The following is a 72089-nucleotide window of genomic DNA, read 5'->3' as shown; positions in this document are numbered from 1 at the left end:
CCATTTCTGTGTTTCTGACCTGCGTGTCTGTGACTTGTGGATGCCATGGATGCATGACACATGTCTGTGACAATGTTCAGATTCACTGATGCAGCCTAGTTATCCTTGCATCCACTGTGTCTGGGGTGTACGAGTCCAGATGGATGAAAGTACGTTGAAGTGTGTGCATGTGATAGGCATGACCCATGATGCATGTGAGTCCAAAAACAACATTGTATGCTTCAAGAGTCCCTTGGACATGTTTGCTTATGTCCATAGCATGCGCCATGCCTGTTACTGCATGTGTTTTGCCTGCACTGACCCATGTGTTGTGGAGGGACATGATGGAAGTGATCTTTGACAGTGCCACTCATCTGCTATTGCATCCTGTCTAGGGGACTATTGTACAGTACCCTGATGCTTGTCTTCTATGTCTCCCTCTACACAGCGCAAAGTGAAGAAGAGGGCGGAGACGGCGCTGTGGAGCTAAGCGGCGGGGATGCCCCACGGCTGCAGCGGAAGGGGTGGGTGAGCCCCCACAGGGGCTTGCAACGGCGGAAGACGGTGTGGAGCCATCCAGGTTGGTGGTTTCCACAGAGGAGGAGGAGGCCGCTACTGAGCCGCACATGGGGCCTGGTGGGGGCATCCCTGCTGGTGCAAGTGGTGCAGTCCAGGGGCAGGGGCAGGAGGCAGCACAGGTCGCCATGGAGGTGCCTGTGCATGTCACTGTCCCTGCCACTGTGACTGCACCACCATGCACCAGCAGGGATGCCCCATCCCAGGCCCGTCCGCAGGTAGGGGGGATGTCCATGTCATCTGACTCCCCTCCACCTGCGGACGAGGGGACCCCTGGCCGTATGGGGAAGGTCCTGATTGGTGTCGCGTTGCGCACGGCTGTCATTCGTGATGAGGTGCATGCTTCCCGGGGGGAGCACGCACGTCATCACGAAGAGCACCGTGCCAACGTGGCCCAGTTGGGAGCAGTCATGGTCGGGGGTCTTGTACATGTGTCGGGCACTCTGGCGACCCTCTCCTCCTCTGTGGAGGCTATGCGCCAGTCGTACTCCATGCCGTCTTCCGGCCCAGATGCCACCAGGGCCCCCTGTGGGCCTGCCCCGACCAATGCAGCCACCTCGGTGGGGATCCCATCCCTGCCACAGTCGGGAGTCGGAGGTTCAGCAGGGGTGGACACACCTGCAACTGGACCCCAGCAGATGGAGGATGTGACGGCATCATCCGGCAGGGCACGTGCACGACGGCGTCAGTGGTTTCCATCAGCCTGGATGCCGTCGTGCTGGCACAGGCAGTTGCGTCGGAGGCAGCGGCAGGCTCGACGTGGGAGGCATCATGGCTTGGGGCCATCAACATCAGGGGTGCAGGCATCGGCCGGAGAGCAGGAGAACCCTGGAATGGGAGTGGCTTCCGTGTGGGAGTGGTTGGGCCACCAGATAGGTGCGGAGCGGCAGCGGGCAGAGGAGGAACGGCTCACAATGGTCAGGGCGGAGAACTCCATGCGGAGGGCGCTGAGGCGGGCTGAGTGCCTCGAGGGTCTTCGCAGGGAGTTGGAGCTGGACACTGCATTATCCCTGCGGGACCTCGGGGCCAGGGAACATGCCCGCCTCCAAGCCATTGAACAGGAGTTCGATGATGCCCTGGCCCATGACAACAACCAGTGAGCCGTCGGACTAGCCCGCTGCCCTTGTAAATGGTTATGTAGTTAGTGTTAGGTTTCCTTTGCTTTTTTATTTATTTTGGACCTTTGGACAATGGGCCACATTTTTGTATATAGTTTTATTTTATTAGGTAGTATTTTTATGTAGGTTTCATTTCTTCAGTTGGGATCATGGACCCTGGTTTGTTTATCTGTATATAGTTGACTGTTGGATTTTTTTTTTTTTTGTTTGGATTTACCCATGGAGCAATGGTTTTCGGTTTTGTTTTTACCTTGGATTTACTTTCTTGAACTGTGACTTTGGACACCTTTCCTTTGGATTATGATTTGTCGTTTTTCATTATTTTACGGACATGCTGCTTTTGGTTTTTGATTCCCATTGTCATTTGTTTATTTTTAATTCCATTTATGCTGTTTTTAATACATTTTTTTCATCAAACTTCAATGTGTAGTATCATCTCATTGGTATCATGCATATCATGATATGGGTTTTGAGATTCACTGACACCCATTGGGTGTATGTGAGGGCCATGTGTTCATTTCCAAACTTGCTATTGGGGTTCTATCATGTCATTGCCATTTCTAAGTGGGTGGATGCAATACTCGAGTGGGTGTTTTGCATTTGGAGGCTGGCCATAAGGGCCAGGGATCTAGATTGTGATGACATGTTGGCTGGGGGACATGTGTGGGGGCCTGCTGGCAGGTGCCCCGCAATGCTGGGGGGTGGGGGTGCAGGGGGACATGAGTGGGACATGAGTGGGGGCCTGCTGGCAGGTGCCCCGCAATGCTGCGGGGTGGGGGTGCAGGGGGACATGAGTGGGGGCCTGCTGGCAGGTGCCCCGCAATGCTGGGGGTGGGGGTGCAAGGGGACATGAGTTGGTGATCAGTAGTGCAAGGAGACATGTGCCTTTGCTGGGGGGCATGCCCATGTTGGGTGAGCTGCCTGCGGGACATGACCAGGGATGCAGGGTAGTCCCCTGTGGTGTGGGCTGCCTGCAGGGGCCGTGGAGGGTGTACAGGGGACACCTGGGAGGACCCACACTGCCAAATCACATGTAGGACTCCCCGGCACCCCTGAAATACACATACCCTGCTGAAATCGCGTGTGAAAATTCTCGCGCACCCCTGAAATACACGTACCCTGCTGAAATCGCGTGTGAAAATTCTCACGCACCCCTGAAATACACGTACCCTGCTGAAATTGCGTGTGAAAATTCTGGCGCACCTCTGAAATACACGAGCCCAGGCCAATCGCGTGTGGAACTTCTCGCGCACCTCTGGAATACACGCGCCCAGGGCAATCGCGTGTGGAACTTCTCACGCACCTCTGAAATACACGCGCCCAGGCCAATCGCGTGTGGAACTTCTCGCACACCCCTGAAATACACGCACCCGGCCATTCACGTGTAGAACTTTTCGCGCACCCCTGAAATACACGCACATGCTCCCCCAGGCCCGATCGCGTGTGAGACTTCTCGCGCACCCCTGAAATACACGCACACCCTCCCCCAGGCCAGATCGCGTGTGGAACTTCACGATCGCGTGTAGTACTTCTTGCGCACCCCTGAAATACACGCGCCCAGGCCATTCGCGTGTGAAACTTCTCGCGCACCTCTGAAATACACGCGCCCAGGCCAATCGCGTGTGGAACTTCTCGCGCACCTCTGAAATACACGCACACGCTCCCCCAGGCCAATCGCGTTTGGAACTTCTCGCGCACCTCTGAAATACACGCGCCCAGGCCAATCGCGTGTGGTACTTCTCGCGCACCCCTGAAATACACGCGCCCAGGCCAATCGCGTGTGAAACTTCTCGCTCACCTCTGATATACACGCACACGCTCCCCCAGGCCAGATCGCGTGTGGAACTTCTCGCGCACCTCTGAAATACATGCACACGCTCCCCCAGGCCAATCGCGTGTGGAACTTCTCGCGCACCTCTGAAATACACATGCCCAGGCCAATCGCGTGTGTAACTTCTCGCGCAACCCTGAGATACACGCGCCCAGGCCAATCGCATGTGGAACTTCTCGCGCACCCCTGAGATACAAACGCCCAGGCAAATCGCGTGTGGAACTTCTCGCGCACCCTTGAGATACACGCGCCCAGGCCAATCGCGTGTGGAACTTCTCACGCACCCCTGAAATACACGCGCCCAGGCCATTCGCGTGTGGAACTTCTCGCGCACCCCTGAAATACACGCACCCAGGCCATTCGCGTGTAATACTTCTCGCGCACCCCTGGAATACACGCACACGCTCCCCCAGGCCAGATCGCATGTGAAACTTCTAGCGCACACGCGTTCCCGACACCCGTAATACTCGTTCCCCACTTTGCGTTTGCTGTTTGCCAGTCCGGTAAACTGGTACAGGGTTGGCGCAGCCCTTTGCGATGGTTTTGCGATCTTGATGGCTTTTCCTTGCGCGAGGGCGTTCTTGGGGGCGTAACTGGCGCTGCTGCAGGGTCGCTGCGCCACTCTGCGCCACGTCTGGTTTTGGAGGCTAGAATCCATGAATACGCTGTGCGCGGAAATTGATTTTATCGCACGCGGCTGGCGCAGACATTCGCACGGGCACGCTGTGCGCCAGCCGCGTGCAACACTTTTGTGAGGAATTACATGAATCGGCCTGTAAGTATTCCTTTGATTGCTATATGCGCAATAATTCAAAAAATGATTTGAAAATTTAAAAAATTCTCCTGGACTCAAGAGGAAAATCACTGGTTCTTAATATGCTTCCACCAACATGGCGTCATTTGCGGCCCAATCTTGAGAGCTACTCTAGCGCTCTATCTTTCCTCATTTTAACAGAATAAAATTGCTAGAAAATGTGTTCAACTACAAGAAAAAATGTAGAAACGTGTGTAGTGTTAACATACATATGTTTTGTAACTTTTGTGAAGGCAATTGGTATCATACTATCAACAAACAATCTTTCTGCAATCAACAAGCCTACTACCAGGACTACTGCAGACATTGAAGAAAGCTTAATCCCAAAACATTTTCTAAAAAGTATTGACCCCAAACGTCTACCTCACCCGGCATCATGTCCAGTATACAAATGATCAAGCAGGTCAATTTTAATTTGGGACCATTATCGTTCAAATGCTTATGACTTTTCTGAAACAATAACAATACATAGGGAAAAAAAACAAAAGTAGAATCAGAACATTTCAGAACATAGTCTCATTCACACTGGATTGCCTGGATATGTTTTGGGCAGCATTTCATAAGCATCTTGCAAAAGCGTCATTCATCAAATACAAATGCTGGCAAAATAGCATCCTACAGTGCGCTATCTTGCGCATACATTCTATGAAGATAACTGTCCAGCTCTAGTATTACTAAAGCTAAAGCAAACTCTTCTAACTGGCACAGCACAAGAAGTTCTTTGACAAAGGTATGGCATACAAAATATAAACTTTGATAGAGGAGTAGAGGAAGAAAACACTACCAACCCACAAACTAACAACAATGAGGTTGTAAGTAGTGTAAAGACAGGAGGGGGGTGTCTGTACTTCTGCTCTCTATATGGCAGAAGAGAGGCACAGAGGACCCCAGCCAAGATTCTCTATTATTGGTACGTGGTCGAGCAATCAAGGCCTAGCTTCTCAGGAGGTGATGCAGGCTGGTTCTTAGGTACAGTGTAGTCCCCACGCCCCCACAAAGGAATGTCCACACACTGTATTACTGAAAACACAGTCTTTATATAATTAATATTCAAGGTTATGTATACTATCACAATAACTCACTTTGTGCTCAGAAAATCTACAATGGCAAATATATACAGTTCTAAGTGGTACCACAATTATTATCAGATTTCATTAAAGTGCATCAACTGTACTCTGGTTAAAATGTCACACAGATCACTTAATAAAGGCAACCAACTATAGACATAGGAGGAAAGCAGTTGGTTAGAACAATTGGCAGAATACTGGCCCCTACCCCTGACACACTTCTCTGTGGAGATCCCCCCACCTGGGCAACCTGTAAAATAAAGAGATATAACAAGCCCAGTCCATATATTGTTCTATAAGTCTTATTTCCTTCTATAATGTTTCTACCCCCCCAATGTACCTGGTGGAGCAGAGTCCTTCTTGAGTGGCTCCCTTTAAAGCAGGAGCCACGGATCATCGAGAGGCGTCAAAGAAGGTGAACTTGGCGTTGATGGCGTCGATGAAAAGTTCGAGGGTGCCGAGACCACGGCATCGATCCAGGCGGTGCTCGTCGATGACGTCCTACGAAGATGAGGTGTGCAGGGCACCTCGGTGTTGGATATTTCAAGACTGCAAAGAGTTTCTGAAGAACTGTGGCCCAACAAGGGCATCGAGTCGTCAAAGTCTTTGTGGTCTTTGTGTGGCGGGAAACCCACTGGCGGATTCTCCTCGGCGCGTCAGCATCCTCGACTTTCTCTGCCGGGATAAAGTGGGAGACCTTCGATTCAACAGTCTTAGGCAAAGGAGCGGGCGGCTCCAGTTCTTCCGGTGGCACAGCGTCAAGCGGTCCCCTCTTCTGGGCAACACAGCTTTGACGGGCCTCCAGCAGTTACGGCAATACTCCGAACCCTGGTCGACGGCAATGGACTTCAACGGCATTGATGTCTGGGTGCTTCACTTTGTTCTCCTCGGCGGTCCCCGTCTCCGGTCGGCAGCCTTTCGAGGGTCTGACTTCCAGGGAGCTTCGGCTTGATGGTCCCTCGGAGCATGGGAAGAGGGCAACTAACCAGGTCCTCTCTCGAGTCAGTCCTCAACAAACTCAGCTTTCGGATCGGGTTGAAGCAAATGCAGCAGCAGTTCTTCTTCCTCCAGCTGGGCGTCAGGGATCAGCAGATCCAGTTACTCTTCAAGTGTAGACACAGCTTCTGAACAATTTTCAGTGGTGAGAGGTCCCCAGATATACTATTCTGCCTCTCATCCACACTGCTGGGTCACACTCAGCAGCCAATCATACAGAAGGCATTCATGCAATCAGTCAGCTAATCGGGCATACCGTGCATTCAGGCCATACTCCTCCATCTCAGACACTCACAACAAGGAATGTGTATTAGGACAAGTACCCAGCCATTCAACACTACACTCTGCATTCATACCAGTTTTGGCAAGGGCTGTCTCAGTCTTTGTCGCTCATACCAGAAACCAGACACCCACAACAAGAAGTTCATATTGCTCACACACTCCATTCAGAAAGGTCCCACCCACAGGGTGTACCCACAACATGCAGTCACTGGGAAGGCTCCAGCCAGTCTGGCCTGGACTTCACAACAACACCATATATGGGGCCATCTTGTTTCCTATCAGGAATCAACTGATTCCAATGGCAGGGCCTGGGTATCCCACAATGGAGGATACTCAGAGCACCTGTCAAATTCAGCATAGAGCTGCCACCAGCCCATACTCTGCTCCGTGGGCCACACACAGGTGCCCTGAAACATACACTTGGAGCTGCAGTGCCAGGAGTCCCACATGGACTCCTGGGCAGAAAACAATACAGAACATAAGTGAAAAAGGACTACAGGACAAGGATAGGGAGGCCCTGTCCCTCCAAAGCATTTTCAGCATCACAAGTAGTAACTTCCTTTCTGCCACATTTCAAAAAGAAATAGTAAGGGCTTCAAAACAGCAATGCTGAAATTCCAAAGTATGTATCTGCTGTCATCAAATGTATTATAAAAAGTATGCAAACAGTAGTTATTGTTAAGAACATAGATGACAAAGTGCAATACGAATCATAATGGTTTAAATTAGACTTGTAACTCACACCAAAAGAAAAATATGATATACTGGATACCCTTATTAGTTTCCACATATTGCAATAATATGCTCAGTTACAATCAGATACCCTCTTGAGCCGTCAATAATAAAGAAACTTCAAACTTCAAAGTTCTCCAAAAATCGAACCGATATGAGAGTATTTTAATTTGTGAATTCGACAACAATACAGTTTGAATGACAAGCTGCCTTCCTGTTCCATTTAGGTGTCTCGTGCAAAAAACACAGATACATTGTTTGTTCTATTGTTTTTCACTTTAATTAAATATGTAAAAACAATAAGAGAAAAAGAATTGTGCTCAAGAAGTGGATGTGTTATAAACAATTAAACCACATCATTTACTAAGTCTAAGACCCAAAAAGTTTTTTATATGTAATTTTAATGTTGGTATGAAAGAATTTTGGTATCAATTATGTGTTATGTGTAAAAACAATGTTTATACTTCACCTTTTGTAAATATCATGAATACATGTATATATTTGTAATCATATTTTCTGGACTACATAATGCTAAATTTAAAATAGTAATAAAACATTGTCACTGCTAATAGGTATAACGACAAGGGAGGGGTAATCAGTTGTCTTGTATTCAAAAACACTGTAGGAGTAGGACATCCACACAATCAGCCTTTAATTGTATTGGGTAATGGTGTACAAAATAAAAGACAAAAATAATTGGTCCTCATTACGACCCAGGCGCTAAGTGGTTAACAGCGCCGTAAAAGGCTGCGGCGCCGTTAACCACTTAGCGCCTTACTACGAGGTCCCTTTGCGGGACCCGACCTGAACAGCTGGTCTGGACCAGCCGTTAAAGTAGGGACCCGCAAAGGGACCTCGCAGGCAATTACAGTACCGCAATTTGCGGTACCGTAATTGACGCCTTCCCCATTCCCATTGAGCCCTATGGGGCAAAAATGGGAATGGGGAAGGGCGATGGTGAAATGGGGAAATACCGCCCTGCCAACCTTGGAATGGGGCGGTATTTCCCCATTTCACCATGGCGGACTCGTTACAACACGGGCACCAACCATGGTGCTTATAGCGCCATGGTTTAGCACCGGTTTTGTAATGAGGGCCATTGTCTTAAACAGAACAGTAAATAATTCAAATATTGGGTGGCACAAAAGAATGCTGCTTCCAACGTCATACTGATATTTGCTGTATGCTCAGGAACCTAGATCATCCCACTTTTTTTTACAATTGATTGTCTAGAATATGACTTCCTAGGCACTGCAAATCAAAATAAATTAGGAATCGATTTAAAAAGCACAGAACTGTGTTCACTAGACTCAGTGGGCCTCATTACATTGTAGGCGGTAAGGGTTTACCGGTACCGGTAAGGGCACCGGTACCAGTAAACCCTTACCGCCTTACTACGAGGTTCCTTTGCGGGACCCGACCTTAACGGCAAAGTTGGGACCCACAAAGGGACCTTGGTGCTAATTACGGTACCGCAATTTGCGGTACCGTAATTAGCTCCTTCCCCATTCCCATTATGCCCTATGGGGCAAAAATGGGAATGGGGAAGGGCCATGGAGAAAGGGGGAATTAGCGCCCCGCCAACCTTGGAATGGGGTGGAAATTCCCCTTTTCCCCATGGTGGTACCGGTATGGTACCGGCGGAAACCATGGTGCTAACAGCACCATGGTTTACCGCATAACGTGTAATGAGGCCTGATTGTTGTATTACGATGTTACATTTCATCTGCAACAAACTTTGCCCCGTGGACAGGTACAATGCTCCTTTTTAAAAAAGAATAATACCAGTCAAGAAGAGCACCACATATTAACATACTTTTGTGGATCAAAGGCTCTCCGAACTGTACACATGACAGTGATATGACTGACCTAGAATGTGTCATCAAAGCAAAGGGCATAAATAATGACCTAAAAACCAAAGTCTTGTATCTCCAATGACTTAATTGTGAACAATATTGCTGTCTCCGATACAGAAATACAGCCACAAATTAAACTAAATGTTGTTTTGGATTCCTAAAACCTGTATGCTGTTAAACACAGCTTCAAAGGCAAGTCTCCCAAAACCTCATATAATATGAAAAGAGATTCTTCTGGTTTGCTCTTTTTCTTTTGAATTCTGTTTCTTTTTTTGTTCTTCATGTAATCATCTTTTGAGATTGTTGTCATTTTGTAAAGGTTTCTTTTATAAACCAAAACAAGTAAAAAAAATAAAAAAATATGAAAAGAGATTCAGCCTCTATATCCATTAATCATTATAATCTCATAATGAAATCCAAGTGGAATACAAATGTATACATACAATTTGCAACAAACTATTTACCTGTGGACATTAAGTATGTCACAGACCATCTCCAAAGATTGTGATAACATTTTAGTTGAAAAAAAACACTTCCTCAAAACATATACTGCAATGGCACAAATATGCTCTCCCTGAGAGAATGCTGTTTGTTAAAAGATTCAGCCAGTTTAAAAGGCCCCTTATTGTACAGGAAATCTGAAAACATTCTCTGGTTAAAAATTGGTTCAGCTTCATCAGCGGGGAGTACTAAAATCCTTTCAAGAAATGTACAGGTCGATTCATGGAATTAATGTGCGCCGAAAATCCCTGCTCAAGCGTGCGAAAGCGTGCGAATCGCAGTGCAAGTGCGGGCGCACACGGCATCAAACAGCGTGTGCTACGCGCACAGTGAAAGCGCACATAGCGCGGCGCACACAACAAAAGTAGGCGGAACACGGGGCGTAACATGCGGAATGGGGAACAACGCGTGAAAATGTGGGCGTTTCGGGGGAAGTACAGGAGGCAAATGCGCGAAACCCCCACACGCGCTTTCAACACGTATTCATGGAATCGAACAGGGCTAACGCGTGCGCCATAAAAGATGCGCTTATCCGGAAAAACATACGCAGGCAGGAAGCAGGTGTACTTGGACCCACGCAGCATAAAAGTGCGCACAAAGACCAAAGAAGCTCAGACGCTACGATGAATATACCATTCCTTGCAGCAGTGTTCGTGGGATACCGCAGGAGGAGGATACTCAGGGCCAGAATTTTTACACCCAGGACCAGCCTTATTGGGTTGCCTGATGGCCAGGTGTATGGGAGGTACAGGTTTCCACCTCACATAATACTCGACCTGGTGAGTGAGTGGGAGGATGACCTCACATCACCCACCCTATGCTCCCAAGCACTGAGCCCCTTGGAAAAGGTGCTCAATGTACTGCACTTCTTGGCCACTGGTTCATCTCAGCGGACAAGTGCCATAGTGGGGGGGGTGTCACAGGCCACGCAGTCACGCTGCCTACACCAGGTGTTGGCTATCATGACTGCACTCCTATCAGTCCGCAGGCACATATACCTGCCCACAACACCTGCAGAAAGGCAGACTGCCGTCCAGGATTTTTACGGGGGTGGCACACTTCCCCAAAGTGCTAGGTGCCATTGATTGCACCCATGTGGCTCTACGTCCTCCCAGGGCAACTGAGTACATCTATAGAAACCGCAAGCACTGGCATTCCATCAACGTGCAGGTAGTATGTGATGCGAAGGGAATCATCACCTCAGTATATGCCAACTATCCAGGATCCACCCAGTTTCATTTACAGAATGTCAACCCTAAACCGGGACCTAGAAGCTGGGCGGCAAGGAAATACATGGCTGCTTGGCGAGTATAAATACCACTGCACATGCATGCATACCAGATACTGAGTAATGTCACAACGCCACTAATGATACCCATCATCACCTCCCCAAGGGACAGTGCCTACCCTCTGAGCACCCACATGATGACGCCAATTCGGAACCTCACCACACCACCCGAGGTAAGATACAACACAGCCCATATTGCAACCCGTGGCATAATGGAGCACACATTCGGAGTGCTCAAGTCACGCTTTCGCTCCCCTGGCCGCTCTGATGGGCACCTGCTATACGCTCCCCCAGTAGTGTGCAGGATCATAGTGGCAGCATGTGTCCTGCACAATGTTGCAACACGCCGGTGCCTGCCGGTGGACATGGTGGTGCCCCCACATCCCCAACCACATGCACGGCCGCTGCGCATGGGAGGGGAAAGGGCACGTGGTGAGGCAGCCCGTACGCAGCTGGTGGCTAATTACTTCGCCTAAAATCACACCCCTGTGGAGTGCACACAGCCCTGGCACATACAAGCTGACAATCAATGATGATGACACAAGGGACAGTCAACTGTCACAACCATACCAGCCTGAGATTGGTCACCTGGAAGTGTCACATTGTGTGCATCCCTACCTACCGAAAGGCAACCAATGCTGTGTCACAAAAAGAGACACATTTATGCAGCATGAATGGCAACCCCTTTGCAAAATACAACATGAAAATAGCGCCATGTCACCCAACCCCTCCCCATCTCCACCACCCAACACACTATGGCATGTCATGCAATGTGAAAGCAAACAAAGGAATGCACAACACCTGACACAAGTGTCACAAAGTACACTATCCCAAATGACAACAGGCCACAGACAATATGCTCCCAGTAATCAATAACAAACAGCACACATGATCAAATACCTACCAGCAACACAATACAGCTACACAACATGAAACATTGCCAAAATATGATAGTACAAACTCAAAGTAGTGCAAGTCTCACAACCTGAATAAGCCAGCACATCGACCCCTTCCAACTGCAGAGTGTTGCTGTCAGGCAAATGTGTCAGTGTACTGCATACAACATGAACTGCATCTGCAAAGGAGACGGCCTTGTGAAGACATGAAGAAGGTACCTGCGAATAAGGAGGAAGACATGGATGCACAATCACATATCTATACACCATGCAGTGTTCAATATAACAATACCCACTAGGGATGTCCACACAGTATTGACTACAGACTGCTCACACAGCTCATGGGAGCCCAATGTCACTGTGTAAGTCACTGTCACTTGGGCACACCCTTTGCAAGTCCATGGAAACGGGAAGCAGGAGGGGTGTGTGTGTCAGGAACCCAAGCATCTAATCCAAAAACAGGACAAGCCTGCATGTGCCCAGCCGGAATACACAGTGTATGCCCACGGGAGCCAAACAAGGCAACACACTGTAAAAAAAAAAAAATGGCCATGTGGGGGGTGGGGGGGAGGCCACCCAGGAGGTTCGAGGACAGGGTGCACACCAACACCCACCTGCGTGGATGTTGCGAAAAAAAAATACCTCCATGGGCTCATGGCCTGCACGGCTATGCCATTGTGGGAGAACTGCTCTCACTCTCATCACCCTCTGCTGCTGCATCAGGAGGTGGTGGTGCTATGGGAGGCAGCCCACGCAAAGCCCTGGTATGGTCCTCCATGGCAGCAAGCATGCGGGTGTGGAAGGTCTGATTCTGGAGGATGATAGTGCAGAGATCCCCATGCAGCACCTCACGGGTTGCCTGCATTTCTGCACGCATGGCCTCGCCTGATGCCCGGATCTCCTCACGGGTAGCCTGGAGCTCAGCTGAGAGAGAACGTGTGAGCTGCTCCAGCTGCTGTTCTGCCCTAAAATTTTGCAAAGCCTCAAGTTCAACCAGAGTCTCCCTGAGGTTATGGAGTTCTACCCTCAGGGCTTCCCTATTGCCCTGTGACTCTATTGATATGGTTTCGTGCAGAGTCTCCAGTGCAGCCCGTCGGTCCTTGTTGGACGCCAACATGTCTTCCCTGTGTGATTGGCAAATGGAGTCTGTTGCCTGCTGTTGTTGCTCCATCTGCCTTTCAGGGAGGAGAATGGAAGTGGCCACCCTGTCCATTTCCTGAGCCATCATTTCAACCGATGCTCCCTGTTGTGCTGCTATACTGTAAATGGAGTTTTCCCATACAGTATGGCCTGGTGGCATACGGCCACCGTGTCGGCGGGCACCACACCTGTTTGGGCCAAGGCAATCTGTACCTTGCTGTGCCGGCACTGCCTGAGGCTGCAGGACTGCGTTCCCCCTCTGATCTGCTGGCCCAGGAACAGAGTTGCCAAAGTCGGACCTACCAACACTGACATCCCCATAGAGGGTTCTACCCCTGGTGCAGGTGGGTTGGACAGAACAGAATTCCTGCCAGAAACACTCACCTGCGACAGCACATAAGTCTCATCATCCGATTCAGCACCTGAATAGAGGTCTGGGGAGGTGCACCCAGAGACACCCCTGGACAGTATGGTCTGCAGTAAGAAAGGGATTTCACCCACCACCACATCACGTCCTCCACTGGTGCCCGGTTGTGGCTGAGATTGCTCCTGGGTCTGCACCATCTCCTCAACCTCAACAGCATCAAGTGCGTCATCACCTGCAAAAACATGAAATACAAAAATGGAAACAGGAATGGGCACCATAGCACACACATGGGCCTGACAAGCCACAGATCCAGTACATGATTTACACATGTCCCACATGACAATAACCCTGGCATGCATGCACTGTCAATGAGTTGGAAGGGGAGGCAAAACGCAGACACTGAGAACACCAAGATGGAAAAGCAACACATTTGCTGCATGCTGGGTAGCACTAGCATCACACATTAGCCTGTGAGTGGCATGTCCAATGCACATACATGACACATGCCAGCACACAGATGGCATGTAGCATAGCCATGGTACATTTGACAAATACAGCCATATGTCAGTGAATGAGTATTGTCACCCATCCATGTGAGATAGACATGATGACATGAAAAATGCCAAATAGTGTGACAAAATATGCATGTTCCACACACTGCAACACATCCAGTGTACAATGATACAGTTATTGCAGGCACATGCACACATCAATGGTTGGTCACTTCAACATGACATGAAACAACTATCATGTTCCACACTCCAACAGGCCCCAAAAATTAAAGTGAGCAGGCCAATACTCAATCAGCCTGAATGGTCTAATCATTCACATAACAAGGTAACACATGTGTGTCAATGTGGGGTGTATTGAATGACAGAAGCATGTCACATATGTGGCATAAGGACTGAAAAATGTGTGGCAAAAATGGGAGAATTGAAACAATCAGCCTGAATGAACACTGAAAAATTCAGAACAATGTTGTTGCAAGATGACAGTTCAAGGGCAACTGCAGTAATGTGGCACTAATTGCCTACTGTGGTGAGAAGGGATACTGTCATTCCCAGTTAATGTTTTGGAGGAAGCACATGGGTGACCCATACCACTCAGGAGTACACACCCTCACCTGGCACTCATTCAGAACCCGTCACCCAAGCAACATACACATGGATTACACACACATGCACGGGCACTCACCAGACAATGTGTCGTAATCTGGTAGGTCTCCCACGCCTTGGATCTGTTCCTCTGTGACGAAGGTTCCAGCAACAGACTCATGTTCAGTGAGTTGGTTGTCCTCTGGTGGAGACCCACCGCCAGTTACCAGAGTAGAGGCATGATTTGAGGCCAGCTTGTTCTTTGCTCTGCATTTAAGGTCATTCCACCTCTTGTAGCAATCATCAGCTGTGCGCCTCACAAATCCAAGGGCACTAATGATGTCCACGATGGTCTGCCAGTGTGCCCTACGTTGACCATGTGTTGTCTTGCACCCTGCAGTCACCACCATTTCGTGGCTATGTGCCGACACATAGGCCACTAGTGCATCAAGTTTGGCGTCATTAAAGATAGGCTTCCTTGACGTGCCGGAGTGTGAAGCCGTGTCTGGGGTCTCAGCCTGTAGTGCCAGTGCACCCTTCTTCTTTTTCGAAGGTGGTGCAGATCCTGAGTGGCTTACGCCGCTCTGGTCAGTAGGGGCAGAAGCGCAGGTGGACTGGGACTAGAAGTGTGTGCGAAGGCACAATGACGATAGGTCTTGAAGCAGGCATTGGCTGCAGGATGATGTTGGCAGGGCCAACGTCGGTTTGATGGACCTGGACCGACACTGTCGCGGCTGGGAGACTCAGAGCTGGTGTGGATAGAGCTGCAGCTGCCCCTGCAGCCTCCCCACCTTGCCTACTTGGGGCAGCAGATGACATTGCTGCCCCAGATCCACGTGGCCTGGTGACAGCAACCTTCCCCGCCACACGTGGCTTAGACTTGCTGACCTGGAAGTCAGCCTGGGAGTCATCATGTGCCGGTTCAGGTGCCAAAATGGGCCAGTCCAACAAGGGCTGAGCTGGGATGGTGTCAGCTACATTTCCCACAACCATTGGGGGGGGCATGGGTGTCCCTGATTGGTCCTCCACTCCCGGGGGTCTAGGGGCACCCTGCAAATCCTGTCCACGTCCGCTACTGCACCCACCACGCCCACCTTTTGGAGGTCAGCCACCTTTGCCTCCCTTACTGCTTGGTCACCTCCCAACCATGGCACTGATGTTGTTGTGCGTATGGGAGTAGCAGTAAACAATTGTCCTGGGCAATTGGGGTGAAAGGGGTAGGGTACTAGATGGAATTCGTACCCTAGTGCTCTAGCAAGGCTTTATGTGACCCCTGGGGGAAGATGATGGGTCACGCAACGCACAGGCACCCCAAAAACAAAACCACACATGCACGTAACCCCTTGTAGACCACGTGCATGGAAAAATAAACCTGCACTATGCTGTGGCACCCAGAAACACAAAAATAAGTGTACGCGTGTTACATGCAGCCTACAATGACCTCTGAAGGGGTACGCGACACACGGGGGCAACCACAGTTGGAAAATACGTGTGCGACTCACCGTCTGCCTTGAAAAAGAACGTGAACAAGACGCACGTGTGTGCGTAGCCAACACCCCTGCCTTAAGAAGAAAAGAACGCAGTCTGAGGAAACAGGGAGTATGAACTGGAAACGTTGTGAAGTAATCGCGTGTGAACCGACAAGAAGTATAAGATACACCAGCTCGCTCTTCACAAAAAGCATGTACAAGGGAATAGCGTGATACTCGTACCTTTTAAGCAAGCCCACATGTGAAATGTCACTTAAGCGCTTACGCGCTAAGGCCCTTTCCTCCATTAGCACTGTGATGTGCAGTTTTCTCACATGCATATTCACGATATACCCGTGTTGTGGGCAACGCCCGCCCGCATAACGTCACTGACATGCTTACATGCTAAGGGCCTTACTTCGGATTTCATGCTGACGTGCAATTTTTTCACGTGCCAAATCACTCCGTATCAAGCTGGCCATGCGAAAACACACGGAAGACCACGCTCCTGCCCAAAAGGCCATTTTCCTGCCCCCAAAAGCCCCGAGCATGCTCCCACCTGCCATCTGCTGCTGCCTGCCTGCCTGCTGCCCACGTGCCCTGCTATATGCTTCCTGCACGTCAGCCAGGGGTGCAGTTGCTGTGACCACCCCTGCTGGAACCGAAGACTCCCGACTGGGATACCATCGCTCCACAGCCCAGCCCCAGGACCCAGTTGCCACCCACACCTGCCTCTAGGGTTGCCATGTCGGGCACAACACCATCTGGCACCACTGGCAACCCCCAGCCAGAGAGGCAGAGGGCGACCAGCTTCAGTGCCAGGGAAGTTGGTGTCTTGGTGGAGCAAGTCCTGGGGCAGTATGATACCATCTTTGGAAGTTTGGGCGGCGACAATGAAGGACGGACCAGGATCTGGATGGACATCGTGACTGGCATCAACGAGGAGGGGGTGGCAGTCCGCGACATCAAACATGTCCGGAAGCGCTGGGAGGACTTCAGGTCCAGGACCCTCGACAAGGCCCAGCGCCTCTTGAAGGCAGCGGATGCCAAGGGGTGCCGGGGCCAGCTGTCAGACCACCAAATGAGGGTCCTGGAACACACATGCCCACCTCTCCACGTCCAGGTCCTTGAGAAGCAGACCCGTCTGGAGTCAAGCAGTAAGTGTGCATGCATACTGATTGGACGCTTTGCGTGTTGTGGTGTGCCAGTAGTGTGCAGCTTACACAGGTGTTTTTGTAGGGCCATGTATGGATGTGTATGTACAGGGGCGTGAGGCTGACACATGTGAGTCCTCTCCTGTGTGAGACACATGGATGGTGTATGTGTTGGTAAGCATGCAGGCCAAATGCACTTGTGGGAGCACACACGTTTGCATTACTCTGTATGTACGTTGGCATGGTTGTGGTGTCATACATGGATGGTGGTTCCAGCTGCATGTATCTGCACTGTGTGCATGTGTGTGTATTTGACAAGTGTGCAACTGTGATGCAACACGGATGAATGTGGCACTGACATGTAGAAGGCTGAATGCCAGATGTGACATGGATGGTGATCTCATCACTGTGACAGTTGGTGGACATGTACACATGCATGTAAGTGTGTTGGTATGTGTGCATGTGTTGTGCACTTCCCGTGTTTCATGTGACATCAGGCTCACTTTCGGATGCTGATGCTGTTGTATGTGTATGGATGGTGCTGCCTGCTGCAATATTGCTGTGGAATTGCTCATGTGTGTGAGTAGAAATGACATGTGTGTTAGGGAGTGTGATGCCATATCTGAAGTTTGACACTGCCACTCATGTACAACTGTCATGTGTGTATCAGTCCATTGTATAGTGCCCTGATGCCTGTGTTCTATCTCTCACTGTCTGCAGCGTCAACTGATGAAGAGGGCGGAGAGGGTGCTGTGGAGCAAAGCGGAAGGGATCGCACCACCAGCCGGAGATGCAAGGCCCAGCTCCCCTCCCAGATTGTCATCTCGTCGGGGAGTGAGGAGTCTGGTGCCGCGTCCCAGGCTGCAGCTGCCGAGGGTAGGTCGAAGAGGTGGAGGTCGGAGATGGACTCCTCGGCAGCAGAAGGGGCAGCTGAGACCCCACAGGGTCCGACGGAGGAAGATGGCATGGAGTCATCCAGGTTGGTGGGGGGTTTGGTGGAGGAGGAGGCTGTTGAAGGGACATGCATGGGGTCTGGAGGTTGGGATTCCACTGGTGCTAGTGGTGCAGTGCAGGGGCAGGAGGCATCACAGGCCGCCGCGGTGGTGCCTGTGTGTAATCCTGTCCCTGATCCTGTGACTGCATAATCCGGCACCAGCAGGGATGCCTACATCCAGACCCGTTTTCAGGAGGGGATGAGCGCACAACAACTGGCCTTCCTCTCCCTGCGGACGTGGCTATCCGGGACCGGGTTGAGCCTGTCCTGGCTGGGATAGCGTTGCGTCAACGGGGCATGTGAGGTGACCTGCAGTGTTTTCATGAAGACACTGCATGTCATCTCGGATGCCTCTTTGACCGCGTTGACCTACTGGGACGGGTCACCAGTGCTGGATTCCTCCGTGTGCTGGACCTTCTTGCGACGCCCTCCTCACCGGAACCCCCTACGCACCAGTCGTCCTCCATGCCATCTTCCCACCCATATATCACCTGGGTACCCTGTGGAGCTGCCTCTGACCCAGCGGCTAGGCTGGTGGAGGACACATCCCTGCCACAGTCGGGAGTCGGACGTCCAGCAGGGGTGGCCACCACGACAACTGCACCCCAGCCGGAGGAGGACGTGCAGGCAGCAAGAGCCAGGGTGCAGGCACAGGCACAGCAGCAGCAGCAACATGGTGAGAGCAATGATGGCTCAGGGCCTTCAACATCGGAGGGGCAGGCATCGGCCAGAGGGCAGGAGGACCCAGGATTACAAGTGTCTTCCGTGTGGCAACGGTTGGGCCACGCCATGGATGTGGAGCGGCAGCGGACGGAAGAGGCACGGCTCACAATGGTCAGGGCGGAGAACTCCATGTGGAGGGCACTGAGGCGGGCCGAGTGCCTTGAGGAAATTTGCAGGGAGTTGGAGGTCAACATGTCATCGTCCCTGCAAACCCTTGGGGCCATGGAAGAGGAACGCCTCCAGGACATTGAGCGGGAGTTCGATGATGCCCTGTCCCGGGATATCAAAAAGTGAGCCGTCGGACTAGCCCGCTGCCATTGTAAATAGTTAGTTAGTTAGTGTTAGGTTTCATTTTTGTTTTCCTTTTTTTTTGGGGGTGCTTGGACAATACCCCACATTTTTGTATATAGTTCTTCATTAGTTAGTGTATTTTTGTAGGTTTCATTTGGACAGTTGGGCTCAAGGACCCAGGATTTCATCCTTGTAAATAGTTGGAGGTTGGATTTGTCAGCATTTCTTTTTTGATTTTTCCATGGAGCAATGGATTTTACTTTTGCATTTCTGTTTGGATTTGCTATGTTGGAGGGAGACTTTGGAGACATTTTTAATTTCATATATTTTGGATTCTGATTTCCTTTTTTTATCATTATGTGACATTCTGCATTGTTTTCCTTATGTCCATTGTTTGGTGTTTAAATTTGTTTCACCACATTTTTTGTTCAATACATTTTTTCACATACTTCAATGTGTGGTATTCTCTCAATGGTTTCATGCATGTCACGATGTGGGTTTTCACATTCACTGGCACCCATTGTGTGTGTGTGACGGACATGTGTTGATGTACATACATGCCATTTGGGTTGTATGTTATGCTTGGTTGGTTATTTGGGAAGTGGTGGCGTGCGGTGTTATTTGGGTGGCCATGAGAGCCATGATTGTGGGTCATGTTGATGTGTTGGGGGGGACATGAGTGGGGGCCTGCTGGCAGGTGCCCTTCACTGCTGGGTGGGTGGGAGGGGGACATGAGTAGGGGCCTGCTGGCAGGTGCCCTTCACTGCTGGGTGGGTGAGTGGGTGGGGGGACATGAGTGGGGGCCTGCTGGCAGGTGCTCCTCACTGCTGGGTGGGTTAGTGGGTGGGGGGACATGAGTGGGGGCCTGCTGGCAGGTGCCCTTCACTGCTGGGTGGGTGAGTGGGTGGGGGGACATGAGTAAGTGCTCACTTGTGCGTGGTGACATGTGAGCTGGCTGGGGAGCTTCGCCAGGGTGGATGGGCTCGCTGTGGGGCATGGCCAGGGGTGCAGTGTGTTCCCCTGTGTTGTGGTCTGCCTGCAGGCCCTCGGGAGGGGTGTGAGGGCACTCCTGGGAGGACACACACTGCCAATTCGTTTGGGCACCCCAGAAATAAACGTACCCCGCTCGCCCAAGGCCTATCGCGTGTGAAACTCCCCGCGAATCCCAGAAATACACGTGCCCCACTCACACAGGGCCTACCGCATGTGAAACTCCCTGCGAACTCCAGAAATACACGTGCCCCGCTCGCCCAAGGCCTATCGTGTGTGAAACTTCCCGCAAACCCCAGTAATACACGTACCCCGCTCGCACAGGGCCTACCATGTGTGAAACTCCCCACAAACCCCAGAAATACACATGCCCCGCTCACCCAAGGCCTATCACATGTGAAACTTCCCACAAACCCCAGTAATACACGTACCCCACTCGCACAGGGCCTACTGCATGTGAAACTCCCCGCAAAACCCCAGAAATGCACGTGCCCCGCTCACCCAAGGCCTATCGCGTGTGAAACTTCCCACAAACCCCAGTAATACACGTACCCCACTCGCACAGGGCCTACTGCATGTGAAACTCCCCGCGAAACCCCAGAAATACACATGTTCCGCTCACCCAGGGCCTATCGCATGTGAAACTTCCTGCGAATGAGCGGGGTATGTGTATTCCGAGGGGTGCGTGGGGAGTTTTACACACAATTGGCCTAGTGCGAGCGGGGTACGTGTATTCCGAGGAGTGCACGTGGAGTTTTACACGCGACTGGCCTAGCGCAAGCATGGTACGTGTATTCCGAGGGGTCTAAGGGGAGTTTTACACACGTGTTCATGGTTGGGGGGCTGTATGCTGGTCCACTGGCCTGTGCGCCATGTAATGGATTTGTGCGCTGTTCATGGTGCACGGGGCGGCGTTGGGGGCGTAACTGGTGCTGCTGCATGGTCACTGCGCCACTCTGCGCCACAGCTGCTTAGGGATGTTAAAATCCATGAATACGCTGTGCGCCGAAATGGGTTTTGGCGCACGCGGCTGGTGCAGACTGCCGCACGCGCCCTCTGTGCGCCAGCCGCGTGCGCCACTTGTGCGCTGAATTCTATGAATTACCCCCGTAATGTCTATGGAAGGAAATATTAAAAACTAATCTCATTGACACATACTATCCAAACAAAAGTTTTTCTCAGGGGTAGTATATTTTTGTATGGCATTGTGCAGTACTACACTGACAGAAAATGCCTCTCCAAATGAAACAGCTGGCAGATGCATTGTTTTAAATTGCAAAAACTGCATAGTGAGTAATTGCAAACCCAGTTTAAATAATCATGTAAAACTATCTTTCTGATGTGCAGACCACACCTGCTATTATATGTTTTTACTAAAGTGATTCAAAACTTGGTCAAATGAAAAATTAATATGACAGCATTGTAAATCTGAAGCTGCTTTTGAGGAAACTGAAAGCAGCCTTACAAATGGCAAATGTGATAAGTATACGAATGGCAAATGTGATCAGTATAAATAAATGTTAGATGAACATTTTCAAGAAAAACAAATAGAAATAGAATTTGGTAAAGAAACCATGAAGGGAGTCAGCCACAACTTTTAAGTCCCCTAAAATGAATCGGAGAACTATTTCTTCATAATGCATCAGACATAGCAATTAGTGAGATGGAAAATGTCATGTACAATCCAAGCAATCGGGGAAATAAGTGTCAGTGCTGTGGCAGGTCAGAGGAAGGACACTGACTCTTGGAGGATATTTCAAGTTGGTTTATATTAAAGAATACGTGTAATGCCTAGCTTTCCCTATTTCTATGGGGTGTTCCCTACCTATTAAACTATCTAAGGTGATTGTCAGTCATCTGTGAATGTCCAAAATAAAAGAGTGTCCACAGTCTGAACTAAACCTACCTGACCCTACAACTATTCTAACAATTAAAGACAGGAGAATGGTTCCCTTCTCCTGGAGCTTGCTTCTTGCAAGTTTCTTCTCCTCTACTTAATGATATTTTTAAATCGTCGCTGCTTTAATTGCTTCATATATCTCCTTCAAGAATTTATACAATGTGTGTCCCTTCTTAGAGGTAGGTTTCCTGAACCTTGAACAACTACTTTGCACTGTATTGATGGAAGATTCACACTTTGGTTTACTCTCTTCCTTTTGTTCAGATAGGGTTGACTTACCATTTTCCCAGGGTAGTGATACCCAGTCTTTGCAATTCCCTCTCTTTAAATAATCCTCTTTTCTTGTCCACTCATAGCCTTCTTTCTCATTGTATTCACTGTCTCTTGACAGATTTTCCACTTTGCCCTTCTCCTCCGGCATTACTCTCTCACTCTTACTTCTTCTGGCTATCTCTATTGCATTTGTGTTTCTCTCATTAAACATTCCAATTTTCTCCCTGGGCGTTTGTTTCTTAAACTCTGTGTCTTTTTCAATGTTTATTGCCTTCAGGTTTCTATTATCGTTACCATTTTCTCACTCTCTCGTGAATGTGACTGGGCTGAGCATGATCAGTCCCATAATGATTCCATTTGGGCCTCCTGGGTCTCCCGTTCTCTTTGTTACCTGGGCTTCTTTGGGATTACATATACAGGGCCTTTGTATGATCATTGTTCATGACTTTGCTAGTTTACTTGCCTTCTCATCTCCCTCTGGCTTTTCAAGGTCTGTATCCTCTCTCTATATGTACTGACAGCTCTCGGATGATAGGTGGTCGCAGCCACCTATTGGTTTATGCGTATTTCCTTTTGTTGCCGGTCCACCATAGGATCTCTGTGGTCACTCCACCAGCATCAACTTCTCTCTTCTTCTTTCTTGAAGGACGCTATGAATCCTGTGTTCTGCTATCAGCTTCCCAGCAGATTCTAAACTCGCAGGCTTTGCTGTTCACAGAGTCTCCTCCCTATTCCAGTGTTGCATCAGCTTGGAGCTTCCCTGGCTGACATACGTGTCTCTCTGTCTCTGCTTATTGCTGCATCTCTCTCTACTTCACCGTCTTCATCCCAGTTAAATGGGAATTTCTACTTGAAGAGCCATATTCCTTTTCTGGTTGACAATAATAGATGGCAGTCTTCTCTTCATCAAAGTCTCTATATTGGATGTCCTTTAAATTGTCTGATAATCACAAATAGGCCATTTCAGGATATTCTTTAGGGAGTTCCTTAGAGGAACGGGATTACTTTTCCCCACAGGGTGAGTCTCTCCTGGTGAGGTCCTGCTTGCCTCTACTACTAGGGGGTATTGCCGAGCAGGTTCACCTCCCAAGGATCATAGGGGGGGGACACCCCCTTGGCGAGAATGGACACATTCCTTTTATTCATAACAGTGCTTATTTTGCAGTACAATAATTAACAACTCAGCATTTACCTAAAAGTTACTGAACATCTAGCACATGGATAACACTATGCAAAGAAAATGTGCAGCTATAATATTTACCAATCAGTTCTCTTATATATCAATGATAAAACAGAATTCATCTCATGTTTTGTTACAGTCCTTGCAGGACTAGTTGCTTACAACAAAGGAGGTGTAACTTTCGATCAACTCCTATTGTCATCAGTTGAGCAGATAAATTAGAGTATAAAAAAATGCATGCATAGGCAGCATTTGAGCTAGGATGAATTCTATGTCAAGTAAAGTTTATACTAATGGTTTCAGCAAACATAGTTTCTAACTTGAGTCTAGCCTTCCTTCACCTCAAAATGTAAGAAATCGTTAAGACTGTATATGAAGAAAAACCTATCATTGTATTTAGTGATCTCCAAAAGTTTACACCAGTCAGACAGCAACCTGTATCCCAAACATTACATCATAAAGAGTGATGCATGACACTATGCAACATAGGGAATGCAAAACTCCTGTGTCTCTTGCTGTAGAGAATGACAACAAAAAATGTTTCAGTCACCAAACCCTACCTATGGTTAAATACTGAAGAACATCAGAATTGTTGTACTCCCTGAGCACGCTAAAACTGCCTTAAAAAGTAGACTGTTAAATAAACTGTATGGAAAAGAAAGTTCAGAACCGCAACTGATGAACAAGTTAAAATCAACAATGTGTATGTTTTAATGCCTACTGTCACAGGCTGTGTACATTTTAATGACAAAATACTTTAAAATGTGAAATCTTCCATAGTCCAAATACATTGCATGGGCAGACATGAACATTACTTACACTCACAGTGTATCACCAACCCACTGCACATCTAAACCAACTAGAAATATCTGTATCCAGCATAGCTAAATTTGAAACAAATACTGACTCTGTCTGAACTGCAAAGTAAATCTAAGACATAACCTGAATGTGGACCGGGGTATAGTGAATGGAACAATGGGTACAGTGGTTTTGAAGCATATGTCATAGATGGGTTTACAGACATGCCAACTTCTGAATAGGGTTAAAAGGCTTTTAATAGAAATTCTTGGTAGGGCTATAAGGGCCATCCCCTACTCTCTCCACTATAAATTTCTGTGCCCAGGCTTCCCTACTTCCAAGGTAAATAACTATAGAGATTGTTAACCTCAAATATTTCAATGATTCCTTGCTGTCAGTGAGTGCTTAAAGGTTATCATGTTTAATTTTCCTATGGGGCTTCCTAGGCTGGACCTAGACTACTGCTGAGTTCCTTAATAAGGGCATGGTTACCCCCAAACTCAGGTCCGGGTTCCCTGAATGGGGAAATACCGGTCTCCTTAATAATCAAGTCATCAATGCAGCATCCTTACACTCTCCTTAATTGGAAAAAATATCCTATCCCTTTGTGGTGCTGCTGGCCATAGAGAGCGCTGCGGCACCGGCTATCTAAAAAGGATAGAAGAAGAGAAACTCACCCTATTCTATAAATCTTCGAAATTAATCCTCCATCTGTTGCCACAACATGTAAGTCCAAAAAGTGTGTCTCTGTTTTGCTATAGTCAATTGTGAATTTTAGGAACGGACTTCGTTCATTTAACCATTGAGGAAAGCATGAAACGGTCTTATCATTAGGATTGAACCACACAATAGAGGGGTAGCCTTTGAAATACCCTAATAGACCTAACAAACTTGATAGGGTTGTTAACATTCTCCGTTATGCAGAATTCCTCGCATAACATGAGCAGAATATACGTAGATCAGTTTTATGTGCCTGCATAGGTACGGCACACTGCCCGGAAGAAGATATAGACCAAGGGTCGCACACTCTAAGTTTCATCAAGAAAATGGAGCGTAGGCTGCAATTTAGTCTTAGATCCCAGTTCTAGTAGCTTTAAAATCAGGAATAGACTGTCCGTAAGGTAATTGAGTTTCACACATACAAACATGGCGGACGCCTTGAGACGAGCGTATCCGTCACAAGACGCCCGCCGTAGCACTTCGTTGGGGTTCCCATCCAAATATGAGCAATGAGTAGTCATGCAAATGCAAACCTGCGCCTTGAGTGTGAGTGGACTCGTCTCAAGATGGCCGTGGTATTACTGGTTGCGGCCCCCATTCAAACATGGCCGCCGACATATCGCACATAGGATATGTAAACAAGCACTTCGTGTTCCGCGTTTACCAGAGGAACCTCGACGCCGCGAGGAGACTGCAACGTTCGCGTGAGACGCTGAGCGAACTCGCTGGGAACGGACCAAGTAAGAAGCTAGACACAGCAGGGTGCGGGAGTTGGCCACGGGTGTTCGAGTGTGTCTGGCACATTCATAGGGCACACTGCAGGCACATTTGGGTTAAAAGGACCACCAGCACGAGTTGATTGCATCTAACGCAGACAACAGGTTGATTTGAGACAGCGCGAAGCTGTATGTAGGAACCATGCCTTTTTGGGTGGGTAGAGAATAATGCACGATTTGTGAAATACTTAGAACAACCATCTGGGCTGTTGTTACAAGTTGGGTTCCTCTTTAATCACAGGACCGCCCCAGGTGTAATAACACCGGGTTATGAATTACACCACTGACTCTACCAGTTTTGAAGCGTGCCAACCATACTCCAGCCAGGTAATTAGGAGACATTGGGCCTCATTATGAGTCAGGCGTTAAGGGTTTTACGGTGCCGTAAACGGCGCCGACCCATAACGCCTGATTACAAGGTCCCTTTGCGGGATGGTGATTTTAACGCCTGCTTTTTGCAGGCGTTAAAAACCATGCCGCAAAGGGACCTTGGTACTAAGTACGGTGCCGCAATTTGCGGCACCGTACTTAGCGCCTTCCCCATTCCCATTATGCCCTATGGGGCAAAAATGGGAATGGGGAAGGGCCATGGCGGAAGGGGGAATTACCACTCCGCCAACCTCGGAATGGGGTGGTAATTCCCCATTCCGCCATGGCGGAGTCGGAAAGTTACCGGCATGGACCATGGTGCTATTAGCACCATGGTCCATCCGCCAGGGTCGTAATGAGGCCCATTGACAGTGCTGGGGTATTCAGTAAACTGAATGGGGAAGGAGCACAAAGTACACTGATTGGAGAGTAAAATAGGTGATTACCTTGTGTTACAGATCAATCATCGATACAGTCGTATCGACTTGGCTAACAAGAACTGCCCAAAAATCTCGAAGTTAGGTGCGCTGCACTATTGCCCGCATAACGAGAAAATCGGGTATGACCTGTTAAACCAAACTATGTCCCACACCCTGTAAGGGTGGCGAGAGAGGAGGGGGAATTTAGCCTGCTGTATAATGTCATTCATTGGACTTTCATTCATTGAATACACATTTAGAATAATAATTGTGCAATATAAAAAGTTTTAGAAATGTTGTACACTCTGTTTTAAACATGGGAGAAGTCAGTTTGACTGTTCTCTCTGTTTGCCCCGCAGAAATTGCCGAAACTACGTTTCTAAGGGGCGCACAGATTGGGTCTAGACAAGAAGCAATTGGTCCTGATGAAGATGACACACGAAAGAAGATCATTGAAACCGGTCGACCATATCTTTAGATGTCGCTTCACTAAGAGCGACACATAGTGGACTTGAGCAATTTGGACATTTGAATCAATGTTGTGGACATTTGAATTGTCTTTTTATGTGAAAATTGTGTTCTCTCATAATTACTGAACCCTGTGTATACTCCAAAGGGAGAAACACTGTGTGGGGGTATAATAACATGTTGAGAGAGTCCTATATTGTTATAGGTTTTAGTTATTACCCTTGATACATTTGACACACTTCGCAGAGGGCAAATAAATTGTCCAAAGTTGTGACGCCTAGTCCCACGTGAACTGTCTGGTGTACCATAGTATGCAGCGAGGGGATACATACTCCTAAACTGCAATTTTTAGAAGCACTTCGTGTTTTAATTGTGTTTGATAAAATTTGTTTTGGTAATAATGTTGCCTGCAAGTCATTTCACTATATGTAAAGAATAGGGTGAGTTTCTCTTCTTCTATCCTCTTAGATAGCCGGTGCCGCAGCGCTCTCTAGGGCCAGCATCACCACGAAGTGATAGGATATTTTTTCCAATTAAGGAGAGTGTAAGGATGCTGCATTGATGCTTGATTATTAAGGAGCTCAAGAGAAGCTGTTTTCCGATTTCTGTTTTGTGTGTTATATATAGATTGTGATAACAGAAAGGACAAAGTACTCTAGATTGGAGGTACGAATCAATAGTTTCCCTGTGTGTTGTATATGGGGAAATACCGGGCCATTTCGACCTTGGAGGGCCCGGTATATCCCCATTCAGGGAACCCGGACGATCCCCATTCCCATTTAAGCCCCCATAGGGCTCAATGGGAATAGGGAGCAGGCTAACAATGGGCCCGTTAATGATGGGCCCGTTGTTAGCATGAAGGGCTGCTTGCCAGACCCGCTAAGGATGTCTGGTAAAACCAGTCGTCCAGAGCGGGTCCCGCGATTGGACCTCATAATGAGGCGGTAGGGGTTTAATGGCGCCAGAAGCTTTACCAGCGCCATTAAACCCCTACCACCTCACTCGTAATGAGGCTCTGATTCTCTCTTTATCTTGGATACAATGTCATTCACATTTTTCAACCCTGCACTCTTAGTTATTGGCAATAAAATATTTGAAGAACATATGAGTTACGTGGCACTCTAAGGTATGCATGCAGTCACAGATCTTTATTTCACTAAACATCAATGCAGGCAAAGAAAGACAAGACATCCTTTGCATTTTAGAATATAATAGTCTTTTCACTTTATACCCTTCACACAGATGTACCTTTTAGCTGAAAGAGCTAAACCTTAAAAAAGATGACTTGTACAATAGGAAACCACAACAGCGCTTCCTGAAATTCCCATTAAAAAGCATACAAACCCAAATGCCCCAAGCCGTTCACACTCCCCATCTACTTGTCCCTATACATTTCAGAACATCAATGATGTCAACCACTATGCAATGTTGCTATCAATCTGCTGTTTCTAATGCCACTGCTTATGAACAATATTTACTTGCATGACTCAGAACAGCTATGTTGTGATCTGGTTCTCCTGCACACAAATGCAACAATAATCCTAACACAATCTACACTGTATCAGAGATATGACAAGTAGTATATCAATGTACAGGATCTGTTAAATTCATCCTAACCACACAGGAGACTCTCAGGAATTCCTCATGCACTTATTCCTGTAAATGAATTTCTGGAGATTGCATAGGCTTGACAACATATACAAAGTGTCTGCAATCATGTTTCAAATGCCAATGTTCCAAACTGTACAATAATTTAATAAAAATGGAACACCACTTTAATGAAGTCAATTTGATGAGTTTGAATTCTGCCTTTCTAATGTGAACATGGGGACATAGGTCTTTAAAAGGACAGCTCTGTGTATCAAAGTGAAGACAATCGGATCCGATCCCATCAGAAGTTTAACATGGCTCTTATGAGTTTAATTAAACTGTACATTTGAATTGTTTTCACTATTATAATGTGCACTTCATTCAGAATTTGTGGCAATCAATCGATAATTTGAATTAATTCTTCCTTCATTAACATATTTATCAAATGCACTCTAATTTTCCAAGACACATATGACATCACATACAAAGTTATTTGCCAATAAAGTTTAACTGTGCATGATTTTGAAATTGCACATTGGAAACCAAACCATATTGTGATTGCAGTAAATAATTTGTATTAAACAGACTTACATTACCAGTGGAAGTGGAAGAAAAGCATTACCATTTGGACCTGTATCTCAAATAAAAGGCTACTTTAAGAATCAAAGAAATGCAGATCTTTCTCTGAATACATGTTTTCATGGCTTGTGGAGCCACTGACCGTGGAAGTCATAATTTCAGTCATCTGGCAGATAAGGGCCTGTGATAACTGCACCCAAACAAGCATTTGCTTATCTCTAAGAATAATTCCAAACAAACATATTACATTCCGAGAAGATTTATTCATGATATCCCTTTCAGTGTATTATGGATTCTGCTATTTGCTACACTAAGCTTCAAAGAATTTGAATTTCCTTAGATGTCAAGCTTTTACTTTAGCTCATACACAAAATAACATCGGAAAGTTAATGGATGTTTGGAAAACAACCCAGCTTCAAGTTAATGATTGAAAATAAATTAAACTATGTCACTTTCTATCTGAGCTATAATGTAAAACATGTTTCTGCTTATACATTCAGAACAACTTGGTCTTTTGTAAAAGCAAAAAAGTGTTGGCTTCGGGAGAGCATGCTCCCACAATATGAGAATGAACATAAATTATTCCTATTCATCAATAATTAATATGTTACATAATTGTAATAAACTTGTCATCTTTTACGATACAAGGACTTGTTGCATATGCCTAAAACAGTGTTTGCTTGGCAATTCTGAAACATCAAACACCATTAATGGGATATTCTCCTATCAAACGTTATAAGAGACAAATGGATTTGAATCCAAAATTGTACACAACACCCCTTGTCACATATCTAAATATAATTGACCTGTCAAATAAGGTGGTGCTTTCTCTGGGAGTGGCAACTTCTCAAGAGAACCAATGGGAAGACCTAACCAATCAAAAATGATGATTTTAGATGAAACATTATGGTTAAGTCGGGACTGTAGCTAAGTCCAACCCACAGAAAGTAGCGCAAGCTCAGGGATTCTGGAAGGTCTGCAGATGAGGGAAACCTGCTTAAGTGGACCGTCCTCACTGTACCTTTCACAGAGGAATAATATTCATTTGCTTATCAGTCTGGTCCCACCCACCAGCACAGTGCAACATCAAAATACAAGGCAATTCTCCTCTGATCAAGAGACCCATTGGCAACCCCAAACATGTGTGTCAGCCTTGTTTGGCCTCCTCATTTACCACAAACTTGCCTAATTTTTCAAACTTGGGGTTTCACCCTAAGTAACCGCTAATACGTTTTAAGTAATAAGTGTGAGAAGGTTTTTGTATTATATAATTTTGCAGTAATCAGAGGGTGGCCCTTTACTCACTGTGCTTAGACAGTCACCTCACTAAAGAGACCCAACATGGCAGAAACACCTGTCTGCGGTTGAGGTTGGTACTCTTGGTCAGATGAGAATTGCCTAGCATTTCGCTGCTGGGTGACCCTGGTTGGTGAGACCAGATTGTTATGCAAATGGATATTTCTCCTCTGTGAAAGATACAGTGAGTTAGAAAATAGTTGTAGTGCTTCCTTAGTAAGCAATCTCCCATAGAGCAGGGTATTTGAAGAGTGTTCATTCTCAGTGTAGGGGCTCCTACACTTTTGTATAATTTCATTAACAATTACCAAATTACTGCTTAACATTATATAAACCAAAATTTGCCCATTGCATTTTTACCTGCTGTGGATATTCTGTTTAACAAAATGGTTAGATGATGCCAATGAGTGTAAAACAATAACAAAAATGCAAGTTTGATATAGGACACATGTGTTCCATAATTGTATCTTTTCAACAAAAATATTTCAAAGAAGGCATTGTGTTTGCAGTGACCTACATTTAAAACAATGTCTACATGTTTGGTAAATTAACCTTCATATCACAAATGTATACTTGCAGTGCACAGTATGTAGACTATTACAGTTATAATTGTGACAGCCGATTTATAACATACTATGCAAAGTCTACTGCAAAATGATATAATACAAAATACTTATCACACTTATTACTTAAAACATGTAACAGTACGAAAAGCACTATGTTCCTGTTTTTCTACATGTACAGACAATTACAAGACCCACAAACCATTTATAAAATAACCAACCTAGTACACACTGAACATTTCACACACAATTTAACAACAATGAAACCAGTATATCATCAGTAGCATAAATTGTTTTACATGTGCTGCAGACAAACCCATATCCACATTACATTGACAACACTACCTCTTTACAACTTTGCACTCTGTACATCATCAATGTCAGTGACAAATGAGCTCTGGGCCACCTCAGAACTAGAAAAGATTGGGCAGGCAACATTTCCTGTCAGCAAAACTCATTCCCATAAATATGACTTCTTTACAAAACTGCAAAGCGTACACCACCAATGGCAGTGAAATATAGGTACCAGGCCTAGCCTGCAGAAAAACCCATGACTGCTTCTCATGCCACTGACAAAGATAAATCCTGTAAAAATGTTACAAACTATCAACAAACCTACTACATACTCACAGACACTTTTACAACCCTACAAGGCTACACCATTATTGCCAGGAAACCGTGGACTATTTGCTGCAACCAAACCCAAGAACACTTTTCTCTGAGACTGAACACTCAGTGAAGACTGTGTCCAGTAAATCATCAGAGCCATGAACATATGCATGAGGCTATCCTACAACTGAGCTCTAGCACTACTTGACAATGGCATTGATAACACAGAGAAACACTCTGTAATATGTTTTAACACAACACATGCTGACAGTGCAAAATGAGCAGAGTACATAGAATAATACTAATTGTTTTGTACAGTTTGCCCACATCTCCAAACCCACTGTGCCAGTATAAGACAGTGTATGCTCTCTGTCCCCTAATTTCACCTGCACGCTGGCCTTGGTCTCTCTGCATTATTTGGGGACATCATCACAAATAGGAGCTTCAGCATTCGACCAATTTGTAAACACATACAATTCAATGCTCACCTCTCTTATCCCTCTGAAGTTCTATTGTACACAATACCACTGGAATAATACAGTGCTGTCACGTTTTTCAATTAATTGATTACACACTATGGGTAAAATTTGCAAATTCAACATGTCATCTGTATCAAAATGTTTGACATTCCTCACATTACTTAACTGATGAATCAGCACCATTACACAATGTCTACTAACATTACACACATCCTTGATTGGTGGAGAGGCATCCGCGGGCACGTAATCAAGAAATGAGTCAGCGGACTGGACCAAGACCAATTATATTTTTACCTTTTATTGGCAATTTTTAAAAGTCTGCTGTGCCGATTAACACCATGTTTGCATAACCATGCTATTGGAACCAGGATGCCACCCCTCAAGCAAGTTTGATGATAATCTATCCAGCAGTTTAGGTTGTAGGTAATGCATAATTTTTTCAATGGCAGTCAATCGGAATTTTATATTTTTCTGTTGTTTATGTTTCGTTAAAATTTAAATCTTTATTTTTTCTTTCATTAAAATTACAGTAATCCAGCCCACCCTTTACAAAATCACACCAAACGAACAGACAGTCTTGTCTATATTTTTTGGCGAAAGTTTCCTGCAGATACTTTAAATGGCTCCAATGTTACAAGACATCCAAAAAAGGTGCTCTTACCAAAGTAAGGTCAACTCAACCACAACCACAGGATTGGTGTCGCTGTACAGTTTTTCTCTCTGTAAGCAATGTTGCTGAGATGTTGAAGTAATCTGCTTAGACCAAGTGTATTTGTGGGGCAGCCATCTTTTCTTCATGCCTTCTAAGCTATTTGCTCTTTTCATCGTGAATTCTTTGTTTAAGAAAAAAGAATATGGGTCCTGTGTATAAATATATATATATATTTGGAATGTTGATAGCAACCCTGTAGTTATGGTTAAGGCCCTGCACTGCAAACCAAATGTTAGCTCTTTGGTTTAATGGTACCACTACTTCTCCCTTCCATCTATTGTTCGGGGCTAAATTATTCATAGCGTTGTGATGGTAGCCAAAGCAGTAACCTCACACCCATCAGCCTCAAGCCCATCGGCAGCCCCTCGCCGTCCACAACACGGAAGTTGATGCTCGCCAACATCCTCTCAGCTATCACCCAAGCAGCAGACATTGTCAGCCTAATCGCTACACATGACCTTGATGCCATCTTCTGCTTGGAGTGGAGGAAAACATTCTGCACTGAAAATCAGGTTGGTCTCTGGCCTGACTGTGTTTTGGTTGGCAGGGCTGCCTTGGGAGCACGCTGCATCCTTCTGACTTATTGTAAATAAGGGTCGTTGAGGGTGTTGCTGGTAAGCACTTGGGTAAAGGGTGACCAACTAATAAGAACACGATTAACTACTGTAAATGCAGACATGTTTGCACTAACCAAGCCATGACTGAAGACCCTTCTGACAAACAATGTAATCTGCCGATAAATAGGCCGCCAATAGACTTTAATCTGAAACAAATATGCACATATATATTTTAAATCATGTCCATTCCTGTGTTTTTCCAGTGCTTGAAGTCAGTCAGTGGAGTTAAAACGAGTGCAATTAATCACGTGCGCCTTCTTTTTTGATGAAGTGAAAGGGGTTGCAGTTAAACTTGGTCAAGAAAATTGTGCTCTGAAATGTGTCTTTGTTAAAATAATGGTTGCATAACAACCATTAGCGGAGAAGCTACTCTTTCACACGGGCATGGCGTTTGTTTTTTCAAAAAGCGAATAAAAAGAACTTAACTACTTTTTCTTCTCAGTTCCACCAGCTACGCAGCAAGAACTGAGTCGTGGAATTAATTCCGCAAGGTTGAAGATGCATGCGCCAGTGGAAATGGAAGCTGTGTTTGTTTGGTTTTGTAAACAGGAGCAGAAGCGGCTGGCAGGTTTTCCACCCAGTATTTACCAGAAAATCATGGTTTGTTGTTTGAGGTGCGATATATATATATATATTTTTTAAATTGCCGTGACAAGTGGATTGCGACAGTGCAGAGGGCAGAATGGAACCACATATGAAAAGATAGGCGTGTCTCAAAAGCAAACATATTTTTTTTCCTTCAAATAATTGCTTTACGAAATGCAGTGATGTTCAAAGCTCCTGACTTACCTCCAGGGTTTGTCTTTGTAAACAATTCTGTCCTTGAGATGCTGAAGTAATCGGTCTTCGAAGCAAGCGTATTTGAGGGAGCAGCTATGGCTTGCCTGTTCAGCTATTTGAGTTTCTTTTTATTGTGTAATCGACTTTTAAGGAAAGTGAAAAAGGCCCCTTGCTGCAAGACTCAGATACCCTTCTTAGAGATGCTCAATGTATACAAATCGTGAAACGTAATAGAACAGTAAAAAAAGAGTGTTATTAATGATAATAAAAATAATAATACATCATTTAAAAGAAGTTAGCCTGATTTTATCATTAAAAGAAAATAAAATCCATAAACTATATTCCCATATGAAAGCGGTACTACGTATTTGGGAAGAAAGCTCAGCGGCAATGCGGTTGCCTTGGGTCAGAACCCTGGTCCTGTGCTTAGAAGCTGGACTCTAGCATGAAGCGCGTTGTAAGAACCCCATTAAAAAAATCTAAATATACCTTTAATGTATTGTTTTCTCAATTTGTATAGCTACTGTAGGACGGCAAAGCCCACTGTCACTTTCAGAGACAATAAAGTCTATAGAAAACAACTAAGAACTTTACGCAACCGAGTTCTATCAGCCCAATGCCACCTATGAAATGGTACAGTCCCTCGCGGTGGTAGAGTGAGCAGGACTTGTGACAGTGAGACATAGATATTCATACCCTTCTCTAAGTCAAAATGTAAGGCATGCGTATGTGGTAACATGAGGGATCTGCTCGTATTCTAGGTTTACTAGGAATGTAAAAGGATGGTATTTAAAACAATGTCCAAATGCAGTATTTCTGAAACAATCGAAGTGGGGCTTTCTAAAATGTAGCAAAACAAAAAGGTAATGGCTAGAAGGTTTTGAATTATTCATAACCACGTGCACATCTCTGGGCAACCCTCCAGACCATCGTTTTTAGCCATTATAGAAGGGGAAAGACCATATGCACATCAGGCATGCTCCCACTGCAAAAGGGGAAGTCCAGCCCAAACTGCTAGGTCACATCCCTTCTGCACAAGACCACAAGCATCCCCAAACATGTTTCAGACTTGTTGGCCGTCATTAGTGAGGAGTAGCTTGGGTCTCTAGGCCCAGCATGCTCGAGACCCATGTCTGGGCATTCCTGCCCAACTCAAAGTGACTTAGGCAAAAATGAAAAGGTGATGGCTGGAAGGTTTTGGGCAACATTAAGGGCAACATTCATCTATGTGCCCTCTCTGTAATTACATTCCTGTCTTGTCCACTCACTGTCCGGTTTAGCCCTGCATTATAGTACCAGTAAAAACAGTAATGAAAATATTGAGTTTGAGAGCAGGTGGAAGTGGTTCTAGGTCATGTGGCCTAAGCCCTGCCCGCCTGTCAATCACTGCTAAACTGTTGGTGCCTTCCTGTTTTGCTGCACTTTTTCCCCACTTAAGTATCACCCCAGCCTCTTTTCATTTGCAGTTGGTGAGCAGGTGCAAGTGGATCAAGGTCATGTGGCCTAAGCCCTGCCCACCTGCTAATCACTGCTAAACTTTGGGCACCTTCCTGTTTTACTGCCATTTCTCCCTACTTAAACAGCCCTTCAGCCTCTTTTCCTTTGCAGTTGGTGAGGAGGTGCTAGTGGATTGATGTCACGTGGCCAAAGCCCCGCCCACTTGTCAATCACTGCTAAACAGTTTGTGCCTTCCTGTTTTGCCACCCCTTTTCCCTACTTAAGCAGCCCTCCATCCTCTATCCTTTGCAGTTGGTGAGCAGGCTGAAGTAGATCTAGGTCACGTGACCTAAGCCCCACCCACCTTCTTAGACCTGCCTCTTCATTTCTGCTCTTAACTCTAATATCAAGGGCATCTCACACCCAGGTGTCTTAAGTGAAGGGCAGATGAAGAAAAAAGGGCTATTCCCATTTGAAGCTGTTTGGACCGGGAGGACCCGGGCCTAAACCCCTGCTCTGACAACAGGTAAGCACACACCTACATGTATTTTCTCCCTCCCGTCCCCACAGGCCATCACCGCCATCAACAGGCAATGCCAAAGTTGATGACATCACCCCTCCTGTAAGGCTTGAACTGCGCAATTGAGCAAGCTCACCCACATCAACATCAAGCTCATTAGCAACCCCTCACCATCCACACCACAGAAGTTGATGCTCGACACCCTCCGCTCAGGTATCACCCATGCAGCCGACATTGCCAACCTCCTCACTGCACACGACCTTGACGCCATCTTCATCACCGAGATCTGTGTGACACCCACCTCCCCCCACCTCCTAGATGTCCTTGTCCCTGACAGCTACAGCCTCCAACACAGAGACTGGCCAAACAACACAGGCAGAGGCCTCACAGTCATCCACAAGACCTCAAGACTTGATGTTGACAACATTGGCTCCTTTAAAGTCCTCTCCTGCCACTTCCCACTCTCCCCAATCGACACAGTCATCTTCCATCTCTTCTACAGACCCCCCAAACCCAACACAGCCTTCATCAGAGACTTCACAGACCTGGTCACCACCATGCCCTTCACGCACACCAACAACATCTTTCTAGGCAATTTCAAACTCACACACTACAAGGTCACCACACTGATGAAGGAAGTTCTCCCCTCACCCTTCTAGACACCCTCTGCCTCATACAGCACATGAAAGCCCCAATGCATCAGAAGGGTAGCATCCTCAACCTAATCATTATCAAACTGCTTTCCCTCCACTACTGCTCTCCTCTCCCGCTTGGCTAGTCTGACCACCTTGCCATGCCTTTCAACATCCTGCACAGCACCCCCACCAAACTCTTTCAGCAGAAATCCATCAGACAAACCTTGAGGTCCTTCAAGAATTTCCCAGTGGAAGCCCTCACTGAGACTTTGCCAAACTCAACTGCAACCAAACACCACCAACCGAACTGCCACTCTGTACTGGAAGCACTCAACGCCACCCTCTCACGAGCCACTGAAACAACACACCTGCTAACCGAAACTGTTAGCACCCTGGTACATGCAGTCAACCTCAGCAAAAGAGTCATCAGGAAACAAGAGAAAACCTGGTGCCATTTCAGGACCGCATCTGACCTCTCCTCAAGTAACTAAGAGCAATCCGGGGACAACTAATCAACACAGTCAAGGCCTCCTACTATCAGAACAACATAGTAGAAGCCAACAACAAAAGCAGAGCCTTCTTGAAAGCAGTCGATCACTGAATCAACCCGCTACCTGACCCGGCTATACAACACTCTATCGAAAATTCCACTGCCACAACACCTTCTTCATTGACAAAATCAGCAAGATTCCCCAGCACATATACACCAGCTCTGCATCCACAAACCCACCTCATATCACTCCTCAAAATCTCCACACGCTGGACAACATTCAAGACACACTCTACAGAGGACCTGGTAGAAACCCTGGCAGGCCTCTAAGCTACATCATATACAGATGGCATCCTTCCAGTATCCATACTTAAGAGCCTTCTCTCAGAAGCTCTCCTTCCCTACCGTCAGATCATCAAAAGCTCCCTAAATCGAGGCATCTCCCCATCGACCCTAAAGGCAAGACAAATCCTCCCTCTTCTAAAGAAACCCACTCCGGATCCAACAACCTAGGTAGCAATCAGCCCATCACCCATCTTCCCTTCCAAGGTAAGATCATCAAGAAAGCAGTAGCAGAGCAACTGCAGCAACACATGGACACCAACAATCTCATCCAAACTTCCCGAACTGGCTTCAGACCCAGATGTAGCACAGAGACGGCAACCATAAAGCTGGATGACAACGCCATCAACATCCTTGACGATGGCCACCCCTGCCTCCTGGTTCTACTTCACCTCTTGCCGCTTTTGACATAGTAGACCACCAGGCGCTCACGGACACCCTACATCTGTGCATGGGGATCAGCGACCTTGTCCTAAGCTGGTTCAAGTCCTACCTCTCCAACTGCCAGTAATTTGTTCAGATGGACTCTTGTAGATCGCCAATGCTACCCGTCACCTATGGAGTCCTGCAGGGTTGCACCCTCTCTCCAGTGCTCTTCAATACATACATGCGGCCAGTGGGAGCCCTCCTAGCAACACACAACATCAACATCCAGCAATACGCCAATGACACGCAGCTATATCTCAAGATCAACTCCATCAAGGACATCCATAGGCTCAAATCCTGCCTCACCCTCATCCAGTCTTGGATGGCCAGTGGATACTTGAAGCTCAACCCTCCCAAGGCCGAATTCCTACTCCTCACCAACACCACTGAACAGCCAGAAATACAGATCTGGCTATCAACCATGAACCCTGAGGGCTGCATACCTGAGCTCACCTCCTGGGCCAAGTCCCTTGGCTTCCACATCGACAAACACCTCTCCTTCAAGACACACCTAGCTAGGAAAACCCAGACAGCTTGGCATCAGCTCTCCCTCCTGTGAAACCTCAAACACTTCCTCCCTCTTTGCAGCTTTAGATACACTGTTCAAGCACTGGGCCTATCCCATCAGGATGGGGGCAATGCCCTTCTTTCAGGCATCCTGTTGTCTTCCCTTGTGCACCTGAAAAGTTTCCTACACGTCGCCACCGCTGCATCAAGCACCTATGCAGATACAACCGCATCACCCTGGCGCTCATCGATCTGCATGCACAAAACACTTTCAAGTCTTGCTGCATCACCTATAAGGCAGTCGTCCTGAATTCACCCAGCTACCTCGCGGAGAAACTTTGCATCTCCAGCAGGCAGTGCACCACCAGAAGCAGGACACATGTAGACTTGAAATCATCCACCGCAAAAGTTAAAGGAGCAGAAAACAAGCCTTCTCTGCCTATGCCCCATGTCTATGGGACCTCCTCCCCTTCAACATCAGACTCGCTTCCACACTCCTACAATTCAGAAAAAAACTCAAGACCCACATCTTCAAGGAGTCTCTCTGACTCAACACTCGGTCATCATGATGCTCCCCAGTTACACCCTAATTGCTAGACACCATCTGCCCCTCTACTGCCCACCACCCTGTACAGCTGTACCCCTCCTCTGTGCTCTCTGTATCCTACTCCCCACTGTATATCCATTCTGGTGTTTCCTCTGCAAAGCACTCCGTTTATGTATCTGTACTGTTGTATACCTCTGTAAAGCACTTCATTGTGTATCTGTATTGTTGTATACCTCTGTAAAGCATTCTGTTGCTTCTTGAAGCTAGGTCTGCCCTCAATAAATACAATAATAATAATTATTATTATTATAATAAAAGAATTTTCATCACACAAAGGGCCTGATTTACAAAAATGTAAATCAGCCCCTAAGACTGCAATTGGCCCAGAGAATGAAACGTTATCACTGGGCCCTCTTCTTTTTTCCTTTTGAATGGCTAACCTGCAATTTATGTCAACCTATCTTCTTTTTACCCATAAGTTTAGTGGTGTTCAGCTAATAATTGTTCTGTATATTTGTATAACTGATGCGTAGGACTTTATGTTGAATATCACTGATTTTTTTTTCTCCTTGTTTCCTTGTGCTTAATTTTTTTTTTCATCCTCCACCATCTCCTGCAGTTTATTCAACATTGGAAATCTGTAGTTTTCACAGGTGTTGGGAAAGCACAATAAACCGCTATCTTCCCTTAAACTCCTATGTGGATAGTACTTCTTCACTCTGTGGAAAGGAATGACATTTAATAATGGGTCAGTAAAGTCTTTGATAGTGCTCTGATGCTTTGCAGTTATATGTTCTAGCTGCATCCTTCTAATATGGACAAACATCTATCATGTGGTTGTGGTCAGTGAATTGTTGTCAAATTGCTTGGGCTAATGTAAAGCCTAATTTACACTTTGTTCACCGAGGTAACCTGGAAGGCATGGGTGGCCCAGAACCAAACCAGGAGCGTCCTTTACTATGTGCCAGCTCCAACATTTGTCATGAGTTTTATCATAAAATGCATACCATAGCCTAACCTCTACCCCAAAATGAGTCTAAGTGCCCACAGCGGGCTGTGGCAGGTTTTGTGGCTGAGAACTAGTGTTGTACCTGGCACAAGGTTCAGGGAGAGGATTTCTGTGATTGGTGCAAGAAACAACATTACTCCTGTGCACTTAACAGGCTTACTGTTGGGCAGCTATATTGTCATGGGTCAACCTCTAGAGGAGTGGTCTGCATCCTGTGGCTCTCCAGATGGTTTGGACTACAGCCCCCATGATCCCTAACAGTAGAATGTGCTGGCAAGGGCTGATGGGAATTGTAGTCCAAAACAGCTAAAAAGCCAAAGGTTGCATACCTCTGCTCTAACGTATCTAAGAAACAAACCCTATCAGCTGTGTGTGTGTATGATAAACATAATGAATGATATTAAAATCTTCCTTTCATAGTTTTATCATTAAACCAACATGCATTTACACTTGGAATACGGTGTCTTTTATTCTCATAAAGAGAAACACATTTAGAATAATTTCATTTATTTTGTTTAACATCTATGTATATCTGTTCTCTTGTAGACATAATATATGAGCATTAAAATAGAATTTCAAACAATATGTAGTTTTAAATATTGGCAATACATTAGTTGAATAGAGCACACCCACCCTACTCTTCTGTTTACTTCTAAAATGTTAAAGCACCCTACAACCAATCAGCAATGTGTGCAACAAATGTGGCACATTGAACACAAACAGAAACAAAGGAGATCACACTTAAGACCCAATGGTGTAATTTCTAAAATGTCATCAATTTGCAAAGAAGTCATAGGTGCTAGTTGCCAAGGGGTATGCCCTAGTATCCCAAAGAACAACACGTAATACAAATGTCTGAATAAACAATCCTGAACACAACTGCACACTAATATGTTGGTCCACAAAAGACTTAATAGTATTGATACCAATAAAAACATTTATTTAAGAACCTGAGAAATAAAAAAAGGAAAAAACAATAAATATTCTTGGAAAACAAACTGCCCAGAAAAACATTGGGTCAAGACATCAGAACCCTTACTTTAGGTGATATGATTTGATATGATATTGCATTTATAACGCACCTGTACACAGTGTTTCTGTGTTACGTTGTATAAGTAAACTTGGTGTCACCACCACAACTGGGTACCGTTCGAGCACTGTTAAATGTGAGCACAGGCTAGAGTTCAGACTTTGGAGAAATGCTCAACCGTACTAGATGTTCAATAGGCATGAGGGTTACAAAAACTATGGTATCTGAGCAATTTATTTTATGTTATGTTTGATTTGATTGGTTAACACACAGTAGGGAAATCATATATATTGTTTCTTTGAGAGTTTCTTGAAACAGTTTGAGTTTTTGTTCCTCAGCTTCTTAAATACATTTTGTTATCAGTATCAATGATATAACGTATTTTGTGGACCAACATATGAGTGTGCAGTTGTGTTCTGTATTGTTTATTCAGACATTTGTTTTAAAGTGAAAACTGTACTCACAGTAGTGCTGTCAGGGTTGTTGTTCCATGGGACAGGTAAGGCTGTACATACAAGCCCCAGCAATACCCATTGAATATAAAAGGGTTAAAAAATATCTGTCGAAAGTCTATGGTGTCTAAGGGAAATTACCCAAAAAAACCTGCATGCAATCGAAACCCAATGACACCAAATTGCAGATAACACACTTTAAACCCCCCTGCATGCATGGTCACCTCTCGTCTGTCCTGTCATCTGTGCTTTGATGGGTCCTCTTATCATGGCCAAAATAACATGAGGGGAAGCACAGACAGGCCTTAATACACTCAACCAAAAGTAGGGTTCACAAAAAACTCAGTGTGTCACAAGCACAAGGATAGTTGAAAGGCTACCCCGCAAAATCACATAATGGGGTTAATTGTGTAAAAGAGGAAAAAAAGTATGTCGCAGAAAATTCGTACAAAAGGTTTATTTCAGCCACCAAAACACAAAAGCAGTCAACAAAATAGAATTTGGAAAAGTTGCCAAAGGGCCAATTTGTAGGTCCATAGACAGATTTACTGTTCCATGGTGAAGGCATTCGAATGTTGTTTGCTTTTTCTCATAAAAGCAGTTCACCTTTGTGGATTCGTTTTGCCTCCAAATGTTAAAGCAAACATACAAATTAACATTTGGAAACACTGGCAAAGTGATTGTTGTAGGCCCGTAGACAGATCTGTTCTAATCAAATCAAACTCGCTGTGTTCTCTTACCCTGAAATCCCCCCAGCTTCTAGCTCTTTCCCATCTGTAGTATCAGAAGCGTAGCATCCAACTGCGCCGTGATTGTCATTGGTCTGTGTGCCTTCTGTCCTGTACAGTTAGATAGGATGTAGGCCAACCCACCAGGCCCATTTGAACCACCTTATTTCCTTACCAGCCAATCAAGACTTCTTGTTCAGTTGTGCCTTATCCTTTCCAGACTATGCTGAGTTCAGACCATTTCTTGTATTCTTCAGAACACCTTCTAAAAGCTGCCCTTGGTGAGTAGCTCTATTCCTCGCCGAATAACATTGGTTTTACAAAAATGTGTTCGCACAACACAGGTAAGAGCTAGAGACAACCTCATTACAACAAATGCAGACAATCAGTATATGTTGAACACTGACACTTGGGACTAGACACTTTTACACAATGGCTGATTCTCAAAATGCAGGTTAAGATTGATCATGAATAATGAAAATTAGTCAACATACTTTTAATGTTACAATTTCCTAAGGAAGCACACTTTCAGAGAATGTAAAACACAAGTTTAAATACATTATTTGTAAGCCTCAGTAAACAGCACATCTTTTCAAAATAACAGATTTGGGCTAATTTGTGAGTCCCCCGGAGCGTAAACATAGATGTTAAAGACAGGCAACTGTCTTAACTCCTCCATTGACTCTCAGGGGGAATGCACGTTATTTTTGAAGGTGAAGGGTAGGGGCAAAATGGGAGTTACATTTCTGCCACCCTTTTACGATCCACCTTCAAAAACAAGGTGGTTTTAGGCCAGCATGAGATTTTCATTCTGGCATAAAACCAATGATTTCCCATGCAATACGTCTGATTTTTGCCACAGCAATAAACAAGCAGTTTCCATTTGGAATCATTGTAGACGCTGCCTGTCATGCGTACATGGCAGGCAGCGTTTCATCTAGTTGCACTGCGGAGTACAAATGAGAGATGTAAAGACACCTGCGGTGTCACTTTACACTTCTCTTTTGCACAGTGGAGTGCAAATGAGGACAATTACCCGCAGGGCACCTGTTTTCACTTGGCCTGGTAGAATCAGTTGTTTCTCCTAGTTTAGGCATTGCTATTGTATCTTTATTTAATCTCCTAAACATTGGTCCTGGAAAACAAAATACTTCACAAAGTCCTGGTGCTTCCTTGGTGTCTGTTTGCAAACTATTTTCTATTTTATCATGTATATCATTTTGAATTATTTAATACGTATGTATTTGTTATTTCCTATGCACTTTTAAGCTCTATGCCACTCACGCAAACCTTTAGTGCTATGCTTGTGTCTAACATATTGTAAATACAAATATGAAATAAATATATCCAACACCTTACAGCAGTTGCTTCTATTCTTAATAGAGGAGGCTCTTCCGTGGCCATTGTTGAGCATGAGGTAGCTTGGATTGAGTGATGCTGTTCCTCTTATACGTGAAACCACCTGCAGCTTCCAGGACAGTCCTATAATGCGGTCACAATTGGAAATGCTCAATCACCAGCAGCGGGCTTATGAACTCCCACCGTGGAACTTGCTTTTCAGATATTTCAATGCTGTTGCAATATCAGCCCTGCAGAGATTCCTGCTGTGTTGACATTTCAAATAAACTCGGAGATTAGTGTTAATAACAGAAAAAGTAAACACTCGTTAGTGTAAAAGGAGAACTACTTTTTATGCCTGAAATGTGAGGTAAAGTAGTAGAGGAGCCATGATGGGGGACGGGGTGATAAAGCTTCAAAGATCACGTTGCAAGCCTTAGCCTCGGAAAGTAAGGGAGCACAGGCTTAAACACTGTGGAGCCACCCAAGTGACTGGTCATGTGTTCTGATCTTGTACCAAGCGTTGGCTGAATCCACTCCCATGGAGGCTGATCCGCCTTCAGTGTGACATAGTGAAGCACACTAAAATCATGAATGCATATAACCCCTCCTACATATTCTGTTGATTTTCGCAAATTCCTCGTGAAACTTTCACATTATCAAATTGCAAGTGATCCTTCTCAATGCTAATACAGTGTTTGTGGGGGATTTTATTGATTGCGTATGAAGCAATAAGGATGATTTTGGATCAGGGGGCACATTGGAATTGGCTCTTGGCATCACTGAATTTGTTTGGTCCTGGGACCCTGTTAACCAAAGAAGGTATCAGCTAAAGGAATACATGAGTGTGACCAGGCTATCTCATGTTAATACATGTATAAAGGGGGATATCCCTGCTGGGGTCACAAGATGTTCCTTTCGCACATGTTCTATCATAGATTGTCCTTATGTTTCCCAGGGATTGACTATGGCATGAGACAAGCTATGCCAGTTAGGTTGGGTGGGGTGTAATGCTGGAAATGCATCGGAGGCACAGGGCCTCCGTATCCTTGTCCTTTACTGCTTTTTATCGTGTGTTCTGTCGTGTTTTCCACGCAGGAGTTCATGTGGGACTGCTGGCGGTGCAGCTCTCTCTTTTGGTTTGGTGTACAGACCCATGGGATACCCTTATGGCACCCATGGGTGGGGGTACAACCCTGTGCCCCTAGTGGATGTTACTTGGGCACCTGTGTGTGGCCCACGGAGAAGGGTATGGGTTGGTGGCAGCTCCATGCTGAATTTGACAGGTGCTCTGAGAATCCTCCAATTTGGGGTACCCAGGCTCTGCCGTTGGAATCAGTTGATTCTTGATAGGAAACAAGATGGCCCCTGTGGCCTCTTGCCTTCTATTGCCTGTTACCTTGTTTTCCCAAAGTCCTGGGAGGACCTGACTCTGTCCCTTCCCCCTGACTGGCTGTTGGGTGGAAGTTCATATATGGTGTTGTTGTGAAGTCCAGGCCAGACTGGCTGGAGCCTTCCCAGTGACTGTATGTTGTGGGTACACACTGTGGGTGGGACCTGGGTGAATGGAGTGTGTAACGAATACACATTCTGTGTTGTTGGTGTCTAGTATCTGGTGTTTGACACAATGACTGAGACAGCCCTGCCCGAAACTGGTATGAATGCAGTGTGGAGTGTTGAATGGCTGGGTACTTGTCCCAATACACATAACTTGTTGTGAGTGTCTGGAGAGAAGTGAATGGCCTGAATGCAATATGCACCCGGTTGGCTGCCTGCCTGCATGAATGCCCTTCTGACTGATTGGTTGCCTGAGTGTGACCCAGCAGAATGAATGGGAGACCAACTAGTATATCTGGGGGCCTCTCACTGCTAAAATGTGTGTTCAGAAGCTGAAGAGAAACTTTAGTTGAAACTGAAGCTTAACCTTGAAGCCCTGCTGGAAGAGAATAATTGCTGTTGCTCGCCTTCATCAATCTGAAAGCTGCTGTGTCTACAAGGACGGACCCAGAGAGGACCTGGTGAGGCACCCTCTTCCCGAACTACGAGGGACCATCCTGCACCAGCTGATATTTGCCAAAGCTCCCTGGTAGACAGACCTACGACAGGCTGCCGACCGGAGACGGGGACTTCCACGGAATCCCAAAGAGAAGCGCCCGGAATGTTGTCCGCCTCTGTCGACGACCGCCGTCACCGACTGGAGCCGCCGTGCTCCCGTTTGCCTAAGAACTTCATTTGATCTAAGGACGCTCTCGTCTGCATCGCCGCCCGCTTTATCCCACTGGAGAAGGCCCGACAGTTGATGCGTCGAGGAGCATCCACCAGTGTGTTTCCTGCCACCTAAAGACCTCAGAGAGGCCGACGACTCGACGCCCTTGCTTGGCCACAGCTTTGCGGTCCAGAACTATCATCACCGAGGTGCCCCGCACGCTCTTCCTTGCAGAACGCCAACACTCTGTCGTCAATAAACACCGCTAGGAACCAAGCTGCCACTTCACCGCCGTAGTTCACCCTGTTCTCCATGGGACGTTCGATGACCGTGACTCCTGCCTTAAAGGGAGGGCACTCAAGAAGGGCCGTCGATTTCCCGTCGACGAACGCTACAATTCCAGGCACATTGGGGCTGTGGAACTATTGTAGACGGAAATAAGACTCATAGAACAATATATGGACTGGGCTTGTGCTATAACTTTATCTTACAGGTTGCCCAAGTTGGGGGATCTCCACACAGAACTGTGTTTAGTGGTACGGGGCCAGCATTCTGCCAATTGTTCAACCATCTTGCTTTCCTTCCTCTCTCTACTGCTGGTTTCCTCTTTATTGATCTGCGGGACATTTTGACAATATAGTTGATGCACTTTAATGAGATCTGATAATATTTGTGGTACCACTGTAGAACTGTATATATTCACCATTGTTGATTTTCTAAGCACAAAGTGAGTTATTGGGATAGTGTACATAACCTTGAATATTAATTATATAAAGACTGTGTTTTAACCAATACAGTGTGTGGGCATTCCTTTGTGGGGGCTTGGGGACTACACTGTACTTAAGAACCAGCCTGCATCACCTCCTGAGAAGCTAGGCCTTGATTGCTCGACTACGTTACCAATAATAGAGAATCTTTGCTGGGGTCCTCTGTGCCTCTCCTCTACCATATAGAGAGCGGAAGTACAGACACCCCCCTCCAGTCTTTACATGGGGTATACCATGTCATTTTTCATTATTGTTTATTAGACTGTATGTGTTATGGGACCCACTGGAATTGTGTTACTCTGTGCAATGTGAAGTTCTGGAGATTGTTATTGGCAGAATTGCTAACAAAACCTCCCAAACAGTGAACAATACGACAATCCAAATGCTATACGAGCTGTTCCCAGAAAAGTGTTATCTGTTGACAAGCTCATCACTCTAATAATTCTGGTGAACATAGTTTTAATATTAGATTGCAGGCTTATGCAAAAATTATTAAATAACCAGCATTGACAAATGCAACAGTGTTAGTTGCCACCTTATACTTGTTAGCCAGTTCAATAGCAATGGTGTATACATGTGGAGGGGGTCACATGAAAAAAGGGCTCAGGTGTCATTTAATATTAATGTTAGCACGGGTTGAGTATGAATATATTATTTGTGAACCCATTTAGATACAATGCCAGCCTAAATGTTAATTTAAGTTGTTTCATTGTTGGCGTAAGGCACGGCTAAGTGTATCTCTCACCCAAATTCTAACCTATGAGCTGCTGATGAAACACATAATAAGAGGCAAACGTTTCTTTTAGGTAAACATAATATGTGTTCTCGTATGGGCCCGATTCATGGAATTTTCTGCAGGGAAAATCAGGACTTTGCGGGCCATTCTATGTGCGAAAACCCCCTTCTTTGATTCGTGGAATCGACTTTGTGGCACTTTTTCAGAACTTGCGGGGAATTTGCGCAGGTCCACAATGGTTGTGCGAGCAGTCGAGCACCTTGTGCGAGACTGGAAGCAGAGTGTGGGTTGGACCTGCACAGACAATTAAATAGAGGGCGAACATGCATAATACATGCATAATACCCATAATCCATGCAGAATGCAGAAGAACAAAGTGTAACATGGGCGTGTCGAGGGAACGACATGCACGAAGATATCCCATGCTCAGCACTACGAGAAACCAAGTGCATTCATGGAACTGACACTGCAACTTTACGTCTAGTGATCACAGCGCAAAGGTAAGGTCTGATTGGGAATATTGGGGTGCGTGCATGTATTTGGAGTCTCAATTGCAGTTAGGGGTGCGTGTACGCAAAGTAGCGGGGAGCAGCCATAGTTTACGAGAGTTTGCATGCAGATTGAGCAGATTTTTACTTGATTTACGGAAAATGGTACGCATGTTGTCAGGGTGCTAGTTACAGTTATAGGAGACGCCATGCAGTGTCGCCGAGGTGCAGGCTTGGCTGCAGGGGACCCAATGCAGTATTACCAGGTTGCATGACTCTGCGTCAGAGGAGCCTGCAAAGGTTGGTGTATGTGGCTGGATTTGCTTTACTTGTGCCTAGGGTTACATAGCGGGATTCATTCCATGAATACGCAGAGTGCTTGTGCATTTTTTGCACGCAGGGCAGCGCAAAGCCTTCTTGGCACAGGGACCTTGCGGGATCAATGTGTACTTTTCCATGAATTGGGCCCTTTATCTTGTCACCAATGAGCAAATAAATGTCTCCGTTTTTACTGCCACTAAAACGCACTCTTGTCTGGTGATACAGGTTGGACAGAGGCATACAATACATGCCAACATGTAGTAACTCTTTAAGGGAAAATATTTTGTATCCAGAAGTGAGAGCATTTCTTTTGCTCATATTTTGGGATGGAAGAACACTATTTTCAGGTGTGGGATAGAAACATATTGACACATATCTACACTTTAAAAAAAAAAAAACTGTGTGTACACCACCTTTACAGGACGAGTGACAATACATGTTTTGCCCAGCTTGATGTCAGACCTGTCAATCTGGCCATGACTTCTAGGCTACAGTCCTATTTCTGCAACAGAAACATTAACGTGCTCAGTTTTTCAGCTCATGGTGGTGTTTGCTGAGGAGAATGAGTGTTTCTTTTTAAATTGTAGTTATACATTCATTTAAGTTGGTAAAAACAGCAGGACTACAATCATCATGATATGGGACCAGTTGCAAGTTGTGTGGTATGTGTGCACAGTCCCATACAGTGAACCCCTTTGTGTGTCCCTCTCTGCTCAGACTACGTCTGTATGGGGACAGATCTACAAAACAACCCTGAGAGCTCGGTGTGCTTGCACATTGCGAGTATTCTCGTGAAGTAAATAAGACATTTCTGACTGTGTTACTGTCTTGCTCGGAATATATCTGCATGGTAGCTTAGCATGCATAGGTGTACAGAAATGTCAAGAGGAACATCCTGAAAAAAAGATTCTGTCTGGCGGAAATTGCTATGCTGTACATAAACCGTTTAATTCTGTTAAGAACAACTTACGTACGAAAGTAAATGGCGCATTTCTTATGCATGAGTTGCATTTAACAGTACATGATAACGTAATGACAAATTTACATAATAACTGCTTTCATACATGTATGCTTCTAACCAAACCTTGAAATGTGTAAAACCACCAAACATGTTTTGAAAAATAGTATACTCTGGAAAAATAGAATATGTTTTTGATATACAAAATACCTCATTATGCCTGTGAATACGTGTAATTTTCCCATCAGCCAAGGCTTGCAAAAATGCCAGACGTGCACCTGGTTTCCATCCCAGTGTAAAGAGGAAGGCTCATTTGAAACTACTAAAGCACACATGTCCCCTAGCAAAGCATGGCGTGCCACATTAAAACAAATACCACAGGTAAACAAACAAAGCAGCAGGTACTGTTTAAATGAGGAACAACACATTGGCTGACCAATATAGTCAGAAATGGCGAGAACAAAACCTGTTTAGATGTGCCCAAACACAGAGCATCAATATTATGAGGAATCTGATTGACAGAGCAAAGGCTGAACAAACAAACCGAGCCAAACCACTGTATTCTTCATCAAATGCCACAAACTAATTATACCCTGTCATGCAGTATTCGGTGCCATTAGTTTTGTCGCACAGCCATTTCATAAAGTGACACCTCTGAACCATAACAATACAGGGAATTCTCTCCCCTGTACTTGGTGCTTGGGCTGCTAGAAAGACTGCAAATCTTCGAGATTAAAGCAGGAGGTGAGTAGATCATTGATATCACTAACATATCCAACACAGGCCGGGTTGGGGGTATTAAGAACCTATTCGAGTATCTGAGGTTGTCGGACAACCAATGTGAAGGCCCCTGAGTGAAAGCACTGCTTGGGGTGAGTGATCACATTTTTTGAGTCTGGCATCCTGTGCTTGAGAAATGGCCTATGCGGGTACAATGCCTTCATGGTGGAAGGAAAGTATAATAATTACTATTCATAAAACGGCAGGAGGGAGATATTCCGGTATTGACAGACCTTGTGGAAGGTAATGGAAAAGCTCTGTGCAAGATATTGATGGAGTAATTACTTGATTGGGCTTGAAAAAACATCTCATTCTCCAATGGAATCGTGATTCCCCAATGGAATTTCAAAAAGTGAAAAGTCAAATGGATACGTTTACAGATTAGACTACACTATTTGATGGAATACATTGCAATCTGATATGAAGCAAAAAGGATTGGGAGTATTCGCGAACCGCTATTGTGGTTCAAAATGGCAGTCTATCTTGAGTCATGGGTTGTAGCTCCGATTGAATGGAATGATGAAGGCACAAGGCCACTGCTAATGAATCAGGGGATGAAATACAAATGCATCCTTGCACCCCTTTTTATCAACATTGGGAACTAGTCTCTTTGTCGTATCCACATAGGTAATGTCCAGTGATTTGGTCCAAGCCACATCCATTGCTTAAGTTTGTGGACAATGGGCCACATTACGAGGCTTGCGCTGACGGAATGAAGGGGGCTGGTATGGGACTGTCCCCCTTCATTCCGTCAGGGCTGATTACGAGGTTCCCTTTGCGGGACTCGGATCAGACGTCTGGTAAAACCAGACGTCTTTTCCGGGTCCCGCAAGGGGAAGAGGGAGGTAATAACGGAACACTTGTAGTGTGCCCGTTGTAACCTCCCTCCCCATTCCCATTGAGCCCTATGGGGGCTCAAATCGGCATGGGGAATGGTTCCTGCAAGGAGTATTTACCTGGTCCACCTATGTAGGAATGACCCAGTAAGTCCCCATTGCAGGAACACTGGTAATGGAGCCCGGTTTGGAGGTAGCCATGGCGCTAATAGCGCCATGGCTACCTCCAAACTCGTAATGAGGCCCAATATGTTTCGTAATTAACTAAGCACGTATTGGGTTGCTTAGGTCAAAACATGCTATTGATTCATACTGGAAACTGAAAGATGTAATTATAAACAGGGACAAATCAAATGCCTGGTTACTTATGAGCTCAAGTCAAGTGGACAGGTACACCTGGTAGCAGGATGACATTAAGGTGAGCCAAGTAAAACATATTTTTAGTAGGCCTTTATAAAGATCATTGCTTTTCCAGCACCGGAGAGTGACTGCATTTAGAATTAAGTGGCAGCTTGGACCAATAAATACATGTATGTGCATTTTAGCCGCCATCTTAACATCCTCAGACTTGGGGTCTGTGGGAGAATAGGGGTGCCGTCCTTGTCTTGTCTGGGCTAGATGTACAATGTCTGTCTGATTTACCTCCCAGTCCTTGCAAACATGTTGCAATTCATACATCGGCTTTTGGCGAAAGACAAATCATCAAACATAACAGTTTGAGACGTTTTGGGAGCCAGCATGTGAACATACATTAAACTCTATTCATGACTTGGTAAAGTGTATTGGCGCTCCTAGGAAACCCCATATAAACCAATGGTAACTTCCTTGCCTGAGAAGAAGCAGGGCTTTTGTGGAAACCCATATTGATCTCTCCATATGCTATACGTTCCATGGTGCTTGGGGTGATGTTCCTGTAGAAACTTAAATCTGAAGGGTGGACATTAGTTAGGCCTTTATGTAACAGTCTACATTGTGATAGGAAGGTGCTCTTCAATGTGTCATTTGAGGAAATGACGAACCGAATATGTATTTACTTGGTTTAAGTTGTTGAAATGCAGCCAACATTAACGTAGTGAAAGCACTTTAATATTCCTTATTCATGAGTTAATGTAAAACTATGATTATGTTTGGCAAGGTCTGTTTTACATGTTTTACTTAGTTTTCCTGAAGGTGACATATCAGTCCCTTTTATTGGCAGAAATGGCAGTCTCCAAAACACATTCCACTGCTATGTTGCCCCTAATTCAGCTTCAATACATGACCGACTCAGCTGTGCAAGATGCTGGCAAGCCTTTCACAACTAGGCCTCTCTTTGATCAGCTGCACGTCCCGATGCTTTCAGGTGGGTGCCATGCCACACAGCAGTGGTGGACACGAGGTCACAACAGTTGCCCATTGAACCCCTCAAACATCAGGGAACAGGGGTTAACTCCTGCTGTACCCCCACATTCAGCGGGATGAACCCCTTAATGAACTGCGAAACAGTATTGATCTTCACTGCTAGTGGCATTTTTCCCATCATATTATGTTCTAGCCCCCATTTTATTTTAATATATGATCTTTTTTGGTTTGTTGGATCAGTTTGCCACCTGCAAGAATAAAGTGAAGTCAAACGGTAGTTCATCATTTTTTTTTTTTTAGATCAGATGCTTTTTAATCTTCAATTTTGTTAGATCATTCGGAAACCTCAAGGCCTAAGAATGACTTTTGTATCTCTTGCTGCCTTCCCACCTTGAAGCGCTTTGAAGCACTGTACAAATAAACAATTACAATTACAATCATTGTTGTTCATTTGACAAGCAAGCTAAACATGTTCAGGATGAAGTAGTGGTATCCATAATGAAGTGAAAACCTACTAAAAAGGTTTTCTGATACTCAGAGCTCTGTATCCAGCATTAAAGACAGATGGGAGGGTATGCAAAACATGCACTGAACTCCTGCAACATAAAAAAAGATATACACTAGCAGCACGTGAGTCCCCCAGAGTACAGCAGACCCTACTGTCCATAGCTTGTTTTTATTTACGCTATGAATTTTGTTTTGTTACGTCACTTTACTGTTCCTGCCCACATAAAGTCATGTCAACATCTTGACATCTAAAGGGTTATAACTATGATATGATAGGTTATTTATAATGCACCTAATACCAAGAGGTTTTTAAGAGCCGACCCAGGGATCGAACCTATGTTGCTCAGTGTCACCGTGCTTTCAAGGCAAGCACTTGCCACTGCGCTAGCCTCGCGAGACAAGCAAGCTTGGCCTTGGGAAGATAGCTTAGGGGCAACGTGCTCACCTTGGAAGCAAGACGACACGAAGCAACACAGGATCGATCCCCGGGTCCGTGCTTAGAAACCTCTGGGTATTAAGCACGTTATAAATAACCCATCATAGATATGAAGAAGAATATGAAGGTGAATGTTTTAGGTGTGCTGCTGAAACACCTGCTTCATGTACTGTACTGCATAGGGTTTGACATAAAAGTCCCTTCAAAACATGTAGACATTCATGCGCACATCATTCCTGACATTCCGGTACTCCTGAGGATATTCTGGCCCCAGTTTCAGAGAATTACATAATGATGGTAGTGTCATGCCTGGAGGTTGCCCTTCTCGTAGAAACCTCCCCTCCAATAGCTGGATGAGTGACTGCAGCATATGCCTTAACATCATTGGTCATCTTAAGATTCCCCCCATTCATTTGCACACGATTATTTGGGCCATTTGTGGGTGTGTCAATCACTTTCTATTGGTATTGGAAGGCTCAACGTGGTGATGTTGCTTCTCCCAAGGAACATTGTGAACCCGTTAAGAATAATGTGCAAAGGGAGCATTGACAGCTGGCTGCGCGGGTTGGGCTGAAGGGAGCACTCTGGAGGGCACACACGACGCGCCTGATATATTGCTCATTATTGAGAAAGGACGCCAGGAGGAACAGTCAATGACCATGACTTCTACCCCAGCCTCCCATGACTGCCACACCAGCACCCCTTCACTCCGGTAAACGGAACTGAGAGCACTGATACACCTGTGCTTTACTTCTCATCTGCCAGTTATCCAAGTGCTCCCACCCTGCCGACCTGACGTGATAGTTGATATCCCATGACACTCGACCCTTTGCCCATGACAGCTTATCTCACATCACTGCTCCCCTGTGTACTGGACATGAATAACCGAGTAACTCGGGTTCCTCTCTGTGCCCCTTTTATCCAGAAGGTTGCTCTGGCAGCACACATCCCTCTCTTCCTCCCTATGGAGAAATTAATCAATCGTTTATGTCCATGAATGTATGATTTCCTTCACAAGACAGAGGGGTAATTTCATACTTTTTAATTTTCACAAATGGCAGAATAAGTTGTATATATGTGAGAAGAAGGCCTTTGAATGATCACAAAGGCCCAATGCAAGACCCTTGAGGCCGTAATTATTAAACATAGGCGGAGTTGATTTCCCCCCTTTTCACTTAGTTATTAGAGTGCATTTTCAGCGTGTTCAATGGATTGATGTCCCTGTTTGTTTATACTGGTATTGATGACTGCCCTTTCCCTTTCGCTCAGAATAATGGCCAAGTGTAGTAGTGCATGTATCCACGATATCTGACACGGCAAAAAATAGCACATGGAAATAACAAATGTTTTATGTTTTGTTTTGTTTGTAGATTTATTAGAATATGGAATGGATCTGTTTTGCAACAGGTTGAACATCACTACGTGATGAAAACAATTAAGGGGCCGATTCATGGAACAAACGTGCGCCGAAAATCCCAGCGCAAGCAGGCGCAAGGTGGCGGAAGTGTGATTCAAGGAAGGCGCTGTGCGTGTATAACACTGGTTGTGTGCCAAATCCGTCTGTGGCCCAAGCGGGCACACACATCATCAAACAGCATGGGCTACGCGCACAGCGAAAGCGCACATAGCGCGGCGCACACTACAAAAGTGGACGGAACAGTGGGCGGACCATGCAGAATGGCGAATAACGCGTGAAAAAGAAGGTGTAACTGAGGAAGTACTGCAGGGACCTACACGGAACGCCCACACGCACGTGAACAACCCGTATTCATGGATCCAAATACAGGAAACCTGCGCACGGCAAAAGACGCCCATAGGTGTCAACGCGTCCGCCACAGGAAGGCAGGAGGAAGCGTCCCCGCACACAGTATAAAAGTGCGCGCAAACAGCAAACACGTGTATACCGCTACGATGAATGCCCCATTTGTCGCAGCACTTACCGTGGGACACCGCAGGAGGAGGAGAATAGCCAGGGCACATATTTTTTCACCCCGGATAAGTCTTTTTGGGATGCCTGACGACCAGGTCTACGGCAGGTACAGGTTTCCACCTCGTATCATCCTAGACCTGGTCAGGGTGTGGGAAAATGACCTTACATCCCCACCCTCTGCTCCCAAGCATTGAGCCCCTTGGAGAAGGTGCTCAATGTCCTGTATGTTTTGGACACTGGGTCATTTCAGCAGACTACTGCCATAGTGGGGGGTGTCTCACAGGCCACGCAGTCATGCTGCCTACACCAGGTCTTGGCAATCATGACAGCGCGCCCCTCAGTCCGCAGGGACATATACATGCCCAGAACACCCGCAGAAAGGCAGGCCGTTGTCCAGGACTTTTACAGGGTGGCACACTTCCCCAAAGTGCTCGGTGCCATAGATTACACCCATGTGGCCCTACGTCCACCTAGGGCCACTGAGCACATCTACCGAAACTGCAAGCACTGGCATTCCATCAACGTGCAGGTGGTATGCAATGCAAAGGGAATCATCACCTCTGTCTATGCAAACTACCCTGGCTCCACCCATGACAGTTTCATATACAGAATGTCCGCCCTGAGCCGGGCCCTGGAAGCTGGGTAGCATGGCGACACATGGCTCCTAGGTGAGTACAAATGCCTGTGCACATGCATGCATGTCACACACACACACACAAATACACAAAGCCCAATAATCACAACCATCATCACCTCTCCAGGGGACAGTGCCTAGCCTCTGAGCAACCACATGATAACGCCAATACGGAACCCCACCACACCACCCCAGGTAAGATGCAACACAGCCCATATTGCAACCAGGGCCGTAGTGGAGCGCACATTCGGAGTGCTCAAGTCACGCTTCCACTCCCTTGACCGCTCTGGCGGGCAGCTACTCTATGCACCCCCAGTAGTGTGCAGGATCCTTGTGGCAGCACGTGTCCTGCACAATGTTGCAAGACGGCAGGGCGTACCGGTGGACATGGTGGTGCCCCCACATCCCCAACCACAGGCACAGGTGCTGCCCATGGGAGGGGACAGGGCACGCGGCGAGGCAGCCCAGACCCAGCTTGTGGCCACATTTTTCACCTAACCTCCCACCCCTGCGTAGTGCACACAGGCCTGGCACATACCAGGTGACAATCGAGGATGAAAAAGAGACAGTCAACTGTCACAACCTTACCACCCTGAGAATGTTGCCATGCAAGTGCCACATTGTGTGCATCCCTAGCTACGTAAACATAAGAAATCCTGTGTGACCAAAAGGCACACATGCAAGGTGTGAATCACACAGACCTGCAAAACAGGCCATGACTATCACTGCTATGTCACCCAAACCCTCCCAAACCACAACATGACATGGCAAGCAATAGCCATACACCAACACAGTAACAATAAGGTACACATTGACGTGTGAAAAATGTAAAGTGTCGTCACACAATGATGCCTAACATGGAATCAGATGAAATGACTGACCAACAACCTCCCACCCAAAAGAAGTCATACCCAAATGCATTCCAGCAGTTGTAGTTATAACATAACAATGAATGCCTGTCTACATGCACATTGTGCATTGCAAAATCAACACTGCAGCTTATGTGTGCCGTGCTCACCTCATGCAACACACTGCTCAGCACACAGCATAGTGAACAGCCATTGTGTGTGACGCACACCCTGAGCATCACATCCAAGCGACAAAATACATCAAAAAGCAAACTACGCATGTACAGGATCCACAATTGGTCATAGATCATGTGCTGCAGGGACACAGTGGGCACCAGAAGGCAAACAGAGTGTACATGTGGACATGGAAGGGTAGTTGTACATGTAGTGGATCATAGAGCGAGTGTGTGGGTCAGTAGGGACATGCACTCAATATATGCCTGTGCAATCAAGTGACCATCAGTTTCTTCTACACATCACATGTGAACATTCACCATGTGTACACCCCAGCATGTCAATCCACAACTATTCCCTCACACCTGGAAGGTAAACACAACACATGAACAGGCATTGATCAGCAGAATACATCATGTACATAGGATACTGCAATTACAATGTCAGGGTGTGCATCACACTGTAGGGCAAGGCAACTGTCAACAACAAAACACTATGACCCACTGAACAACTGTACCTGGGTTATCTAGCCTTCATCCTTGAAGTTCATGTGGCCACAGGATCACCCTTCCCCTTTGTCACCATCTCCCACCTTGTGTGCAAAAAGTGTCCAGCACCCTCAGAGGCCACCTTGACTTGCAAAAACACCACATCAAAGAGAACTCAAAGCAGGCCAACACAGAAGCCAAGCAGAAATCCTGCAGGCAGCAAAACAAACCAGAAGACCCTCCAGTAGATGACTTGAAGTAGCAGTATGTCACAAAGCCAAAGTGCTACCACAATGACGTAACAACCAAGGTAGCACAGTAAAACAATTTCACAACAGGATGTGTACCATGTGTGGTATATAACACAGAATAATGCACCACGAACTGATGTGTACTGTCACTGCTCCTGTGTACAGGTGCAGGAGTGGCACGAACCAACCACCCCCACCGTGGCTGGGTGCCAGCAAGGTCAAACACACACAGGCCTCTGAGACCCTGGTGGGGAAGGAGGGTCAAGGATATGCAGTTGGGACAGGCATTGCTATACTGGATAACTGGAATGAGGGGCAGGAGAGGGGAGTAGGATTCACATGGGAAGGTAGGAAATGCACAAAACTGTACCACTCACATTAACACATACACAAGTACACCAAACCTGATCATCATGCACATAGTAACAAATTACTCAAACGAAGACAAACAGAAACTTATCTCCGGGGTGAGTGCTGGCCTCCTGCCTGCGTACTCTCAGGTCCGGTAACAGGAACAGTTTAATGCTGCAAAGAGAGCCACAGTTACTAATCTGTGCATGCCTATAACACACAAACACACCACCATATATGCCCCAAAGTAACAAAATACTCTACAAACAAACAATCTGGTGTGGATGCTTCGTACCCATATGTAACATTTCCCCTGTGATGGTTCTTACACAGTCAGTGCAGTAAGTCATGCGCCGCTGGGTGCGTTGCAAATGCAAGACCAATGTGTCACGAATCACACAAAATGCAATGGGTAAGCAGCCAGACGCATATAGCAAGGAATGACTTCAGAACAAGTCGTGTTCCACCATGACCCAAAAAAAGTAGGTAGTGCATGTGTCAAACTCTGCATGGTAATGAAATGCACTGCACATGAGTCTGTCCCTTGCTGTCTGACCCTGTGAGCTGCTTCTTTCCATGTCTCTCAATGCTACATGGCTAATACAAGTGCCTCAATGGACCATGGTGGACCGGAGGGTTTGTGCCACTGGCCCTGCAGGTGCCTCAGACAACTTTCCCATCAACTAGCCATTAGTCCACCAATGCATCTCAGCTGTATTGTGCACTTCAACACCAATATTTGTCCAAGCTCACCGTCAGTGCTGCTACTAAGCATGTATGTGCAACTGGCCAGGTGGAAGGTCTGCTGCGTTGTGGCCCCCCTGTCCTGCTCACCTTGCCTGGAGTCCCTTGAAATACGTCAGCTGTTTTCGGATGTATGAGCGCAATCCCTGTGCCTCTGCTTGCGCACACATGAGCATGTCGGCACCACCAAACGTGTCCAGCTTCCAGACGTCCAATGGCCCATGTCTGCTGGCAAAGGTGGTCTGGAGGCTCATCCCCCTGCAGAAAGGGCATGAAACACATGATTAATGCCTTAAAATCAACTGTGTGTGTCTCTTCAGGCATTACATGACTGGACCATGTCAGCGACGTACAACTCAAATCACACCATCAGTCCGTCTTTCACAGGCAAACTGTTGAACACACCATCTACACCATGAATTGCAACAAGCACATGTACAGTATAGATAATAAACATACTACACAATGAATATCAATGAATGTACATATCAATTATGAAACCCCCCATCTAGCGAATGAAGAACAGTGGTCAATAACACCCCTAACATCCCCACTAGGGGTGTTAACACAAGTTTCACAGCAGCAGACATGCCACATATATGACAGTCCGGAGCCCTTGTGTAATAGGCTGTTACACCGAACCATCCTTGCGAGCCCATGGATAAGGGTAGCAGGAGTGGCATATGTGAGTCAAGGACCCCAAGCTGCAAACACATACACAAGACAAGCTTGAAGGGCCCAGCTGGAACAGACAGTGGATGCTCTCGAAAGCCACAAAGCACCACACCGTCACATGAAAGCACAATAGACAAACAATTTCAAATTATATTAACTAATTACACTAACTATGAAAAACCTACATTACCTATTTAAACTAACTATCAAAATGAAACTAAACTAACTAAACTAAAAGAAAAATAAAAAATGGCCACATATGACCCGGGCGGGGGGAGGCACCCAGGAGGGGGGAGGTACAGGGTGCTGCTCAACACCCACATGCGATGATGTTGAGGAAAAAAAAAACTCCTTGGGCTCAATGCCTGCACAGCCCGACCTATGTGGGAGATAGATTGTCGTCCGAGTCTGTCTCTTCCTGGAAAGGAGGACGTGGCACAGGAGCCTGACCACGCCTAGCCGCAGCTTGCCCCTCGTTGGCAGCAAGTCTGCCGGATGGGTGAGACTGGTTCTGTGTGGCGATCACACGTAGGTCTGCATGCAGAACCTCCCGTGATACGCGTGCTTCCTCTTGCAAGGTAGCACGTGTAACACGGAGTTCATCCTGCAAGGCCTGGCTGGACAGCTGCTGCACCTCCCGGCAAGCATGTAGCTCAGCCGAGATGGTACGCTCAAGCTGCGCAAACCTCTCCTCTGCCCGCTCCCTCTGGGACATCAGAAGGACACCCAAAGTGGATCTGAGGGAAGCATACTCTTGCCTCAGAGCCTCCATGTGTGCCTCTGCGTGAGCAGCAATTGCTTTATGCAGAGACGACATTTCAGTCTAGCGTGCTGTGTCTGAGGCCGCCATGCCCAGCCTGAGCGAGCGGGCCGTGGACCGTGCCGCCTGCTGCTGGAGAAGCACCTGCCTAGCAGGGGGGAGCACGGATTGGGCCACACGCTCCATGCTCTCAGCGATGTTCTCCATTGCTGCCACCTGCTGTTCAGAATTGGCAGTCATGTCGTGCTCCCACTCAGTATGCTGCGGTTGCGCATGGCGACCGCGTTGCTGGGCTTGACCCCTGCGGGACCCAAGGACTGGGTGTCCTTATTGTGTTGGCACCACCCGCGGCTGCACGACTACTTGCCCCCGTGGACGTGATGGCCCAGGCACATCAGTGACTGGTGTGGAGGGTGACCCTGCGTCCCGATCCACCACAGGCGGAGGTTCCAAAACTGTCTGTTCCCTCATTGCAGGTGTCGCGGACAGAGGAGTGTCCACATCAGAATCACTCAACCCTGACATATGGACCTGATTCTCATCCAACTCGACATGGACGTCAGAGTGGTCATCAGGGCTGGACTCATTGCCAGCCAGAGACAAGATGGACTGTAGCACATGTGGGTTTTCGTGGCCTACCACCCCACGACCCCCACTTGTGCCGGGTTGCTGTAGTGATGACAACCCTGTGCCTGGCATGACAACACCATCCTCTGGCTCCATTGTGTCATCATCTGAAAAGTAGAGAGAAAAAAGTTCACTACACATGTTAGAAGCACACAACACACACACACACACACACACACACAGACACCAAACACATCAAGCAGACATGTCACACACAAAATAGAACCTGCCATGCATGCTGGGCCAACTTGAAATTGCTTCTGTGATTAGGCATGTCGAAAGGTGTCAGTTTGCACTGTAGTGGGTCGATGCAGTGCAGCAAATATGTACGTTACTCACTATCTACATGTACAAGAACTTCATGATGTGTGTCAGAAAATGTGAAGGCAGTGCAAGGTCAACTTCAGGCATCACGTGCAATTTGCATTCAATGGGTAGCATGTCTACAAGCAAATCACCCCTCCCCCCAAGTGCAAATGCAGGGATGCCTAGCATGGTATCAAAAGGCTGAACATACACCTGTGTATTGACAGACAGTGTTGACTAGCATCAACTGCATCATGTGAGTCAAGTGACAACACAGCAAGGGAATAGTGTCTTACCTGTAACTCCATTTCTCCAGCATTGGTATCTTTCATGGATTCACATGCTTAGAATATTCCCCGTCGTCAGGCTGGGAATCCTCGGTAAATTATATAGACCTTTTGCATAGGAAAAATGTCAACACTTTTGTGTCCTATTCAAGTCGTTTTGGGTCGCGTATGCCTGTGCCACTAGGACGTAGAGGTATAAGTAGCCCCGCCCCAGCGGCTCCCTCCTATTTTGACCCCCAAAGTAGTATGGGGGACATCTGGTTTGCATGCTATGGGAGGCCGGCGGGCGCATGTGAAGCCATGAAAGATACCAATGCTGGAGAAATGGAGTTACAGGTAAGAAACTATTCCCTTCTCCAGCATTGGATCTTTCATAGATTCACATGCTTAGAATAGATTGTACAGCAAACCAATAACACTATAACCATAAATGCATATTACCCACGGCTAAACTTCAAATCATAGTACATGAACAGCTAAAAAAACAACACTTTAACGTACATCAGCCGAAGGATATACCCCCTTTATTGGGGCCTACCTTATTGAAACAGGTGCCGTAGGACTGCACGACCCATCTGTTTATCCTCAGCATGTTGTTGTTCGAGGCAATAATGCCGGGTAAACGTATGTGGTACCGACCAGGAAGCCGCCTGACATATATCTCCCTCCGGAATCTCGGACCACAATGCCGCCGACGACGAAGTGGATCTCGTCGAATGGGCTTGTGGTCATTTTTCCAGCGGTTTCCCAGCTTTTGAGTGGCAAAAGGAAATGGTAGATGACACCCATCGGGACAGTCCTTGTTTTGAGATTGCTCTACCTTTAGCCGAAGGGCCATAAGCCACAAATAGCTGTCTTGTGTCCCTGAGATTTTGAGTGCGATGGAGGTAAAATTTCAGAGCTCTTCTCACGTCCAACGTATGGAGAGTCCTCTCCGCAGCAGACGAAGGTGTTGGAAAAAACGTCGGTAGCACCATAGAAGAGTGCTTATGGAACATGGTAGGGACTTTAGGAATGAAGTGAGGGTTAGTAGCGAACACGACTTTATTTTTGAAAAACCTCAATTATGGTGGATCGATCACCAATGCTTGTATTTTTGACAGATGTCGAGCCGAAGTAATAGCCACCATAAAAGCCAGTTTGCACGATAAGAATTTCAATGACGACGATGACATCGGCTCAAAAGGCGCCTTCATTAGTGCTGCTAGAACCAGGTTAAGACTCCAGATCGGAGGAAACTTCTTCATTGGAGGAAAGGTTCGGAACAATCCTTTCATGAAATGTTTAATCAACCGGTCACTAAACAATGGGGTTGAATGTCTCTTCCGAGTAAATCTCGAAATGGCAGCCAGATGCACTTTTATTGATGAAAAAGACAAACCTTTTTGAGCCAGGAGTAGCAAGTATGGTAGAAGCTGCTCTGGTGTGATGTTAAGTGGATGTAAACATGGCTGATCCCCGCACCATATACAGAATCTCTTCCATTTGTATGTGTATGAAGCGTTCGTGGACGGCGCCCTTGCAGCTTGCAAAATGCGACGACAGTCCGGTGGAATTGCTAACGTACCAAACTCGGAGAAATCAGGAGCCAGGCTGTCAGACTGAGGCTGTCCGGGTCGTGGTGCCAAACCGCCCCTTTGTCCTGAGACAGAAGGTTCAGGATCCTCTGGAACCTCATGGGTTCCGCTGCTGAAAGATGGAGGAGATCGGAGAACCACACTTGTCTCGCCCAGTACGGGGCCACAAGGATCACCCGACATGGATATCTGTGGATCCATTGCAGCGTCTGATGTATGAGTGGAAACAGGGGGAACGCATACAAAAACTTGTCTGTCCACGGGAAGGAGAACGCTTCCCCCAGTGAGTCTTGCTGTGGCCACCTGCTCGCGTTTTGTGAGCACTTCCTGTTCTCTCTCGTCGCGAAGAGAGCTAGGGACAGACAACCCCACTTTTTGAAAACACGGTGTAGTTGTTGGTCGTTCAATTCCCATTCGTTTAGTCGATTCATCTCTCTGCTGAGAGAGTATGCTTGCACATTTTTGACTCCTGGTAAGTGGAACGCCAATAGATATATCCTTTGGCAGAGGGCCCAATGCCAGATCTCCTGGGCTTCGGTCGACAGAGTCCTGGAGCGTGTACCCCCCTGTTTTCTCAGGTAAAACATTGTTGTCGTGTTGTCTGTCATTATCCGTACAACAGATCCCTTTATGCGTGGTAGAAAAGACTTCAGGGCCCAACGCACTGCCCTTAACTCCAGCACGTTGATGTGAAGGCTGGACTCCTCCGATGACCACCGACCTTGAACTTGAAGGGAATCCAGATGAGCTCCCCATCCAGTCAGAGAAGCATCTGTCACCACTGTCATCTGGAACATAGGTTCCAGTAAGGGCATTCCTCTTGTTAGATTTTCGGAGATTCTCCACCACTGAAGTGCCTGCACGAGCTTGCTGTTGATGGTCAATTTGTCCGACCAACGACCTTGACTCTGTGCCCATCGATCCGTCAAGAATTCCTGAATGGGCCTCATGAAGAGATGACAATTGTTGATCAAGGGTATACAGGACCCCATGGTCCCCAGCAGGGACATGTACCTTCTTACTGACACTCTGGTGTTGACTTTCCATTCCGATGCCTTGTGCCACAGTTTCAAAACTCTTTCGACAGATGGTTTTACCAATCCTGACTGCGCCTGGAACTCCGCCCCCAGAAAGACCAAGGTCCTTGATGGCGTCAAGGAGGACTTTTCAAAGTTTAGGAGGGAAATGGTGGCATTCAGACTGTCCCGTGCCTTTTCCGGAGATAATCCCCTTACTAACCAATCATCCATATATGAGTACACATGATGACCTTCCTTCTGTAACCAGACTGCCACTGAAGCCAAACATTTCGTGAACGTCCTGGGAGACGATTTTAGTCTGAATGGGAGGACCTTGAACTGATAGTGGGTTAGTCCGATGACGAACCGCAGAAATCTTTTGTGTTGTCGATGCATCGGGATATGAAAGTACGCGTCTTGAAGGTCCAGCGATGACAAAAAATCTCCCGGTTGTATCGATCGGATAACCTCTTCCAGTGTAAGCATTTTGAACTTTAGATTCTTTAGCAGCCCGTAGATCTTTGTTGAGAGCCCGTAGGTCTAGAATGGGACACCATTTTCCATTGGGTTTCTTGACCACGAAGTAATGGGAGTACACTCCTTTTCCTCTTTCTGCTACCGGGACCAGTTCTATAGCCCCTTTCTGCAGCATAGGCGTCACTTCCTGCACCAGTATCTGAAGATGGGATTGTGGCGAGAACACTGGCGGAATGTGTGGTGGCTTGTCCTTGAACTGTACGGAGTGACCCAGATGTATCGTGTCCAAAACCCATTGGTCTGTTGTTATGCTTTCCCACTCGTCGACGCGACGAGACACTCTGCCCCCCAGGACGCCTTGATACTTGTCATTGCTGGGTTTTTGCCTGTCGATCCTTCATCGACGATGAGTAGGAGCCTCTCCTTCTTGAGGACTGATAATCTCTGCCTCTACGAGTAGCTTGGGCTGCTCGTCTGTAGCCTTGGGAACAGTAGGAGGGTCTACTGAAACCTCGGTCTCTAGGTGATCCAAACCGGGAGTTTCCCAAAGCTCCTCTGAAAGGACGAAAGAACCAAAAATTTCTGCCACTCTGTAGGGCTCCGAGTGACCGAGCAGTGTCAGAGTCTTCTTTCATGCCCTTCAAGGCTTCATCCACTTTCTTGCCAAACAGTTGTTCCCTTTCGTACGGCATGTCCAGCACCTTGTATTGCACCTCCGGTCTAAAAGTCGTGCACTTAAGCCAGGCTTGCCTTCTTAACACTAAGCCGTTATTGATTTGTTTAAAACCGGCCTCCGCCAGGTCGACAGCGATATTTATGGAGTGATTGGAAGCCTCTTCTCCTTCACGTACTAGAAGCATAGCAGACTTCCTGTGTTCCTCTGGCAGATGGTCCAAGATAGGAGCCAAACGATGCGTCATCTCTCTATCAAACCACGCCATAATGGCCAGGGAGTTGGCTGCTTTCACTGTAGTCGCACCAACTGACAATACTTTCTTTCCAAACGCATCTTGTCTCCTGGCATCATTGTCCGGCGGGGTCCTGCATTTGTGTTGCGACCTCGCTTTTCTGGCCGCAGCAGAGGACACCACCGAATCCGGCGAAGGTTGAGACGTCAAGCATTTGGGGGTTGACTCCGGAGCCTTGAATTTCTTTTCTAACCGTTCTTTTATCGCTGGTTCTGAGAAAGGATGATGCATGGTCCTCAACCCCTCTTGCCAGACATGGTCCAAAATGGGGATAGCAAACATTGATTTTCTTCTCTTGCCCATATAATCGAAGAGAAAGCAATCTTTCTTTACTTCTTCCGGTGCTAGGCCAAATTCCGCACACGCTTTTCCCATCATTGCATGGAAGGCCCCGATGTCATCCAGTGGTGATGGTTGTGCTGGGCTCTTTGGAGTTTCCATCTCCGGATCCGACTCCCATGTTGGGTCCCTTGAGGGGGATAATGAGACGTCTGAAAGAGATCCTTCACGTTCTGACTCTGACTCCAGCAGTTCTCCCTCCTCCGAGTGTGGGCCAGAACGATCCTCCTCCATCGGGCAAGTTGTATGTATTCTGGTCGACGAGCAAGGAGCCGGGCCTGGTTCAGTGACGACCGACGTAGCCTGCGGTACCATTGGGACACTAGTGTGAGGCAACTGCGTGTCCAAATGCTGTAACAGCTTCTGTAACATGTTCAACACCTCCAGGGACAATAGAGACTGGGGATTCAGCAAGGAAGAGGCGGCTGGGATGGCACTTCCACTCGGGAGCTCCACCGAACTGATTGCACGTAACCCCAGATCAGTATGCTGTACGATCGGACCACGGTCATCCTCCACCGACGAGAAGGAGAGGCCCGCTTCTGATTGCAACAAGGCCTCAGGCAAGATCGGGTCGAAAACTTCCGGTAGCCAACACACCGAAGGTGCCACCGTCGATGATGACATTTTCTCCATAACCGCTGTTTGACCCGCCGAAGTGATTGCGGGAAGAGCAGGCGCAGACGGCAAAGAAGACGTTGACGATCTGACCGTCGTCGATGACGAAGTTTTTGGCGCAGAGCCTTGTGGCGTGCTCGCCGGTTTTGAACTCGACTTGTGGGCCGACGACACTCGACTCGAGGTAGAGCCATGGCGGTCTTCCGAGGTGGATTTCATTTTTTTCTCTTTTCTCGATGAGGAGGAAGAAGATGATGTTTTCTTTGACGAAGAGTCCTTCGCAAGATGTTTATCAGAGGGGTGTTTTTCCGATGAACGTGGTTTCTTCGTTGGAGTCTCTGCCGACACAGAGCGACGAGGGGGCACCGGAGATTTAGATCTCGAGGCAGTAGAGCCTACCTCCGATGCAGGGTATGCACCCGCCCCGTCATTGAGCCAAGTTACCAGGCGTCTGTTTCGGTCCTTCAGGGTCTTCTGGGAGAAGCCATGACAGATCTCACACGTGTCGGCCGATTGATGAGGGTGAAGACAGTAAATACAGTCCATATGCCCATCACCTTCATACACTTTCTTAAGATCACAAGTAGCACACGGACGAAACAACGCCTTTCCAGACATTTCCGAGGGAAGTCGAAGAAGAAGAAATACGCACAACCTAACAAAAATAGTAGATACTCGAGGTAATCCCACTACTTTGGAAGACGGTTGAAATCTGAGGGAGCCGCGCGGGCGGGGCTACTTATACCTCTACATCCTAGTGGCGCAGGCGTACGCGGCCCAAAACGATGTAGATAGGACACAAAAGTTGAAATTTTTCCTATGGAAAAGGTCTATATAATTTACCGAGGATTCCCAGCCTGACGACGGGGAATATTCTAAGCATGTGAATCGATGAAAGATCCAATGCTGGAGAAATGATGATGGGACAGTAAGCAGGACACATGATGAAACCTTTGGAGTACACCCACGTGTGAAGAAGACACTACACTAGTTGGACAGAGTCATTGGCCATTAAACTTGATGAGGACATCATCTACATAAGCCAGGTTACCCCTCGCACCCAGGTCGGGCATGGCCTTGTGTAGGAAAATGTTGAATTCATTGCCGGAGTTGAGGAAATGATGGGAAAGAATGCAGCACAGAAATAACCTGATACGGTTGCAACAAGAGATAATATGATCACTTTTCACATTGTGGCAATTCACTCCCCCCTTTATGCAATATAAGAGATGGAAAGAAGAGCACACAGTTCTCAGGAATACAATCAAAATGCAATTCAAATTACAGTTCCCCCATGCAAGCCGAGAGCAACCGGTATGCTTTTAAACAGGCGAAAATACTTTTAAATGTGATTTGCAATGAAGTGAAAAATATGCTAAAAATGATTTTAATACCCTATAGGAGATTCAGGGTAGGTGACAGCTACTTTGAATTAGTTCAGGTCAACACTAGCAATGATTCAGGAATGATTATCAGATTGAAAACGAATTTCAGCAGTGCAAAGCAAGAAGCAGCTATTTTTTTACAAGTGGTGAAATTGAGCTAGTTTTCAATTCGCTGCACTTTTTCTGAGTGCGTCGATCGCAATTTCGGATAAACTATAAGGAGTTGGAAGGTCGTTCTGGGTTTGTTGGAAAGCTTATATTCTTAGTTTTAAGATGACAGTTATATTTTGCTTCTAGGACATGCGGTCCAAAAGATGCGGACGTTTTTGTGGAGGTAGATTTTCAGAAATGAAGTAAAGATACAGAATGACAAATGACACTTTCACAGCTTTGAAATCACAGAATGGACACACGATTTCTATGCAGTTCTAAACAGGTTGAAATGGATGGGATGAGATTATTTTAGACTAAGAGATGACTATGCACAGTTCTGGCTGGATACTCACTCCTAATTTTGGACCGGAATGGGCCTTGGACTGCACTCTCGCCACGGGACGGTCTCTGCCACTGGTTCTGCTCACAGCGTGGCCTCTGGTCTGGGTCTGGCACTGCACAGCGGTCTGGTTTGGTGTGCTATCAGCACTGCACAGTGGTCTGGTCTGGTCTGGGTCTGACGGGTTCTGGATACAGCTCTGCTTTCTGGGTCTGGTTCTGGCACAGAGTTCTAGCCAGAAGCAGAAAGAGCACACCCCTGCTGTTTTATTCTGATGTGCCCCTTGGAAGTCTAGGGTAAAATCAGTTTGCAAGATTGGAAGGCAAGCTGAGAAGAGTTCAGCTTGCAGTAGGCCCTCTGCTTCAAAGATCTGGAATCTGGAGTCTGGTTTTCTTGTGCAGAGCGTCCCGCCAATGTTCAGGTGATGAGTGAATCTGGAAATCCCCCACTAAGGCTTGCCATCCTTAATTATAGCAGAAATTGCATCATCAAAATGGGTGTGTGTGTGGGCATAACTAAGTCTGCCCCTCACAACTTATCATTGGCCAAATTCTCCTCTCTCCCTTGATTGGGGGAAGGAAATGGAGTGTCATCGTGATGAGGTATGTTTATGGGTCAGAGAATCCTCCCCTTGTCACTTTGCACACAAATCTATTTTTGATTCAAATGCATATTTATCTATGTACAATGTTTCTAACATTATATGTCCAGTTAACATATTTTCTGTAGCGCCAAACCATCCAATCCCTGTCTTTGTAAGATGTTGTGTCCACTTCTGACAGAATTCTGCCCTTTTCATCCAGAACACAATATCTACATTTTTCCAGAATTTACACAAATGTGCGCAAGGAATATGGGCATCAGATGATGAAGTGTCCGATTGTGAACATACAGACATTTGAAGTAATACCCTATTTTCCGCTACTACCCCTTAGAACATACCACAGAGTCCTAACACCTCTTAAAATGTGCACAGAAAAATCACAGGAATAATGATGTTATTTATATAATTTTGACAATTTTGTACTATGAATTATCCATCTTTTTAAAATTATGCTCTGCCCCAGATGGGTGTGGTTAAGTCCCAAAGCACATGGGGGAATGTCTTGTTTGTCCCCGCCTCCAAGCTCAGCTGGCTCACAGAGGCAGTGCCCCTCCCAGTTCCTTCCAAGAGGAAGCCATTTACGACCTCCTGATTTAGCAATTGCTTTGAGCCAAGGGAAGTTCATTGTTCTGTGTCCCTGCAGTCCCAGGTATCCCTCCCCTGATTCAATCAGAGAGGTGTAATCTCCTTTTGGTGGGGGCAACAGAAGGCAGGCTAGGCCTGCGAATGCAGTTGCTAGGCAAGTTTCAACTCCTGTCGCGGATAGTTGCCGGGCAGAATTCAGTCCCTTTAAGCCAGGCTTCAGCCAAATGTCACTTTTGTTCCAATTTTTCTTCATTCAAATCAAACTTACAATTTTTACACATGCAGCTAGAACGCTGATTCTAAGTTCAAAACTATGACATTTAAACAGTTGCAACCTATGTGACACTCAAAAGTAGGTCACTCATTTATTTTAAACATTTCGATTTTAGTGGCTTTATCCAATTTCACTTAAGCTGCTGACATCCACAGATCAGCCACTTTTGTTATGAACATTATTTTAGGCTCTTCATCTTTCCAGATTTAGTATGCACATAAGACTTCATTCTACCAGGCATCTGCTGGTGTTCAGTAAGATTTTTGAATATCTTGCAATGTTTGAAATAGGCATTTTGAGCTTGCATTCAGAGAAACAAAGGTGATTTCAAAGCACTTTTTGAGCTAACATGCACTGCTGTTTTTCCTTTGGCACCACGTTTTACTCATGGCGCTTCTGGCCCATCACGCTCGCACTGGTGGGTGGCAGGTCAGGCGACCATTTTGGTGTGCGCAAAAACTGTGCGGTTTTCCTGGATTCTGGCGCAAATGTGGGCTTTTTGGCCATCTTGGATTTTCTAAGCCCACAGCACCAAATGTTGCAGCATAATAACTCTAACATTGGTCAATACACCTGACAAGCCCCCCCGCCCAACTGCGCTTTGATTTCGAGTCGAGGGGGAGTCGGGTGCAAAGGATGTTTTGATCCACACGAAGAGGGTCATCTGCTTCTTCTCCTCGGTGCTGGATCCTCTGGTTCTCCCAACCGGTTCTGACTGGGAGTATTGGGCGGTACCCCGGGCCCCTCGGATCTTTGCTCCCGGTCTCTGGGTCGTCCTCCTTGTGCAGTCTCCATGGTTTATCTCTCTCTCTTTTCTCACCTAGGATGACAAAGCAAAAGCGGCAGAAACATAATCGTAGACATTTCCCAACCACTATTAATGTAGTGGGGTAAACATATACATTTTATAAATCAGGAGACATTTGCATTCTTATCATAGTATTTTAGAGACTATATGTGGAATATTTTAGGATTGGAAATGTATTAATCTGGAGCGGCCCCCTCTGGGATTGCAGAGGACTCCTCCAGTTGCTGCAAAGTGTGCCTGGGATAGCAACACTTTAGCTGCTTAATATGGACCCACTTGTCTTCCCCTTCCGCCAAACTGCCTTTAGGGATGCGGATCTTGTAGGCGACCAGTGAGATCTTGTCTACAATTTCAAAAGGTCCCTTCCATGTAGGCAGAAATTTCCGCTGTTTGGCCTGGTTCCTTTGGAAATTGTATAGATAGACCCGGTCTCCCACATTGTATTCTTTCCAAGTAGTATTCAAATCAGAGGGAGTCTTCATGCTATTGGCTGATCTTTCTAGGCTTCGCTGAGCATAGGCAAAAGCATGTTGAAGGTGTTTCCTTAAATTTTCAACATGCTCATGAGTTGTGGAGGTCTTGATCAATGTTTGCTCTTGGGTCCTGTAAAGCAAATGCTGGGGAAGCACCATCCTGCATCCAGTCATCATCTCAAACGGTGACAGTTTAGTTGCAGATGAATGGGTAGATCTGTTGGCCATTAGGACAAGAGGTAATCGAATATACCAACTTGGCCCAGAATCTGCCACAAACTTTTTTATGATGCTCACAATGGTTTGGTTGTAACGTTCTACTGCACCAGAAGAGGCTGGCCGGTAAGCAATGTGTAGCTTCCTTTTAACCCCCAGTATCTCCCACATCTTCGTTATTACTTCGCTGGTGAAATGGCTACCTCTGTGGGACTCAATCCTTTGTGGGTAGACCAAAACACGAAAAGATGTGGTTGATCATCAGGGCAGCTGCTGTTTCTGCCTTGCAGTTTGGGGCCGGGAGACATTCCACCCACTTAGTAAATAAGCATGTCACCGTCAACATGTACTTATTTCCCCTAGAGGAGCAAATCACGGGGCCTATGAAGTCGACTTGCAAATCTGACCATGGCAGGGTCATCCCTCTCTTTTGGAGAGGCGCACAGTGTGTGAGGGATGTTGGCTGAAATTGTGCACAAGTATTTCAAGTATTGGTCGAGGTCCTGCCCCATGTGTGGCCACTATGCAACCTCGCTCAAGATCTCAAGTGTTGTCTGAAACCCCCTATGACCGGCGGTGGCCGCATCATGGGCGTGACTTAACATCAGGCTTCGGAATGAGGTAGGAACTACCCACTGATCATGACCAGCCTGGGATTTCCTTACCAACAAACCGTCTTGGATTCGGAACGTTTTTGGACATTTCATCAACACTCTATGGTCCTCTTTCCCAATGTAATTGGTATCTGTCAGGGGAAAGTTCTCAGGGTCCTCAATGTGTTGGTAAAACTTACCAATTATTGGATCACCCTTCTGAGCCGTAATCAAATCAGCATCTGCTGTCTCCTTACAACATTGTGCAGTTGAAAGATCATTGTGAGCATTTATCTGGCACGTAGTGATCGCAGTGACCTGGATCTCCCCCAACAGGGACTCAATCTATATTAGATTCCCTTGGATGGCCCAAGTTTAGGCCAGCTGATCAGCTAAGTCATTTCCAATTTTGTCTGGTCCCACTACTTTGGAATGACGCTTGATCTTTTTCCAGTAGATGGT

Source organism: Ambystoma mexicanum, chromosome 6p (genome assembly GCF_040938575.1).
Source record: "Ambystoma mexicanum isolate Mex_15411 chromosome 6p, UKY_AmexF1_1, whole genome shotgun sequence".
NCBI classification, from domain to species: Eukaryota; Metazoa; Chordata; class Amphibia; order Caudata; family Ambystomatidae; genus Ambystoma; species Ambystoma mexicanum.
This window is presented reverse-complemented; position numbering follows the sequence as displayed.